Source organism: Acipenser ruthenus, chromosome 13, assembly GCF_902713425.1.
Source record: "Acipenser ruthenus chromosome 13, fAciRut3.2 maternal haplotype, whole genome shotgun sequence".
Lineage (NCBI taxonomy): Eukaryota > Metazoa > Chordata > Actinopteri > Acipenseriformes > Acipenseridae > Acipenser > Acipenser ruthenus.
The window spans coordinates 22,506,783-22,574,749 of NC_081201.1; the positions used below are offsets into that span (position 1 = coordinate 22,506,783).

Genomic DNA, 67,967 nt, shown 5'->3' on the forward strand with positions numbered 1-67,967 from the left:
TGAGAACAATCTATTTCAGCACCAACATGAAATAAACAGTTGACAGATTCCAAAATGCAGCTGGTTTGTAGATAACCTCAACTACAAGATCAAAGGGTGGATTTGTTTTGGTTCTACATACTTTCATCTTTAAATATCCACTAAACCCACACAACTCAATTTAAATATCTGTCACCTATATTCAGGAATTTAAGTTAGCTGTATAATCCCTGCCTGATTTAGAAAAGTTATCCTTTGCTGCAACCTGCTGTCCAAAACAAATATTACAGCTATGGATTTCAACTTGAGGGGGGACTCTTACCAGAAGCCACACAATAGTAGAATTTATCATCCACTTTGAAACAAAGCACTGCAGTCTGAAACTCGTTATAAGAATAACAGAACTAAAACAGCCTACTGCTGACAGATACCTCATACCTAATTTAGGAGCTTGTCAATTAATTGGGGGCAATAGCACTGGCAACAGTGTGGCTCCATGAGAGCTTCCCCTTCCAACTCTACAGGTGCCCCTCAATCCTGACCTGAGTATCATCTTTCAACTGAACTGCTGAAAGGCGCCTTGTTTAGAGGATACTCCATGAACTGATAGAGTACTGTAGTTTACGGCTATCCTCATACTATTCTGTCTATATAACAAGTACAATGCTTGAGAAGATACAGTACTGTGCAAAAGTTTTAGGCAGGTGTGAAAAAATGCTGTAAAGTAAGAATGCTTTCAAAAATAGACATGTTAATAGTTTATATTTATCAATTAACAAAATGCAAAGTGAGTGAACAGCAGAAAAATCTACATCAAATCAATATTTGTGTGACCACCCTTCGCCTTCAAAACAGCATCAATTCTTCTAGGTACACTTGCACACAGTTTTTGAAGGAACTCGGCAGGTAGGTTGACCCAAACATCTTGGAGAACTAACCACAGTTCTTCTGTGGATTTACGCAGCCTCAGTTGCTTCTCTCTCTTCATGTAATCCCAGACAGACTCGATGATGTTGAGATCAGGGCTCTGTGGGGGGCATACCATCACTTCCAGGACTCCTTGTTCTTCTTTACGCTGAAGATAGTTCTTAATGACTTTCGCTGTATGTTTGGGGTCGTTGTCATGCTGCAGAATAAATTTGGGGCCAATCAGATGCCTCCCTGATGGTATTGCATGATGGATAAGTATCTGCCTGTACTTCTCAGCATTGAGGAGACCATTAATTCTGACCAAATCCCCAACTCCATTTGCAGAAATGCAGCACCAAACTTGCAAGGAACCTCCACCATGCTTCACTGTTGCCTGCAGACACTCATTCGTGTACCGCTCTCCAGCCCTTTGGCGAACAAACTGCCTTCTGCTACAGCCAAATATTTCAAATTTAGACTCATCAGTCCAGAGCACCTGCTGCCATTTTTCTGCACCCCAGTTCCTGTGTTTTCATGCATAGTTGAGTCGCTTGGCCTTGTTTCCACGTCGGAGGTATGGCTTTTTGGCCGCAAGTCTTCCACGAAGGCCACTTCTGACCAGACTTCCCCGGACAGTAGATGGGTGTACCAGGGTCCCACTGTTTTCTGCCAATTCTGAGCTGATGGCACTGCTGGACATCTTCCGATTGTGAAGGTGACTAAGCATGATGTGTCTTTCATCTGCTGCAGTAAGTTTCCTAGGCCGACCATTGCATCTACGGTCCTCAACGTTGCCCGTTTCTTTGTGCTTCTTCAAAAGAGCTTGGACAGCACATCTGGAAACCCCTGTCTGCCTTGAAATTTCTGCCTGGGAGAGACCTTGCTGATGCAGTATAACTACCTTGTGTCTTGTTGCTGTGCCCAGTCTTGCCATGGTGTATGACTTTTGACAGTAAACTGTCTTCAGCAACCTCACCTTGTTAGCTGAGTTTGGCTGTTCCTCACCCAGTTTTATTCCTCCTACACAGCTGTTTCTGTTTCAGTTAATGATTGTGTTTCAACCTACATATTGAATTGATGATCATTAGCACCTGTTTGGTATAATTGTTTAATCATACACCTGACTATATGCCTACAAAATCCCTGACTGTGCAAGTGTACCTAGAATTGATGCTGTTTTGAAGGCAAAGGGTGGTCACACCAAACATGGATTTGATTTAGATTTTTCTTTTGTTAACTCACTTTGCATTTAGTTAATTGATAAATATAATCTATTAACATGTCTATTTTTGAAAGCATTCTTACTTTACAGCATTTTTTCACACCTGCCTAAAACTTTTGCACAGTACTGTATATTTATACTATGGACAAGTGTTAAAAGTCAGTCTTAAACCCCAAGTCAGACGTTGTTATGGCTGTCACACATTGAAATTAGAAGTATTCCTTAACTGGACTGCAGTTCAATGTCTGTTGCACTGACCATTAAAAGGTATAACCGGGTATGTTCCTTGTTTTGAATTATTTACAGGTTATTGAATGTTATAATATTTAGGTTGCTATATGAGAATTGTTATTTTATTCTGAGTACAGAAAAAATGATTATTTGGTACTCTGTTTTGTACTGCGCAGCATTATGCTACTGTAGCTTTAAATTAGACAAGATATGCTTTGTGACATTGCTGCTCAACCTTGTCTTGGTACAAGTTTCATTGATCATTGACGTTGTATTTTAATTCAGTAAACAAAAGGAAGACATTGTTTGTACACTCTGTGAACCTGGCCATCTCCTCCAAAGAATAAACTTAAACTTTACCGACTTACAATATTATGCTGTCTGCTTGTAGTAGCGCAACACAATCTAGAACAGTGCAACTTGCCTGGCTATTCTGTCATTGTATTTCAAAGAATGCAGGATTCCAAAATTAGATCAGATAAGAAATTCAGGACCCCCGAAAATGAAGAAGTTATTCGATGCTAGCTATCTCACCCCTGGTTGTATAAGATACTCCGTTTCACTTATTTCTGTACCTTTTCTTTTTCAATGTCAGATTCAGCGTTGGACTCTTCACTGGCCTGGGGCGATTTCATTAGGGGTGTTCCGTTGCTTAAGGAGCCATTGGTTTCCTGGGGTCTCCCTTTCTTTCCGGACTCTCCATTGGATGTTTCACGATCTTTCTTTTTCTTTTTGGGAGTAGGTGGATCACACTCATCATCGGGTTGCTCTTCCTCAGCAGCCTGTTTCTTTTTCTTGGGTTTCTCTTCGTTCTTGGATTTCTTTTCCTTCTTATGCTTCTGAAAGGAACAAAAACCCAGCAGTTAACAGACTTTTCAAAACAGCCATGCAGGATCTCATGGAGCTGCTTTGAATTTCTACTTCTCAGCTTATTCTGTAAGCGTTTAACTGAACTCAACCACTAAATTCATTCAGTATGTTATTCATTTAAGTATATCCCTAAACTGTATAATTTTACATATTAATCATGTAAAGAAAGATTAATTGATGCACAAGTTTCTTTAAAACACTAACAGCCTGACTTTCAGAAGGTGCATTTTAGAGGGAAAAGCCCTTTGCGACTCCTGCTTATGACTGATTTCATTGAAATGACAATTGATTTTCAGGTTCATTAACAAGCCAATTAGTCACATTTCAATAGTCTGGACTACCATTTAACTGGAAAACAACAAGGCAGCGCACGTGTAATCGCAACAAAAGGAAAAAGGGACAAAGTTGTGATGTACCCCCTAGTCTCTAAGTCGCTTTGGATAAAAGCATCTGCTAAATGACTCAATAAATAAATACAGCGTGCCTATAGAAAAAAAATCCTTCATTTATTTCAATATCACAATGTATTCTCTGATGCAATATTAATATTCATATTCTTTACATGCAATAACTGAATGTTTATGTATGTTTGAAAAATCATAATAAAAATGTTAAACATTAATATGCGTTTGCTACATATGTTTTCGAATGGTCATATGTTAATTATGTATTTAATATATTCTAAAATTAGCCAGCCTCCACTTAAGAACCTGTTCGAATTTTCTGAACAAGGCGAGTCATGGCATGAGCCAGGGTACTTGGCAACTATCACCCTTGATAATACATTGAGCATCACATAAAACGTGCACAGTTAAAGAATGATGGCATTTTCATTCCTTTAATCTGGGGATCTTGCAACAAGTGTGCAATCTAGTACACCTATCTAGTACCGTTACCTTCCTTCACAATGACAGCTGTGACACGCTGCATCTTGTTTTCCAGAAAGGCAGACAATTCAGTGTACAAAAGGCGTACTGTAAATTATACTTTAACACCACAAAACACAAAAGACTGTCGTAAGCATTTTTGACAGCTGTATTATCTGTTTACATAGCCACGAGGTGCCCTGTCCAGTTTATACATTGATGTTTGTATTCATAAAAATAATATTGGAAAATAACTTGAATTCAGATTAAATAATAATGCGGGAAAATCCAACACAAGAAAATACGTACAACTTGATATTTTCTAGAAAGATCTCCCCGGTAAACAGTATAACAGGCTACGGCAACTTGAATTATCATTACGTTATATTACCGGTATTTAAAACATTAAAGCGTTCTACCAACAATGCTAGCATTATAAACAACCATTTTTCAATAATATGTTACAACAAAGCAAAATTATGTAAGTAACTCTTTAAGCCCCAACGTGCGTGGACTCACCTCGTGCAAGCAACCATGTTTTTTCTATTTTGTTTACGTGGAGTTCAGTATCGAAGCTTCTGTATTAAAAGTGATTTAAACCAACTGTCTTTACCTTGTGTTTCTTTTTCTCTACTGTAACGGAGTCCAGACTGTCTTCCATTTCCATCTCGTCACTATCAAAGCGGATCTTTCCCGGCATTTTAACCCGATGAGAGCTCCCAAAGACGGACACAAGTGCTACCGTCTCGGTAAAAAAATTAAAAGGAAGGAGCTGCTCCAGTCACAGGCACTACATCCGGGATAGGGCTACGGAGAGCGGTGAGAAACAAAACAACACCCGGTTCCTTGCTCGGACATGTGATAACTCTTATACATGATAATATGACGTTAGACAACAAATAATTATGTAATGCACAATACCATAAAGAAAACTATAGAGAACCTAACCTTTTGTGAAATGTTGTCATTTAATTGCTCTACTCACCCATATGTAAAAAAACTGTGTAAAATAACTACGTTTAAAAATAAAATATGACTTAATCAAAATAATATATTTTTGACACGACCGTATAAATACAGTCTAAATGTAACAGTTCGTGTAGTTAAATGTAGATGTAAAATGTGTTAAGCCTTGATTTCTTGTGCTAAGTAATAACATGATACTGTACTGTACACTTTTTAACTTTTTTTACCAAGTTCAAGTTCAAGTCCAAATAATGTATTGGCATGACAAGTAGTACCAAATATCCTATGAACGGAGAACACGAAAGAGCATTTGGTACAGTTCTCCTAATATCCATTAGGTGTCACCACAATCATACATATTGTAGCGTTCCGGGGTAAACAAAAGGACAGACGACAGCAAGAGCTGCATCTTTGAATACATTTCTCCCCTAGCGGTCATTGTTATACAGCCTCATTATAGAAATTCCACATTGCTCAGGTTTCCTCCTAGGTAAAATATGGCAATATCTGCATGTAGGAATGCATAAACAACACTAAATGTAATTAAGATATATATATATATATATATATATATATATATATATATATATATATATATATATATATATATATATATAGTGCATCCTGTTGTAACAAATGAAAGGCTAATGGAAAGTAACACAGCAGTGTTCATCCTCTGGGTATTTACTGCAGTTCTCAATAATAGTTTGTCAGTCGAATAACTTTATTTAATCATTAGACTGACTGAATCATTTATATTTATTTTTATTTATTTATTTTAATGAAATGCTGAGGCAAATGTCTAATTGTCTTAGACATGAAATGATATTGTTTGAATGTGTAAAAAATATTTTCTACAGAATGGAAACTAAACTTTTTATAAGAAAACGAGTCAAATTGTTATTCATATTTCTAACTAAGAAAAATACAAACTTTATGATGTTGATTAATGATTAATTAATATTGCTATGATAAATTAGTTTTGGCACTGCGTTCTTCCTAAGCTCCAGGTAACTATATTTAACTGGGTGGCTTTTACGTGTTTAAACTTAACTTGCTGATATTGAATTATCTCTCATTAAAACAACGCAACTCTGCTCAGAAATTTGTATTGTATTGCTGCAATAAGAATAAAATAAAACATTGTTGCATTTTATTCTGGACTTGGGTCCCCCCCCCCCACTCTAACCTCTATATCTAACCCATGATGTAAATAAACAGTGCATTGATATTTTGTTTAGTTCCAATGGGTGGCTTGGTGGCAGTGCGCTTTAGCGCTTAAAAGCAACAAAGTTAATTCACTCTCTATTTGTATTATACTGTATCTGTTAAAAATCTTTCTTTGCCCGGGTGGCTGCGGGCAGTTGACCAGCCAGGGCAGATGCCGAAATGACATAAAATTCAAACCTAATTCAGCATCTGCCTGCCGCAGCTGGGCACTTCGCCAATTGCCTGGGCATTACGGCAAGTTAAAAGTCTTTCTTTGCCATCAGCCCGAGTGGCTGTGGACAGTTGACGAACTGCCCAGGCAGATGCCGAAATGACATAAAATTCAAAGCTAATTCAGCATCTGCCCGCTGCAGCTGGGCACTTCGCCAACTTCCCGGGCATTATGGCAACTGCCCGTTTTCGGCAACGGTCCAGAACATATTGTAGAGTGCATGGGGGTAGGCAGCAGCAGGGATGGTAGGTGGCTCTTTTGTACAGCGGTATCGGCGATATGCTTTAATGCGTGAGGTCCCGGGTTCATGCCCACCCTCCGCCTGTGTGTGGCTTGTCTTGCCCTGTGTGACGCGCCTGCCTGCGTTAACCGAGATCGCTACATTTGGTGTCAGCAGTGGGTTGCAGGTACCCCGGCACGAACTCATCGGACTGGTGAGCAAGTCCGGGGCGGACTTGAGGCTGGCAGGGGAGAGTGTAGCATGGACGGGGGAAGGCAGTAGCAGGGCTGGTAGGTGACATAATCACACACAAAAACACACACTTATCTTCGAATTAAACTACCAAGGTCTTTGTTTTCACTTAGAGAATAACACATTCACACTGGAGAAAGTTTAATGCCAGTCACTACAGAGATCATTTTATCCAGGTAGATTTTGTAAAAGTGATCGTTCTAATAGGGCTAATTTCCATTGAAAAAAATATTTCTTGCTACTTGGATCGTTAAAAAAGCAAGTTCGTTATAAGAAGGGTTCGTTATAGTGAAGTTAGACTATATCTATATATATATATATATATGTAGCTACTAGAATTTAAAAAATGGCAAACATTTATGGAATTGTTTTGTTAGCAGCAATTACTTCAGCAAAAGCCCTACTTCAAGCCATTTAATTTGGAGCATGTGAACTGAGTTCTCAAGAATGATGAAATTTTATTATAGCTAAAGGAAGCTCTAATTTTAGTGTCTTTGAGGTCAAAGCATGTAATTAAAGCCTTCTGTCATTAAAGAAAACAGATGGTTCGTTAATGACAAGAAATAATGGTTTGAGACCAAGACTACCTTTCAGATTGTTCTGTGTGTAAAAAACTAAGAACGTCCTCCCATGTAAAACTAATAACGTCCTCCCAAAATCAGTCCAGGATAGAACCTTGAGATGGAACATCTTGTTAACAAGGGTGTCCCAGAAGATCACAGGTAGGGTACAATTGTCATTTATTCATTCATTCATACAATAAACACATGCTACAATCACACACCATGAGCTGAACAGTTATAAAACCATTACAGGTGTTTTTTTGGTTTTGTTTTTTTTTAACGTTACAATAACGTATTAATTATTAATTATTTCAGCAGGAAGCTTATTCCTGCCTGATGGAGCGAAATAAACAAAGGAACACTTTCCAATGGACCTCCTAACAGATGCAATGTTGTAGTTAGGCTAGTTGTTGAACATTATAATTATTAGAACAACATTGTAACAGACTAGTCAGAGAGGCTGCCATTTGATTTTGTGCACACTGAAAAATTATTTTAAGGTTTCTAATTGAAATTAGACCAAGCAAATCCACTTTATCACACAGGACAGTGGTGTGTCTTGGAATTACACTGCAGTATAAATCTGCAAAGTTAAAAAGTGCAGCTGCAGTAGCAAACTGATAAACAACATCTCCATAATCCAATACTGGCAGCAAGAATTGTTGTACTATATTGTGTCTTGTGGCTAAAATGTTTCATTTCTTTCTTGATATTGTATTAATCCTATTAATATCTATTATGAGTTCTGTATGATTCTGTACTTTTTTTCTGCTTAAATATATTTATATATAGTGTTATATAATTACTGAAAATACTCTTCCAGGCTGATTGTGGGGAAGTGAGGTGGGGAAGCATATTACTGTAGCACTGTGCACTGAAGCCTATACCATGCCAATATGTTTCCCCAGGACACCAGGTATAGTGTTCCCATAGTTTTATTTTAACCACAGTCTTTATAATTTATAAGAAACATACATTTGGAAATGGTTTGTTTAGAAAACATTGGTATTTTAGTCAAACAAAGATGAGCAATACAATACAAAGTTTTTCATAAATGTTATAAATAGAAACATTTCAATATACATATATATATATATATATATATATATATATATATATATATATATATATATATATATATATATTCATAAAATAAGCATTACACACAGAGGTATAAATTGTACTGTACATATGGTAACTACTACACACTGTTCACTTTTATATCCCCTCAATATTTTGGTAATGCTAAAGAGTTTCAACTTCTCTCATGTGAAAAATATCACTAAAATAATATATGAAAGTGGACAAGAAATACATTGCTTTATAAAATATTTTGCATATAAAAATATCTGCAATGATTACTGCAATATTGTCTACATATATTTCAGACAGAGATACAATTTTGATATATACAGCAATTGGTATATCCTCAGTATAATTATTTATGGTATGAGGGGAATTATTTTTTGCCATGATAGAAGGGATCTCAGACTGTCAGCTTAAAAGCGTTGTGTAGTGCTACTTAAAGTAATTAACAGCTTGGACATGTTTTAATATTATAATTCGGGGTGAATTTCATGGTGACCCCTCAATTTCCCAATTTCCGCGAAATCCATTTCCCCATTTGAAGCCTATAACTACTTACATAATATTGCAGAGAGTATGGTCTTGTACTCACTATGTCAATACAAAACAAATCGCTGTACACTTCATTACCATCTGAGTTTTAAAAACACAGTATTAGGCACATTACAACGAAACAAGAAATGCACAGAACTTTTGGTTCAGTCCATTCCAACTTGCATGGGAGTGGTGTTTTTTTTATTGGAATAGTTTCATGAAATAAAATAGTTTTTAGTTCACTAAACAGTGCTTACCAATGCAAAACATTTGTAACAGTTGTAACCCCCTTTTGCTTTTTTGAAATTGACACACCAGGTTCAGTTTGTTTACATTCTGTATAAATGGTTACAGGAAAAATAACCGTCCCGCAATAAGGAACATTTATGTCTTGAATAAGGAATATTTGCTTCACACTTAGACAGGACTGCTAGCAAGGCTCTGAATTCCTCTTGACATCCACTTTAATATACTGAATAACATGGAAATCAGTCAATTTTACACTCTTTGAACAACATATTTTAATAGCTGTGCGTGGAGACTGCTAATTTTGCTGTAGTAAACAAATGTGTTTTATTAGATTATTATTTGAGGCTATAAAGTATTTGAAGCTAATACCTGCGTGCTAAGTACCTAATCCTAGCAACATCCAATTGTGAAAGATAAACAACAGCTTTATAATACTACTGCTCCATTGGTTTTACAGTTGCTAGGCAGCCTGGCAGAAACCAATTTAAAGTTTATTGCACAGACTCAAGCAATGCATCAGGTATAAGCAATTCAGCCCCTGTATTATTTCTGTGTTCCTGTTACACTATTAAAATGTATCCAACATCAACCTTGTTTCATCTGCCTGTCTCTAAATCCAGCACTCATTTTTGAGTTACTGTACTGCTTGAGGGGTTAATATGGAAATTAGGGACATTTTACATTATTATTATTTGTTTATTAATGTGACTAAAAGCTCTTTAAGGTGAGTTTGTTTACCTATTTATTTCAAAGGGATATTAACAGTCAGCTTGTTGCCGCTTCTGTAACTGGGTTTTAATATAAAATATATTGCTCTTAAAGCTCCAGCATTCTATATATTCTTTCCTGTTTCCTTCACAAAGAACACCTACTATACTCTAACCAGATCCAAGGTGACTGTCTGTGGAATTAATTTCCGTATAGCCCTCTGATTGGTTCCTACTTATGACTCACACCCAATCACAACATAAGGAATTTTCAGGGAATACAACAGGCAGCATCCTTTACATGCATCAACCTACAACCAATCAGTGCTTCTTTTTACAGCCAAGACATAGTGGATTTAACGCCTGTAAAGCTTTTGTCAGGTACATTTTTAAATACAGTTAAGCTAGAAGACAGCAGGTACTGCTTTTTTTTCAAAACTATATATCTTTTCATACTGTATTATACTTATATACTATTTGAGCATTCCATCAAAATATAAGCATATACATTATCTTACAAAAGGAGTGCTTTCACATTTAGTTTACACATTATCCATAAACTTTTTATTACAAAAAACCTATTCACACTGTTTAACAGAAGAAAAAAAATTGTAAAAAAAAGAACCTGTAATAAAACCTGAATTTTAACTAAAGAAACACTGTGTGTGTGTGTGTATATATATATATATATATATATATATATATATATATATATATATATATATATATATATATTAAAACAGGATTATATACCATTACATTGAAAGAGTTAGATATTACCAATAGTGTAACCTATTGATTACTTTTTTTTAAGTAAAATATTATCAAAATACTGATAAAGCTTTTTTTGTTGTTGTTATTGTTTTAATATTATTATAAGTAGTATAGCCCTTCTGGTTTTGAGTATGTTGCATATCTTGTTTCTGAACAACAGAATGATAAACAAAACCTTTGAATCACATATTAAATATTGCCATTGTTTCCCTTTTTATTTTCATCAGTAAAGTCCACTTATAAAACGGTACGGATCAGTGATTCATTATCTCACATTGTAACACCATTTGGAAAGCCTGCTATTTTGTAACTGTAGTGCATATTTATCGTCCTTCAAAAGACCTCTTCTCTCTTCCATTTCCCATCTTCTTCAGCAAGCCCCTATCCCAGACACACTCCGTCCAGCCTTGTCACATCTTACGTTCACTGCCCAGAACTCCTGCATGTTTGGCTCTGAAAGAATGTAGAACATGCGGGGGATTAGAACATAGGTCTCCTGGAATGTTTTGGCTATTGTAAGGTATTTTGTGAATTTAGTGAGTAACATTACAAGGAATCCAGTTTGTGTATCATAATTGGCTTCTGAAAGGCAGCATCCCTTATAAAAGTTTGCCACTGTAAATTTGCACAGTAATTGAGTGCTTTCCCCATGGTTATACTATGCATTTACATAGTTTACCATGGTAAACATGCTGACTATCTTTATGTTTTTACTTTTGAGATATGTGATACCACAAAATAGATTTCAAAGTTGAAACTGCTTTGTGTTGACAAATGAGGTTTTGAAGTAGCATGGAGAGGAGAGTAGATCCTTGAAAGTATTAAAACTCACTAGTGAGGCCAGAGGTATTCATGTTTATTCCCCAGTGCGATCATGGAGTTTCTGTCTCTCCTTGGCAGGTCAGCTGATCCCAGATCGGGCCTGCGTGAGACCAAACAACAATGCCTATTAATCAGCAGCTTTTTAAACATCCTGATGTTTTTCACAGTTTTTTTATTATTATTTTATTATCCCACTGTGCCTTTCACCAGCTTACACTGGAAACACTGCATGCTCTGCCAAAATATGTGTTGTGTTTCGAGGCTGGGTCATGACCGACACCATGTGTGCCAGCTGTGGATGGAAAAACACAATTTCACGTTTTTCATTAAATAAAATAAAGTAAATACAAGTACACAGGAGAAAAATGTCTACTCTGAAAAGCTAATCTTTGTTTTTTATAAGTTATTAAAATGATATTCTTTTTACACTTCCTGCCATTTTCAGAGTGGGGTTTTCACTGCTTGGCAGATGTAACCAGAGTGTACCTGCCCCTGTCTCTTCAAGATGGGCCAATGCCTGAGGCTTAGGAGCCTAAAACTGAGGTCATGTTGTAGGGGTGTGCAGAGAACCCATTACCCGTACTCTTATTCATACACATACTAGGATACCATATACTAATACTCGGTTCAGACATCACAGGAAGAGGGCATGACTAAAACTGAAAAGCTAGTAAATTAACAAAATGAACTGCTAGTACTTAAATAAAGAATTTTGACTGAACATAGAGAATAATGCATGGGGTAGTGTGTGATATGAGAATCGAATGCCCACCCAAGGGGTGGGATGCAGCATAAACCCTGAGGCATGAGAAGCGAGCGAGAGAAGACACTAACTATGTGCGGTACGTCTGGAATTCCTTTACGCCTGGCAGCTCGCGTTGGGGTCGCACTCTGTTGCTGGTGTTAATGAGCACCTGTTTTCCCTGTATAAACCAGCTGTGTATTACGGGAAATATTAACTGGATGCGCCCATTGAAAAAATTGCTCACCAGTTATTATATGTATTTCTTTCACTTCTTTATATTGCAATATCTGTGATGCGCTGGTCCTTCCATCTCACATGGAATACATCTTAAGAGTGACAGTCATCACTGCCAAATTGAGACTGATATAATGTATTTTACATACAAAAACATTGTGCAACCAGTTACTAGTAATAGGCTTTTCATAATCTTAACAATTGCATCAATAGTAATGGTTACTTGTATGATCTGAATACTTGGCACACACCTACGGTTACAGAATTCACCTGTACGTGGTTAAACACACAACAAAAATAGCCTCAGTGGATATGTGAGTTGGAATAGAGAGCCTGGTGGAATAAAGCCCAATTTAAACAAGACAGAATTAGAACTAACTTACCCCTCCCATCTTTAATATGTGAGCACCAATTTTCAAAAGGTGGACAACTTTTGTCAGACTCTTTTTTTGTAACTTTCCCTTTTCATAGAAATCATATCTTTACACAGCCTCTCCCTTTTTCTAACTTGCATGTTTTTAGTCCGATAACAGACACACTGGGGAACAGGTTTATTTGACAGGTGAGTGCATCATGTGGAAATGTGGAATGCTGTTTTTAACTATATCCATTGCATTCTCAGCTGGAAGACACCCAGCTCTCACTGAATCAGAAAAGCCTTTGTCTCTTATTAGAACTTCTTTTGTTTGGAAAATGCCCTCAATCTGTGCTAGCCCTGGCTGTTGGCTTGGACTGGGCATCTGTCACGAATCCTGTTATGTAAAAACTTCCTCACACTTCCCTCTCGGTATGGTTTCAGACCATTAAAGCACAAACCTTTCCAACTACAGCACGCAGTGCACAATATTTTGAAAGCTGATATTGAATATACAGGACAGTAGCTGGATCTAACTGGAGAATTTAGTTTTATTAATTCCCAAAACTGAACAGCTGCAAATCTTAGTATATTCAGCCATCACCCCCATTTGTTACAAAAGACCTAGAACTAGCCATTGCCTCTAGCCTTAAGTTTCAAGGCCTTTTAAGTGTGTAACTATTGATGCCTGGTGCACATGTGTGGTGCACACTGTTAAGTCCAGTCCAGGTCTTTATTCCAACCAGGTCCTAAATTAGTTACCTCAACCTGCTAATCTTCAATTATGAATTGACCAAGACCAGGACTAGAATAAAGTGCCAGTTGTGCACCACTGCCCTACTGGCATGCCTAATTAATACTGTAAAATGTTGCTAGCACATTTCCAATTAAGAAACAACGCCTTTACCTTTAAAAACGTAACACACACTGTAAATACCTGACGCAGACGGCTGGTTAGCATGGTTTCAATGACAACAGGGCAGAAGAGTGACACGTCTCCAGGGGGCTGTTCGCATAACAGATAAAACCAAAGTCTGAATAATCAAGGTAAGATTGTAATGGGGTATTGGGCTTCTCCGGTTCCTATAGGCAGATGGTTCTTCTATACAGGTTTGACTGTAATGACTTACCTGTAGAGCTGTGGGCAGGATCTCTTCAGTGCGTTGGATGACAGCCCCAGTCTGCTCTGGTTTCTAAGCTTTGTCTTCTTCACCAAGTCCTTGACTTTTCCCCAGTGGTGATTTTCACTCTAGAAAGACAATGAGAGCAACATATTAGTGACATTTCTCTATCGGCAGGATGATATGGTTGTGCTCTGTTCTGTTCTTTTCAAGTCAGTCGAATGAAATCCAGCGACAGGAAGTAAACCACAGTTCGCAGGATATCAGCACCCCTGTCATAGATGTGAGGAGGACTTGCATGGACACAGTTAGTGATGAACCTAATGATCCTTGTGAACCCAGTCAGACAAACCAGCATAAGAGAGAAAAGAACCTCAACGGGCACAAGCCTGGAGTTAAATGGCCAAGAGCTTGTGAGAAAACTGCATGGGACACAGTAAACACAGATCTCTGTGTTGCATTGGAAAGATTAAGTGAAACAGTTGAAAAGAAGTTGGATAAATTTGGGGACATCATCTACGCATATGGAAGTGAGAGGTTTGGAGTTGAAAAAAGGAAGGAAAAAGTACAAACTATTCCTGGAAAGTCTAGACGGCAGCAGGAGATTGAACGCTTAGTTAGAGAAAGGAGACAGCTGAGGAAGCAATGGAGAAGAGCAGAACAAAGTCAGAAGGAGGGACTCAATCTCTTACAAAGGGTCATAAAAGATAAGCTTGCAACATTGCGCAGAGCTGAGCGCCTATGGAAACGCTAAAAGAAGGAGCGTGCGAGAGCTAACTTTTATAAAGACCCATTCAAATTTGTAAAGAAGTTATTCACCAGTGAGAAGAATGGCACACTAAAAGCATCTAAGGTTGAGCTGGAGAGATATTTGGAGGAAACACATACAGATTCAAAAAGGCAGGAGCCTATGTCAATTCCGTCAGACATCCCACCTATCAATCCACCAGAATACCAAATGGAGGACTGTGCACCTAAGTGGAAAGAAGTAGAGCAAGCTGTGAAAAAAGCAAGGGCTTCATCATCTCCAGGGCCTAATGGAGTTCCATACAGAGTGTATAAAAGTGCTTCAGGAGTTCTACGAATTCTATGGAAATTGATGAAAGTGGCATGGGAAAAACAGGTTGTACCAAGAGCATGGCGCCGAGCAGGTGGAGTCTTTATACCTAAAGAAAAAGATTCTACAAGCATCAGTCAGTTTCGTCCTATTTCCCTATTAAACGTAGAAGGCAAGATTTTCTTCAGCATTATTGCTCAGAGATTGTCAGCTTACCTATTAAATAACTGCTTCATTGACACTTCAATACAAAAAGCGGGCATTCCAGGTTTCCCAGGTTGCTTAGAACACATCAATGTGATCTGGCAACAAATTCAATCAGCTAAAAAGGAGAGGAAGGAGCTCCATGTGACATTCCTGGATTTGGCTAATGCATATGGTTCAGTGCCACATGAACTACTTTGGGCAGCATTTGATTTTTTCAGTGTACCGATGACAATAACAAATTTAGTGAAAGCCTATTTTGGAGATTTGCAATTCAGTTTTTCAACTTCAGAATTCAGCACTACATGGCAATGCCTAGAGGTTGGAATAATGGCAGGATGCACCATTTCTCCACTGGCTTTTACCATGGCAATGGAAGTAATCATTAGGGCATCAAAATGGGTAGTAGGAGGAGAGCGCTTGGCTTCTGGAATGCGACTACCACCAATTCGAGCATACATGGATGACATGACAACCATGACTACAACAGTAGCCTGCACTAATCGATTATTGGGCAAATTAACCAATAACATTGAATGGGCACGAATGCAATTCAAGCCCACTAAATCAAGGAGCATCTCTATAATTAAAGGCAAAGTAGTAGATAAAACATTCTTCATTAATGGTGAGGCAATACCAACAGTGTCTGAGAAGCCAGTGAAGAGTCTTGGGAGATGGTACAACGGGGATCTAAAGGACACAGTTCGTGTGGGAGAAGTTAGACAACAAGCAGTGGAAGGGTTGAAGAGCATAGACAGCTGCGCTCTACCAGATAAACTAAAACTCTGGTGCTTTCAGTTTGGTCTACTGCCGAGGTTGCTGTGGCCACTGACTGTGTACGAGGTTTCTTTGACAACAGTAGAGAAGCTGGAAGCTTTAATCAGTTCATACATCAGGAAATGGTTGGGAGTTCCATGCTGCCTCAGCAGAGTGGGACTTTATGGTAAAGGAATACTGCAGCTACCAGTCTCTGCTCTAACCGAGGAGTTTAAGTGCACCAAGGTCAGACTGGAAATGACATTAGTAGAGTCACGCGATAAATGCGTAAGGGAGGCAGCACCTGTGTTGAAAACTGGAAGAAAGTGGGCGGCAAAGAAAGCTGTGGAAGATGCAAAGGCTGCCCTTCGAATTGGTGATATCATGGGGCAAGTTCAGCAAGGAAGAGGGGGTCTTGGTTTCAGTTCAGCTCCTCCTACATGGTACAAGGCAGCCCCAGCTCAAAGGAGGAAGCTGGTAGTCAACGAGGTGCAAAAGCAGGAGGAGAGGATGAGGTGTATAAAGGCCATTTCCCAGGCCAAGCAGGGAGAATGGATGAGATGGGAGAGTGTGGAACAACGCAAGATTGGCTGGCAAGACCTATGGTCAATGGAACAGAGCAGGATCAGTTTCCTCATCAGGTCAACATATGATGTTCTCCCATCACCACAGAACCTAAACCTCTGGGTAGGAGAGGATCCCTCATGTCCTTTGTGTTCATCACCTGCAACATTAAGGCACATTTTGACAGGATGTAAAGTGGCTCTAGCCAAGGACGGTTTACTTGGCGCCATGACCAGGTGCTGCGATGTTTGGCCTTAGCATTGGAAGACTAGCGTAACATGACCAATAAGTTGTCACCTGTTCCATCAAAACATTACACACAAATGACAACATTCCTCCGCCCAGGAGAGCAACCACCAAGAAAAGGTGTTAAAACCAATCCTCGCCCAGGACAACTGGAAGCTGCTAGAGACTGGAAAATGCTGGCAGATGTTGGTCAACGGCTTATTTTTCCACCTGAGATTGCCACCACTAACCTTCGACCAGATATTGTCTTGTGGTCTGGATCAGCACGCCTTGTTCACCTGGTAGAGTTAACAGTGCCATGGGAGGATGCTGTAGATGAGGCGTATGAGGAAGAAACTGCGGTATGCTCAACTAGCCACTGAAGTGGAACAGCGAGGATGGAGAGTTCGGGTTTACCCAGTGGAAGTGGGTTGTCGAGGATTTGTGGCACACTCTACAACCCGGTTTCTCAGAGACGTCGGATTCAGTGGCCAAGAGTTGCGTCGCACAGTGAAGAACTTATCTGAAGCAGCAGAGAGGAGCAGCAACTGGCTGTGGTTGAGACGGAAAGATTCTGGCTGGGGATCTCAAGCACAATAGAAAGAAAGAAACGCTGATGTACAGGTAAGTAAGCTGGGCTGAGTTGAGTGGGGGACGGAGGGGGGTGATGCTGGGACGCCTCTTGAGGTGTCGTGGGCTAGTCGACGAAACACTGAGGATGGAAGGTGCCCACTTGAAAACCCCAGAGATGTACCCTACTTAGCTCAATCCAGACGGTTGTCATGCTGATGCGCTGGGGAGGCCGCACTGTGGTTGATCCCCGGAGCCAGCATCGCAGCTGTTGTGTGTGCTGATGCGCCAGGGAGGCAAAATAAGCTGATCCCTGGAGCCAGCATTACACTTCAGCCATTAACACCAGACAGAAGGATATCTACATCATCATATGGAAGGAAACGTAAATGGGTGGAGACACATATGGATCACATTAGTTTACTGTAAAGCTACGTCTTAGTTGGTGCTTATCTTGGCGAGAGCCGAGTTCAAATCAGCATGAAGTTTTAACATCTACTCTCGTGTTATGGAAATCTTGATGTTTGACCTAATATTTTTTTCTTGCTTTACCCATGTTTTGTTACAGCTTTATCCTGACATTTAATCACATTTTTCAGATGTGATTACTCTCCATTCAAGTACTACAGAAGTTGAATAAGTGTATAAAGGACAGGACAGGTGAATCAACCCCAGAGAGAGAGAGAGAGAGAGAGAGAGAGAGAGAGAGAGAGAGAGAGAGAGTGAGAGAGAGAGAGAGTCACGATTGCAGTCACTCTTGTCCCTTGGTTTCTGCATTGGGCTTGGTCACGTCTGGTGTTTTGTTTGGGTTATTCTGATATTTTATGCTTTGTATGTATACTGTTTGATTTGTATTTCACTGATTATTTTCTCTTATTCTGCTTGCCTTGCTTTAAAGGTTTATTTTGTTAGAGTGCACAATTTATTTGTGTTTCTCTTTCTCACAGCTGGGGCTTGACTATCATTCAGTGGAGCGGCTGAGGGGACTAGAGAGTGATCGGGCTTGATGTCTCTCTCTCTCTCTCTCTCTCTCTCTCTCTCTCTCTCTCTCTCTCTCTCTCTCTCTCGTAGGAGGCACATCCATATTTCTATATTTAAACAACATAGAATTCAACCTGTGTTTTGATCTGTTTGTGGTACAATCTTTTAAAGCATTGTGTATAATAAATAAAACTTTGGATGTCGTAGTCGAGATTATACATACTTTAGGCATTTCTAGATTGACAGCTGCTACAGTAAATTCAAGATTACCGGGCATAAAGGTGGAATGACCTTTACTTAATCATGATTTGATATACACAAGTCTTTCCTTTATGGGGAAATTCCTGCCCTCCAAGTAATGATTTGCAAATTGGACCTCCTTTAATCAGATACAATTTGCAGAAAAGTTAAAAAAATAATTGTGTACAACTAATTGATACAATAAAAAGTACCTTCTTTATTATATACACCTGTATAATACAGTATATAGTAGACATTGATATTGATGTGTTACACCCATCTGGAATTTCTTTGTATCGGTTTAAATCCGAAGGCTTGTATTAGATTGCTGGTATCAGATAGTGATGATGTCACATTAATAGTTGCTACACTGTTTAATTGTTTTGATGTAACTATATATTCTAAAACGATAGTACCGGTATAGGGTGCCATGTAGGATAATGATTTTCCTTCACTCAATCTGAGTAAGCCCACTTGTGGATGGTCACTGTGATTCTCTTGTGGAATGGACATCCTGAGCTACAATTGAGCATGAATGTGTCATGCATAACCTCTTACTGCTACAAGCAGTAGCAGCTGTAGTAGTAGTAGTAGCAGTAGCAGTAGTCGTAGTTGTAGTAGTACCTTGCTTTATTTGTCTCACTTCACAGCATAGAGGAAATCTTGTTTTTACAACTGAATGCCACCTAGGCAAAGTGCACTAAAGACAGCTAGAATGCCATACTCCATGGAATATGGGGATCAGGATGCTAGGGTTCTCCTCTGTACAGTGAAACAACAAGGCACTTTTTGTTATTTCAGTTGTGTCGCCACTTGCTAATCACCCCAGACTTGATAAAGACTTGAGAAAGTCTCTCCAGTCAGGCGGATCACTCACCCGTCTCATGGTCTGGGTCTGAGGGAGGGTGCTGGTCAGGGCCTCCTCACTGTCACACCGGTCAGTCTCCACCCAGCTCCTTCGACTCCTCCTCAGTACAGATGCCAGGGGATTATGTCCCGGCTCTGCTTGTGCGTCAGTCCCTAGGAAGGAAGATACAGTCTCTTGAGAGGAACACATGCAGCTTTAGAGAAGAGCAGATTCTTTTTTTGTTGTTGGACAATCTGATAAAACATGTGCAAGAATCACAGGCCCTGGGTAGCTCTGCTAACCCCTGACCCAGTTTTCATGCCAATATTTTTATTGTATTATTAACGAAAATAGCCCTCAAGTAGAACTGAAAGATGGAATGTTTCAATCTTGTTGCATTAAAAAAAATAAACATATATATGTACTATGATAAAAATGACCAATAGCAAGGGACTATTTTGTGAAAAGGTGAGCATTTAATGAAGGGGAGTGTGTATTTATACCAGCGTTATATAAATATGTTTTCAGAGCTGCTGGTAGCATGTCAGCCTCATTAGAGTCTATAGTAGATATGTAGGGATTGTCAGCAAAGTATTGTACAGTATCAAGTTACTTTTTTAAGAAAATGTTGTGACACATTGATGACCCTAATGAATCATTAAATCCTTAGTAAAACAACAAAGATTTTTTCTAAAGGAAGATGCCAGTCACTTACTGCATATTAGGGGCAGAATGACTACTCCAACAGTCAAAGTAAAAATAGTCAACTAGTCACCACTTTAAATCACATATTTGATAATAGCAGGTGTTCTATTTGCGTGCATACATTTTTGTAGCACATTGCTGTTCATGAACTATATTTGCACACTGCTTGGATTTATTATGTTCTAAAACGTAATTTAATATGTAATGGATTGCCAGCCTAACTATACTTCCGTCCTTCAGAAACCACACAATTCACAATAATTTCCCTTTAATTCAAATAGCTGAATATAAATAAAATATTTACATTGCTAGTTCACTACTAGTATAAACTTTAAAAATGCAAAAACACTAGTAAGTTGCTGCTGCTGCTGCTTTGGAATTCAAGCGTGTGATTAGTAGACTTCCAGTATCTGAGGTCACTTTTGTTGTCAGCTAGTTGACTACTTGGTGCTAGCCCAACTGTACACCTTCAATACCCCTCAACATGCACTTGTTTTGATAAAGACTCATTCACTCACCAGCCCTTCTTCAATGAAGGTTATTAATTGTGTTGAAATAACCTGTCTGTCAATTTTGTTTGATCAATGTCTTGTAGGAGCCGAGCTAAGTCCACCTAGTTTATTTTTAGTTGTAACCTACAGAGGGGGGTGTGAGATGTCGCTCCCTGTCATTAGCCCTGAGATAATCTGAGCTGCAGGATCTCAGTGCCCTGGGGCCACCATGCAAGCCAACAACAGTGAAGACACCTCCCATTCCCTAGACATACAGATAAATGCTTTGCTGAGAAGAGGAAGGGTCAGGGTTACAGTGTTAAATTAATAGTAGAGGACAGGCACCCAACATGCCACTATGTAAACAAAAATGCATTTTATAAGTCCCTAATTGAAAATACTAATATAAGTGTAAGTCTAAGTCAGGAATGGTATTTTTTCTTGAATCCATCTCTAAGCTTACAAAGGCACCACACAATTTGGTACAATTATCTGGCAGTTTTGCAGACAGTCAAAAAAGGATTGGATAGCCATGGAAACAGAAACTGCCTAAGCTTGAAGCATCCCCAGGGGCCATAGGCGAACAATAGCATTGCCGCTGCTTGTATCTCTGTGGTTAAATAGATAGCTTTTCTAATTCACCAACTTCCACACCAAAAATGAAACATGCATATCTTGTTAACTAACCTTTCTTCCTCAACCTGTCAGGCCTTCTGGCTATTTCTGGTATTGTTGACAGGTCAGACAGGGTGCTGTTGGACGGCGTCAGGTTGTGGAACTCACTCCTGTGAATCGAATGTCTTTTCAGCTCCTGAAATGCCAAGGTGGCCGCTCCACAGGAACAGTGCTGCAAGAAGTACTCCTACATCAGGAGAGACAACAGAAGAGAAAGGGTTACAGACTGAAAGGGGACCAGTCAGCCAGTTACCAAGTTGTTTCACCTTTAATGAAACTAACATAGGCTATATTTGTAGAAATTAACTTTTGGCGCACCAGGTTAAAGATATCTGTCTTGCACTTCCTGGGTCACTTCACCTGGAAAGCTAAATTGTCTCCACCTCTTCAGGGCCTTCTTTCCTGTCTGTAACCAATCATCAGCTTCCCCTAGTGACTGAATTGGTTTACAAGTAAGATGCTTTGACCCAGAAAACTTGTGTGGGGTTAAATGACCAAGGAAGTAAAGCAGAAACAGACTTCCTGGAAAGTAAGGCAAGGAAACTGTGAACTTTCTTTAACCTAGTGTAGTGCTAGATGTTTTAAAATTAAAATACATGTTTGCTTTAACAGGTGCAATTGAGTAAATTGTTTTGTGAGCTTTAAAAGAAGTTATTGTTGTATTTCAAAGTGCTGTTCTGACTGAGAGGAGAAAATATATCACTGCAGCGAAGTTCACATTCTTCAGTTAAACCAGCATTCATGTGGAGGAGTGAAAGGTTTCTGTTGCTGTCAACATTTCACAGAACACTCTTTCTCAACTCTTTTGTCACTAAAACGGAACTCCCTGTGACCTAACCACAAACATTTTAACTGGATTAAAAGTGCCTGTAGCTAACAAAATAATTCCACAGAAATGAGAAGTCTTTTTATTTTATTTTGTATACGTGTATTTCATTTTAAAAGATGACATCTGGTATTACACTGGGTAAAAGAAAGGCTCCTTGTGCTTGCGTTGCCCTCCAGTAAATCTGTTACACTTGCACTTCCTGAAAGTGCAAGGCTATCTGAAATCAAGAATCAAGACCTGCAAACAGAGATTTATTTAACCTAGTGTAGTACCAGATCTCTTGTTTTAAAATGAAATGTTTGCCATTTGAGACCTATAGTATATCGTGAATGGAGGTACATGGCGTGGGAAATGTATGCAATTATTTGATAGCTACAATCACTATAAAAACAGAGCTATCACATAATCATAGCTGTATCAGACATGTCATTTGTTTCATGTGAACTTCAGACAGTTTTGAGGAGTAACATCACACAGAGAGTGGTGAGAGCATGGAGTAGTCATGTTGTTGAGGCAGAATCTCTTGGATCCTTTAAGACCCACCTTGACAAAGTTCTGAGATCAATCAGCTACTAGGAACCAGACAAGTTTAACAAGGCAAAATGGCCCCCTCTTGTTTATACATTTTTCGTGTTCTTATGTTTTAATTACTGTAATCTGATTACATTTTTCAGTAGCTTGTAACGGCAATGGGTCCCCTTTCTCAAATAGGTAACTAAATGTGGTAACTCATTACATTTTACGTGAAAAAAATAATGTAGTTACTATTAAAAGTTAGTTACATTAAAAAAAGGGCTACGACTAATGCATAACATGGAAATCAGAAAGCGCTTCAACAGTGTACTCTTACAAACACACAATTTATATCATTATGCTAAAAATGGTTTATAAGGAGAGAACAAGTCGTTTCGATAGCTGGATCTTCGAAGAATATTTCTGTAGCCCGACCAAACTGAAAAAAAACATATATGTAAAATATAAACTGTGCTTGAGAAGTAAGTGTAACTGTAACTTGTTACAATTTTGTTCAAGTGACTTGTAACTGTAACTGATTATTTTTTACTTCCCCAGCACTGCCTACAGTATGACTAACCAGCCCCACTGCCTTTGCCAAATGAAATTCCCTCGTTTCATCTCCGCTTCCTTTAAAATGTAATTCCCTCTTTGTCAGAGTTTGGCAGTGGAATCTGGAATTCTGTTCAAGCTAACATTAAACACTTTGGGTTGATAAGAAAGTGGAACTTTAGCAGGTTGAAAAACACAATGTACTGAAATGAAGTTATGTGTAATCTGTTCTTTTTAGTTGAGTAATGCCTTTTTTGTGCTAATGATTATACCTGGTACATAAAGGAAATAACGAAAACATAAGAAAATCTCAGTTTGTAAGAAAAACAGGTTTTATCTTCTCACGGACTACCTTAATAAGATTTAAGTGTAGACTAAATGAGTTTGTCTTTCGCTGCTGTGCTTTTTTTTTAATACCAAATCATATAACCTACTTTAGCGAACCACATAGATGGTTACAAAATGTTGTCTGGAAATGTTCATTAGCATATTCATTTTTAACAAACATAACATTTATATTTCTAAACGTTTACATTTATAATTAATTATATATCCGGACTACCATACATAGAAATATATTAGAAAGTCAATACAAAAGAAAAAAAACATTCCCAGCAGATTTAAGAGTAAGTAGCTTCGTTGTTCTGTTCAAATCATGTGACAGCGTGACTTCGACTCTCCCAGCCACACCTACTCTCATATGTAGAGTATGTGGAGCTGACAGAGTTTAAAGGTCACAGTCACATGATTTGAATGGAATGGGGAAGGCTGTTGAGTGTCAGCATTTCTCCAGGCAAGATCAAAGCAGCTCAAGGCAAGGTGAAGGCAGATTTAGAGAAGCATGATAATAAATCAACACTGAAGCAACAGAACCCAGAACCGCTCAGAATTAAAATGACATTCGAATCTACTTACTGTAATCAACTTTGCAGTACCAAAACAAGATACCAGCAGCACTACCCTGTCGGAACAATATCTGCTGCAGGTGTTGTTGTATTAAAAGACTGCAAACTGTTTGGAAATATATATTGTTTAGCAGCATGAAGACAAGTCCCCTTTGATATCTTTCCTTACTTTTTATTCTTAAAATGTGGGTTATTTACAGATTTTTTTCAAGTAAAAAAAAAAAAGTGTCCTTGTGGTATCTTATCACTTCCTGTGTTGAAGGTCAAATAACCCGATTGCAGAGTGAAACTAACCAGTAGCACAGGAAGTGATTTCGTACAAGACAATGGCTGCAACATTACCTCTCAAGCGTTGCCTTTCAGATAGCTGCATATTCTAAATTTAATTATAATACAATCGAAGAAAAAGGGGACCAGTGGTGATATTTGCTTGTGCTAATTAGACAATGGATTTCAAAACCTTAATTATACCTGCCACATAAAGGAATAATGAAAACATACAAAAAAATAAAATTAGAGTTTGCAAGAAAACCAGATTACAGTATATCTTTTTTTTACGGAACATCTTAACAAAACACTGTGCTGTTTGTTTTAGTAGCATTTCCAAGTATTTTATAACTTAAATGTAGTACTATAGAGGTAGGAGGCACATGCATTAACCCACTGCACCACCTGGTCCAGAATAATTATATATGGGCTAACCCTAATTAACATCACTAGCCTCTCTTTAAAAAAAATGTAAGAAATGTTTTTTTATTGTGTTCACTAGAGTATATGTCTAGTATGTTAGTAGCTTTTGGAATTGATGTGTTCCAGATGACATGTGAAGGCTGTTTTTGTTTTAAGAAGAGGGGTGTAATCGTTATTAGCAAACATATCGGGGCTCCTCCAATCTTCTCTATACATCTGTCCAGGAATGTTTACCATGCCTCTCCCCCCCACACATCAAGCCTCTTACAGCAAAGCTGATCAGATGGATTTGCAGTCTGTTCAGGAGACATTTGCTTTGCCTGGACACACCCATTAACTTTACGAGGCAATCCCATGCTCTGGACATCATCTGTTTCTCATTGTGAACTCAGAGATAGGGCTTTGACATGTGTGTGGAAAAAGAGCACTCTGAAACGAATATTAATTTCAACATTCTTTCCCTACAGGTCTTGAGCATATTCCAGGACACCAGAGAGAGCCTAGAGGGATACAACGTTCTCAGCATTTCAAAATGCTCCACAAATCTTAATGTTGGAGAAACTAGTTATTTCAAAACTAAAATGAAAATATAAACATGGAAGCAGGCCCTATTCACAAAGTTTTAACCATTCAAAACATTTTTTTTTAATTAAATTCATTTTCATATGTATTCAATTTACTTAGAGATTTGTCAGAAATTGTTTCATGCTTACACAACTTCCTTTAATTCCATCAAAACCACAAGAAATTATCCATCAAAACCTCAAGAAAAAAAGCTGGGTGAACCAGGCCCACTCTATATTGGACAATTTCTTATTATTCTTTTACTTTGTTATATTTTCAAGATAACATGTTTGATGTGTAAAAGCCCTGGTAACAAGAAATATATATATATATATATATATATATATATATATATATATATATATATATATATATATTGTATCAAAATGTTAACTCTTACATGTGTATAGTTAAAGTAATTGTAGCTAAAAAAAAAATACCTAAAAATCTTATCTGTTGTGCACTTCTCTAGGGCTTCTACAGGTGTTTTTTTTATATAACACAATCAATTTAATGGACTAAGATGCCGAACCATTACAATTGATAACATCGAAATTCTTAAAGTTGCTATTTTTTACCATCACAGGTAGGTTGGCGTATTTTTCATGGCAGTGAGACTGTTAAAGCAACTCCTACCTCCTTCGTTTGCTTCATCCTGCTCTCTTTGTGTAGGCCGCAGATTTGTTTCTGGAGTTTGAGGTTGTGCTCCTGGAGCTGGCCGATCTTCTCAATGAGCTGGCAGATATGCTCTAGGTATCCCAGGCCAGAGCCGAGCGCCTTCACCTTCCCCTGGTTTACCTGCAACCACACAAGAGATCAGCCTTACAGTAACTGTAGCTAACAAAATAACTTCAGAAATCTTACCTGTCTTGCGCTTCTAATAGCTAAATAGTGTTTAATTCAGTATAATGAATGTATGTGCATAGCAGAGAACATCTGTGGAACTAATTTGTTAGCTACAATTAGTGTAACAAAATCGTCAACCACAACGGCAGTACAACAGTTCAGTACTTGGGGTAATGGTGGAGAACTGGCACACATGCTTTTTAAAGCGATTGTCGCTTACAACATAATTCCATCAATCATGCCTGTTGTGCACGTCTGTTCATTTTAAAGGTATCACACATGTTACAGAAAACACGTATTTTTTTTTATTTTAAAACACGCTATCTGGTAAAACACTCGGTTAAAGGAATCTATGTTTGCAAAACATGCTTTCAGATTGCGTTGTACTTCCTTGGTCATTTCCCTACCCAACCGCTTATTTCCTATCATTAACCAACCAGCTGCTTACCCATATTGACTGACATGCTTTCAGCCAGTAACAACACACAGAAAACACTGCTGAGTGAAATTACCAAATAGAAGTGTAACAGATTTCCTGAGAGTAAGGCTTGGAAAATGAGAACTTCCTTTAATCTAATGTAGTACCGGAAATATATGTTTTAAAATGAAAATACGTGTTTGCTGTAATATGTGTTTCTTTCAAAACTGCACATTTGAGACCAATGTAGCTTATGGACATGGAAAAGACAAGACACCACAAGTATCACATTGATTTGAATCCATACACACTAGTAATCCATTGCAGTTCCTTGTCAGTATCAGTGTGCAATATTTGTTCCAAACCCATTGTGTTGCCTTTGCTGTTGTGGTCTGCAACTGCTAATAGCGCTCGGGATTCTGAAGGATAATCACTAGTATAATAGTATCCAAATTGTGTTTTTCAACCTTTTCTGGAAGAGTAACTTCAATACAGCTGGACACAGTAAAGCATGATATCTTTAGAAGGCAGGTTGAAGTCCTACACTGACAAATTCCAGCTGCCTGCCAATGTTTTACAGCTTCTGGACCAAAAAATGTGTTTAATCAAAACCAGCATTGTGTTCTATGAGACAGGCATGCAGCACATTATGCAACATAATTCACAAACTCACTCCCCACCACTTTCTTTGCATTGAATTTAAGAACTGTGGTGCAATACTGGGTGAGATTAATCAAAACAATGACAACTGACCCCACTCCCTAAAAACGGGACCCTCTTTATCAAGGGAAATGTCAAACAGGGTTTTAACCCTTTCATGTATGAAATATTGAAAACACCTGAAAAAAAATGTTTTTAAATTTTTTTTTCAATTGCTTTATATTGGGAAGAAATAACATCCTCATACGAGGTCATCAAGCATTTGAGTCTTCCACATGTGCCCATATAAAGATAGAAGAATGTTTTTTTTTTTTTGGATCTGTCCCCATATTGGTCGCCATGCATGAAAGAGTTAAAATCTAAACATTTCTCTACCTGAACAAAACAGACATGAATCACTGTCAGCCCTGGAGAGTCCAGCGAAGAGCAACCATACTAATCCCAAGCGTAAAAGGTATGAGTTTGCGACAGAGATAAATTTATTGGTGATAAATCTCTCTCCCGACCTGTGAGGGCACTGTGTGAAGGGAACAGAGTACCCTGGACTGGATGGCCAGACAATTCATTCCCAGGGTTAGAAGGAAGTCAATCATCTAGAAAGGTGGTGGAGCTACGATACACTAAATCATCGACCTGGAAGGGAAACGACGTGGCAGCCGCGGATTGGAGGAGCAGTTGCACTAGTTAACCAAGGGGTCATGATTGACGGTACAAAAGGGGGTGTAGCGAAGTGATCTGTTCCTTGTTATGGTTACGCTGAACCAGAAGGAAAGACGTGTGTTATTATCATGAGTGTTTTGTTTGTTTTGTCATTATTAAATATATTGTTTGTTGTTATTTAGACGGCTGACACGATCTGGAGCTGTCGCCAGAGGCCGGCACAAACCCAGACTACTCTTCACTTTGTTTCACGAATAACTGTATTTACACCACAAGCACTTTAGCACTCACTGCGGACTTGTGTTTTGTGTTACGTGTGGGTGTATAAGATTGGGACTATTATTTCGGGACCAACCCGTGGATTAAAACAGTGCAATACACACCGCTGTATTGCCTGTTTCTCATTGTTATTGTTTACTTCCGTTTTGTCATCAGACTTTGGATTATAAAAATAAATAACATTGCACCTGGATTACCGTTGTCTGTCTTTTCATCGATCACTGCTGCATTCCTGCACCTGCACACTGTTAACCACATTGCCACAGAGTTATGAAAACAAAGCAGTGTAAGGAGACCTTATTGAAGTTTTTTTTTTTTTTTAAATGTAGTGTAGACAGTTTTGGGACAGAGGGTAGGAGGAAAATTTTTACAAGGAGCGTGGTGAGCGTATGGAAAGGATGACCAAGCCACATTGTTTAGTTTCAGGCATCAATCATCTACTGGAACCAGATGAGACTTGATGGGCCAGATGGCTCGTTTGTATCTCATGTTTCTTATCTAAACTTAGTAATTGAGTGTATATTACTGAATTTACTGTATGAAAATATAGCAGGGCCTTAACTTTAAACTATATAATTGATCACAGTGAAGTGATTTCTTGACCCCTTAAAATACAAGTGAAAAGGGGGTTATCTGAAGTCATTGTTGGTTTATTTTGGTGGCATCTTTGATGGTCTTATCAATTACAGTTGACAGTGAATGGAACAATTATGGGGGACATATCCCTACAGTGAATCCTGTACACTGTGCTTTGATGTAAAGTTTTATAACTAATGTCTAGTGTATAGTGGTATACTATCCTGGTTTCTGGGGCAGCACTAATTTGCACATGCTTTCAGTGAATGCGTTGAGAGTATTTGAGGTTAATGGCAAACATTAGTCTGCCTTTGCAGAAGAGAAGCTTGGAATCAATCAGACTCCCTGTCTTTACAAGGAAGACACCCCATTAGACAGGATGGCTCAGATATTGCTTGGACATATTATTAAACGTGGTGAAATTTCCAAAATCTCCTCAATATGTCTGTGTCTGTTTTCTGCAGTTTTCCTACTTGCTTGACCACAAACACTGATAAACCTGTGCTAAACAGCGGTGCAGTGTAAAATCTGAAGACACCAGAGTGCCACTAAAATATAGATTTTCTTAAATAATAATTATACAAATTCACATTGTATTTGTATACTGAACTTCTAGTTACACATATAATAGGTACAGTAATGCATTTATCTCATTTCAACACACAGTTGTAGTCGATGCACTGCTGCTGTCGTCTTTGTCAGCATTTCATTTTAGCATCAATCATTTACTATTTTCGGGCATCAATCATTTACTGGAACCAGTAAGCACTGGTAGTAAGCAACGTACTTCCCAAGTTTCATCACAAATGTATAAGCAGTTGTCTAGAAAAATGTAAGCATGACAGAAAGACAGACAGGCACCTGCATATGTAGTCAGGTTCTGATTCTGACTATAAAGTGTGACAAACTGTATATATGAATCACAACAATAAGAAAGCCTGTACACTACAGAAAACACATTCTTGACAATCACCATGGCAAAAAACTATATTTTGTGGGTAAAACGAAGAACAATTGTCCTACCTAGTCATACTGATTTGTGAAATAATATTTAAAGTACCACCTCAATTGAACCTAAGATAACACCACAGATAAGCCAGTATACAATGTTTGTATTATTAAAATAGACCACAAATACGTTGTAACAACGCATGCTTAAGAAAGGTACAGGTATTAAACTGTTAATGATTACACCACAGATGTTCTTAGAATAGAACAAAAGGGGGTATTTTAACAAATATTTATATAATGATTGCATTCCAAAGATTTCCAAACAAAAGCAGGAAGTGCTACCAGGTTGGTTTCCCAAAGCACAAATTCCATATGGCCCAAGTCATGTGGCTTCCTGTCCGTTCAGCCCCGTGACAAGCAGTTCGTGGAAACCAACTCCGAACAATGGAGAGAAACATGACGAGATGTCTAATGAGAATTGTGTGTGGAATTCTGTTCTCACTTGGTTTCTGGTTTCAATCTTTTGGTCAGTTGTGAAACAGGCAGGGAAGCTGTTTCTAAAGCTTCCAGTTCCCTTTGGTTTCCTTTCCTGATCACTGATAATCTGGAAGAACCATTCTTAGCTTTCAAGTTGTTATATGTGAACAGTGTTGGAGATTAACGCAATACTGTAATCGATTACATTTTTCTGTAACGGTTCCTTTTTCAGAGAGGTAAAAAATGTGGAAATGCTATATATGGTATGTGAAAAAATAACAATTACTTTTAGTTACATTAAAAAGGACTACAGCTAATGCATAACACAGAAGTGCATCAACAGTGCAAGTCAAACCTTGCATGTCACATGAATGGGCTTTTTATACCATCTTGCTAGAAAATGGTGTCAGAGAAAGAGTAAGGTTTCAACCTGACCAAACAGAAAAAAAACATCTCTGTAAAATGTAAACTGTGCCTGAGAAGTAATTATTTGTAACTGTAACTAGTCGGAGTTTTTTTTGTCAAAGTAGTAAATTATTGTAACAAGTAGCATTTGTGTTCAAGTAGCTTGTAACTGTAACGTATTGAGTTTTAAAAATGACTTCCCCAACACTGAATGTGAATTGAATTTTGTTTAACTTTGATCCTGTTTTTGCTCCTGATTTTATTTATATTCAGGAGACACCTGCCACAACAATGGGTGTAGGGCCACCCTGAGCAACCAAATTCTTGAAATTGTTCTGGAGGGATACGTGACATCTCCTCATTGAAGTAGGGAGTGGAAATCTGACGCAGGATCTTTTCCCCAGAATGGTCTGTAGAGTCTATTGAGAAGTGGACGGTATGATTGATTCTCCTTTGTGTTTGTGCTGTTTTGGAAAGTCTATAGCTTGCCACACTGGCCATTTACAGCAGTTGCAAATTCTGACTCTAATGGCCACACAATCACAGGAATCCGACCTCCTCTCCTCCAAAAGAATCAATGACAGCCACCCCCTGGCAAGATCAAGGCTTGGGAACTGACCCTGGGAATTCTATGGCAAGCAGGCTTATTTTAAATAAAGGTTTACAATGTAAATTTGCGCATTGTGAATGAAGTGAATGGCAATCATGTGGTCACGTAGTATTTGAGGAGTGTGGATCAGTGAATTAGAGGTGGTAATTATTAAGACTGTTTATGAGTTCTTCTATACAGTCAGATTAAGTAAACAAAACCTAATTAAGGTTCCAGTCAAAAATCTATTTGTGTTTGAGATTTTGTGGCTCTTTAAGGGCCTACTGCAGGTCGTGTGGCTCTTTAAGCCAAAAAGGCTTGACAGCTCTAAACACCATATTGCATGGCACATGCTGTAGAACTGTGACAGATGTGTATTAATCAGTTAATACTTGAAATGGGAACTTACTAGAGAAAAATACACCACAAGTACCGAAAAATGTCCAAGTTAATGTTAAAAACAGGCCTCACTGAATTTTAATTTGTAACTGTGTAGCACATACGTGATATCATTGGGGAAATACATTTCTGGGACTGAGCATCAGCATGTCGATGATAAGGCTTTGCAGAAATTCCAGTGTTTTCTGCAAGTGACGTGTGAGCAGAGAGTTCTCATCAGTCTTCCTTAGGGCCCCCCGCCCCAAGAATCAAGTTGAAGGGAAAGGGTCATCCTGACAACGCCCTTCACATCCTCCCCCTCCCTCCTCACTCTTAGTTAAAAATTCCAATTCCTATTTCTGTTTCTGTCTATTACCTTCAGTTGACTATTGGTAAGGAATGAAGCAAAATGTGACACAGTTACAGGAAAATGCTTTAAGATTTAAGTAAAAAAAAACACACCATGTGACAGCGATAGTGTTTATTGCAACATAGGTACTGGAGGGAAAATAAATACAATTTATAGTGCTATTTACAAAGAAAATAATCATTACTGTATAGTACTTTAGTAAGCTTTGCTTATTTTAGTTTACAAGGGTTTTCTGAGAGAATGTAGTTTCTTACACAAATGTATTGTATAACCTCTCTAGTCGCTATATGTTTTTTCAAGGTATCGGTTAAGGCAACTTCTCGAACTCCACACAAACTGTTTTAAAATTTCTAAAATTAAACAGTGAACGAAGGGTATATATTATATTATTGTTATATTATTGCCTTTGTTCAAATACTGTTTTTTTTTTGTGTTCAGTATAAATAAGCTGTCTGGGGTTTATCTCGTGTTTCAATGTGTGGTGGTGTTAAAAGCTTTTTTGTGCTCCAAATAATTCAAAACATTACAACATATTTCAATTTAAAAAACAAAAAATGATATTGATTTTCAAGAATCATCAACAGAAAATGTTTTTAAAGGTGTAACTCAAGATATATCTATCAGTGAGGAAAGTGTACAAAAACCTAGAACTTTCACTCTCAGTGATTATGCCTTCTGCCCGTCTTTGATTATCCACTCTCCTTCAATGAAACACTGTTAGATAAAGCGTGAGTTAAATCTGAATGACTCGCAGGGTACATTTTACCTTGTCTTCAATTTCTACTGACACCAAATTTTTCACAAATCTTGCTACTAGGTTTTCCAATCTATATTCATGAGGAACAAAACTTTCAATTATAAACTAAAGGTGTATTTCCTGTGTACTTTTAACTAAATAATGACTTAAATATACAATTGACCATAATATTATGGTACATAGAGTCTCTCACAAGGGGTCTATTCAATTAATCGAAGTAGCTGTGTTTCTACACTAAATACTGTAAAGACAAACGCATGCTGTTGAACATTCGACTGGGCCTTCGTCTCTTTATTAATTATTGAAACAATGCCACGCAAGTCATAGATCCCATTCGCCTACACATTAAACTAAAGATTTGAAACAGCTGCTGGATTTCCTTCCTTGTCATCCAATTAACTATGATATAGTATATTATTGCATTCCAATAGAATGGTGCGTCATTGCCACATCTTACTGGATGAACCAACTACATTGGTGTTGATGCATCCACCAGTTGTATTGTAATTGTCTTCCAAAGTGTGTTTGCCAAAATGTGTATAGAAGGAAATGGGTTGTGTGCTGATGTAAAGCTGACAGGACACACCTGCTAAGAGTCATACGATAGAGGGGAAAATTAAAGAACAATAATTGAGGTCATTTACTACCATTAGCATGGGCTGGGGCTATTCATAGACAAAACTACTATCAGGATGGCCAAACTTTGTTATTCTAGCATTACTGACTGCTATTAATTGTTTTATACTGTATACCGCATTGGGACTTTTGAAATTGTTGTATATTTTCCATATTGCCCTACCCACTTTGCATATTAGGGTTACAGAAAATGTGCAGAATGTATTCCTGTGTAAAAGGAGAGGCAGCAGGTATTGTTGTAACTTGACTTACTCTAGCATCTCACTCTGTCAATGAACACTGATTAGTTATGTTGGGGATTGAAATTCCTATTGTTGCTGTAGCTGTTTGCTTTTTGCCCTGTGGGAGTTTTTATTTGTTTGAGTGTACAATTGCTGTACAATTATACCTACATGCATTTTTGTGCTGGCCTTGGCTGAAAACAAAGTGTCAATTTTTTTTTTTTACTCAAATTGTAGGGTACATGACCCATATCTTCAAACCTCTCCACTGATCCCACTGGCCGCTGTGATGAAATCCAATACCACATCAGTGATTAATCACATATTTTCTGTTTACACAACTCGGCTTGAGCTTTTGTATGGAATTCCACCTGGTATTTCGAAAGTTGAATGATTAAATTACTTTTCTTCTAAGGTAATTCATACCAGACAATCATTCATGTTTATAAACAGTGGAAAGCTATTACACTGGTTAAACTTTCTCTGCCATTTTTAGAAGGCCCTACATGATTCACCATGAAATAAAACTAAATTTTTAGCAATGCTTTAAGAAAATTCACATTTACATAAGAACAGAAGGATATCTACGAACTAGAATAGGTCATTAAGCCCATCAAAGTTTGCCCAGTTCGCATTAGCTGGTTGATCTCGAAACTGTCAAGTCTGGTCTTAAAGGATCCCAATAATTGAGAATCAACAACATGGCTGGGTAACCTATTCCATATCTTATATGTGCAAAGAAACGTCTCCTACTCTCTCTCCTAAATCTTAAACTTAATTTCCAGCTTCCTCTGGTCCTGGTTTCTATGCTGCATCTGAAGTGTTGGCTAGGGTTGGTCAAGTCCTTTTCATATTTTAAGACTTCAATCAAGCACCTCCTAATTCTTATTTGTTCAAGGGTAAATAAATTCAGTGCCCTCAACCTCCATTCCTCTAAGCTTGGATTAGCCAGGCTGCTCTTTGCTGGACTCTCTCCATGGCCCAATGTCTTTTTTGTATTGAGGAGACAAGAACTGAACACAGAATATTAAGTGGACTTTGATTTGTACTCAACACCTGTGATGCTTTAATATCTTGAATAACTTTCTTTAATCGTTCATAACTGTTGCGTTTAGAATAACGAGTACAGTGCTAAATGAGGAAACCCTGACTGAATTTAGCACCCTACTGTATAAGCTATTGTATTGTGGGCTAAAAAACATTTTGTGGTTAAAAATATAGACGTGCCACTTGTTTCTATAATTTTCTTGTGGAAACTAATGCGAATCTCAGAACAGCAGGAGCTCTTAAAAAAAGCATGTAATGAAAAACTAGTATTAGTGTGACGGCTGCAGTGGACAACAGGTTACATGGGGTAGAGCCGGGTTTTACTTATAACCAATCTGTAATCAAGCAACTAGCACCTGCCCTGTTCTTGATAGTCTGCTATTGATAGTCTGCTATTGATAATCTGCTGTTGATAATCTGATGTTGGTAGTCAGCCATTTCAACCTCCCCCTGCCTCTGTCTTTTTGGACTCAACTCTTCAGTTCAGTGTTTGCTTTGGTGGGCAACTTTCAAGCATTACATCATCACGGGGGTAAGGGTTGTTACTATTACATAGTGTAAGCCTAACCGATACAGTGACTGCCTAACTATTTTCCTAGTTTTTTGTAGGGGCCATTTCTGCTGCCAACATGTATATAAATAAAGCTTCTTCAAGCTATTTATAACAATGCTAACAAAAGTTAAATTCATATTGGCTACATATTGGCACTATTTAATGCTTATAATAAATTGCACTTAATGTAACTGTAGCTTTTGTGCTGTGTGTGTAAGTATGGGGGGGGGGGGGGGGGGCATATGAAATCGTTTAAACTTTATAATGTAACATTTGAGCATTTACACTAGCCTATTATTGCATGAATGTCTTACTGCCTATGTAGTACACACTTCAGTACCAGAAGGTTTTGACACTTCAAAACCGAATTTGTTCCACAGTTCAATATCCTTGTAGGCAGCAAAATGACCACTTCGTTTATTTTCGTTTATTCGTTTATACATTCCTCTATAATTCCACAAATAGTGCTGAAAAGTAGGAAACTTCTCTGAAACAACAGATAGCACACTTTTAGATATTTTAATAAAAATACTTACAAATCTAACTGTGTTTTATGAAGCTCTACTATTTATTGGGCACTAAAGATGAAGGGAGGTGGAAAGGTACAGTAACTGTTTTTTGTTTTCCTTTTTTTGGGGGGGGGGGGGGGGTTGTTTACTTTGTAGTAGCCGCACTGATAGCCTGCCAGAGTAAATGACAGGTTTAATAACAAAAATGCATCTGTGTGTCCCTCCAAGTCAATTGTCTAAGCTGAAAAAAAATCAGATTGTAGAAAGTCTTTGAACCAACCATGTTTGAAGAAACCCAAACGTATGGGTAACAGAGCTTCATTTTACTCCACGAGGAATTACCTTATTAGCTTCAGTGACAAGTGATGATAAAGCTTGAATTTACAAGCCTGTATGCCGACTTTCCTGTCAGCACTACACGTTAATGTTAGCCATGAAGAGTTAGGAAGAGGGAGGAGGGGGCTTGAAATCTAGCCAATACTCTGCAAACAATAGCAGCTATATGAAAGAGTCTTTATCAGGCTAAATATGCGAGTAATTCAAACAATTTTACACCTGTGTGATAAAGCTTGCTAATGATCTGTTCTTGGTTGGTGATGCAGGTCTCTGTGAGGCAGACCACAAGGTGGTTGGGGTTCATTAGAAATGACTGACAGCATCTGTAGATTCATTCAGTTCAGATGAATAGGTGCTGCTTGATGAGCAGCTGAATAAAAAGACTTGTCACTGTCTTTCATTCACATCGGAGAGCAGTAAACCATGAACAACACATGCGGGCTGAATGCATTTCACAGCTAGTTTACTACTGTATACTGAGCCATCCTAACTATTAAACACTCAATATATTTTTATCTATTGAGCCACACTGCCATATTTCTGTAGACTTCCATGTGGGGCATTTGTATATTTACCCTCCAATAAGAATCGCAGCTGCACTGATATTCGTCAATAACATAAAACACACTGACAAACACTTCATGTCAAAACATGTGTCTAATTGTGTTAGTAGGTTCAATTTGATTTAAGGAGTCATGACATGTGTTTGTATAAGCCAATAATCAATTTGGATAATCACATTTTGTATTTTTATATCTATATTGTAAACACACAGAATCCATTTTCTTGCCCTTATGGAACAAAAATATACTGAAATATATGAGAAATATAATGTAGTATATTACAAAATGTACTATACAATATATGCCAATAGATATTTAAATATATTTTTGTTCCATAAGGGTGACTACAGCCATCTGTAGCTGATTTAAATGCTGTACACTGCACTACTCACTATACAAGAAAGACATAGACTGAAGACAATAATTATTCAATTCTGAATGCTAATACAATTCAATTAAATGTTTTGGAGCACTGAGAATAAGAAATTTTGACTCAAAATGATTGACTGAAAAACACAGTGTTGCATAGTAAAAGTTGCTGTTGTCCATATCGCAACACTTGTTTTTACTCTAGAACATTTTCCTAGAACAATAGATTTCCTTCTAATCCAGTTCATGCTACCTCCTGTAACAATGCTGGTGCTCTTTTTCTTTCTCCTGTGTAAATGTCAAGAAAAGTATTCCACAGTTGATTTATGAACCATTTGTGATTAAAAATGTCAAAGGATTTGGCAATATGTTTATAAATATAACACTGCAATACGGGCAACACGGGACACAGCAAAGGTAATGTAACACTTGAAAACTTTGCAAGATGTTCAGTAACACCTTAAGAATTTTTTTTTTTTTAATTTGACACTGCAACTTACATTCAAAATATATCACATGCTTAAATAAGAGTACACCCGGTTATAAAACAAAAAGTATTTTGTTGTGTGTGGGTTAGTGTCTTTAATGGATTCACTGAATCATTTAAGGAAACTAGACTAAGTTAGGATGAAAAAAAAGGTTATAAAAAACAGAAACAGCTGAACGTTAATCACAATAACAACTCTGTTTTCTGGGCAGGCTTTGTAGTGTTTATCTCACTTTCTACAATCAACACAGAGCTGATAGGAACTACAACACTCTCTCTAACACTCTCTAATATATATATAGTACATTGCATACATGCAGTAAATGCTCTTATTGCTTACCTCACTTAACCTACAGCACTCGTCCATGTATTCATCCAGACTGTCACTAGTGGAATACTTCTGTAACCGCTGTTCCTCAAGATCACCTTCCGTCATATCATCAAAAGCCTCCCTGAATCCACTGCTAACTGGCCTGGTATCATCAATGGGAATTTCTGTAGGAACCTCCAGTCTAGAAGCCTCTTCCACATCCTTGTCTGTCTCCTCAACAATGTTCTCATGGCTGTGGTTAAAAAAAGAACCACCTGTTTTCTGGCGTTCAGTGAAGTCAGTTGGGGTATTTTCAGAGCTTGGAGGCTCACTGGACTCCATATTCTTCTCCCTGACTGCTTGCTGAACAGAATTGTCTGTCTCCTCCATCTCTGGGCACTTGCTGAGCAGGAATATGTGGTCCATGACTGGACCGGAGGCAGGAGAAGTGCTCAGATCCCCAGAATCACAAGAGGAGCCCCTGCTGTGGACTACGAAGCTCTGCTCCGAGCCTGTAGGAGTAGACGGGGAATTGGCTCCACTAGGCAGCTCCACACCAGAGTCCTCCGATTCAAATTTGAACAGCTTGGACAGCCTGCTGCATTTGGATTCCTCAGTGCTGAGGTCAGAATATGGTGTCAAATAGCCGGGCTTGTTCTGACTTTGCCCTGGTAGAGAGTGCGGCTCCTCGTGGCTCTCTGAGGGCATGTCTGACTCTGCAATGGAGTCGTTGGCGAGAGACTCTTCAGCACTCACAAACTCTGCTTGGATGTTATTCGTTAGGATCTTCATCTTGGTCAGCACCACTTCGCTCTCCAACGGCATATCCTTTTTCCCTGCCAACGAAACAGAGATAAGAGATTACTATAGCCACAAAGAACAGAACCTCCTACTGGCTTGGTTGGATTTAGAGAAGTACAGAATCACTCTTTCTTCTTTCAAATGTATTTGAAATGCAACCAAATAAATAAACCTGACCTGGGCAACGTTTTGCTATTAATCTTAAAAACTGTTGATTTCTAAACAAACAAACAAACAAACAAACAAACAAACTGAGGTCCTATAGATACCGTTTATTTAAAAATGTAAGAGTGGCTGTGGCGAGGTATGTAGACCCAGCACAGAATGCATATTGTACATTGGTTGTATTTTGCATTTTGGGTTTGGAAATAGAGGTAATTCAGTCTGCAGCCTCTCCCCTGTACTGTAGTTGTGTCTGTGGCAGGAGCCTGTAGCTGTTTGAAACTGATGGTAATTGAAGTCACTGACATTCAGTTGGCCATTAATACAGTTGCCACGGGCACAAAATAGAGCACTGGGATGAGTTTATTGAAAGAGAGTGAGAGGAACACCTCAGAGTTTTGATTAGAAAAGGCTGGAGAGACTAAGAAAAAGCAAGAGATGCATAGAGAACTCACAACCCTGATAACAATGTTGGACAAAGACAATACTTTATGAGCTAAAGTAAGCAGAACTGGAGCTTCTGCACTAGCTGCCCAAAGCAGTCATTGCGATAACTGAGTTATGAACTTTACTGTTAATTCTCTTTTTTGGAAATACAGTACGGTACCACCTTTTCCTTCTAATCCAGCTATTAAGATTATCAGGAGATTAGAAATGAACATGAGTTTAGCCTCCTCAGATAACCTCTGCCTTTACTTAAGCCTGGCGATGACCGTATTGTGCATCACATAAAAAGCATGTAACATACAGTATGAAGGAGTAGGACAGTTATATGTAACACATACTTATATGCAAATACAGCAGGACCTGTGTCATGTATAGTATTCTGTAAATGTAAGTTTCAGTCACAATGGGAAATAAAATGGACCATACAGATGTCTGTTTTATTGTTTTTACTCACTGGAAAAGGTAACTGTAATTCAAGGTGTTAATCATTAAGGTAAAGGCCAGGTATCTCTCCATTGCATACTGAATCAGTGCCTTTGTTCCTCAAGGTGGCCCTACACCCTATTCACAGTTTTGGTTGTAATAGTTTTGTTCTATCACTGCTTTAAAGGGCTTAACCCTTAACAAGCAGAAATGAGTGGCCCACATCATTCAACAGTGCCCGTATCACCTTGATGAAGTGAAAACCATAACTAAAAGCAGGACAGCGATTCTGTTAATAATTATTATTACCACCAGATTGAACAAAGCTGTCGTCACATCGGAATGGCTGTGAAGGGGCTTGTTCATGGTGCTACACATAGATAAAAGTATGCAGCTAAAAATAGGTCAAAGGAGAGAAGTAAGGACAGTTTCAGATGGATGCTCCACAGGCGTGCCGAACTCAATTGAAATTAAGTACCCGTTTGAACCAAATTTCATTCAATTCGATGAACCAATTGGTTTCATACTGGCAAACTGAAATCCTATCGTACTTATTCCAAAGGTGTCTTAAATAAAATTGCATCGTAGACAAATGATGACATATGGTTATTATAAAGGAAAACTCTGTTATTTGAGAACAGTAGGCGGTAGGGGGTGGGGGTGGGGAGGCACCTTCGGGCAATATTTAAATATATACAAAATAGTCATTTTGTGTGCATTTCACCATCAAAATATACACAGACCAAGTGAGTTTCATAAGGAATAAGACACAGCGGCACAAAGTGTAAAAATATTTATGTAAGATTCAAAGCAACAAGACAAGGTATTAACTACGTTGCAAATTAGATGTAGTGTCCTTAGATGTCTTTTTAAAATAAATACAAATAAAATACATTAATCTTCGGCACTAAAATGCTTTCATTCTATTCGACACGTTTAATAGGTCTATTCACACATTGTAAATTGCGCTGGTCTCTCGTAACAGATAAGACTTGAAAACATGTTACAGACACCAATGCTAATCAGGAAAGTTCCGCCTTTCGTACATTCGTTGTGTGGACGCATTGGGAAACAAAGTTACAATTTTAAAGGCAGTGCATGACTGCTTGTCATTTGGTAGCAACTGTTACTCATTAATATAGGGTTGGTAGATTGTTACATTTATTTCTGTTCTCTCTACCTGTCTTTAAAGATGTAATTAGCATCGTTTAACCATGGGCTGGATTAAATCGAGCTCAAATATTTTGTAGCTCAACATTCCTTTAATGAAAACTGGTGGCTTTCCTCTCACTGTAAGGAGGATGTAGTCACTACTACACACCGCTCGTAAAATAGATACACACAGCTTGTTAAACTTAACAAATAACAAAAACGTAGAATTAACAAAGAAACGACTTGAAGTATTAATTATCTTATGTGTTTGTATTAAAAGGGGTGCAGATTAACAAATTTACCTTGTTAATCTGCCTTCCTTAACGATTGAACGTCTCTTCTGAGTTTTTACCAGAAACATAAAATGTCACTTTCTACTTGAATCCATACTAAAAAAAAAGTCTCAAATTCCAAATATAGTATTAGTATGAGCCTACTAATGGAAATTATCGTGCCTCACTGGCCTGTGTTGAAGTACCAGTCACAAAAGGGCATAGTGAATAAAAAATATATAAAAACATGACAGAGAAGACAGCTCCACTAAAAATAAGTATGATTTTTTTTTAATTAAATTAAAATAAGTGGCATAAAGAACGTGGACTGGTCCTTACTACTAGTAAAAAGAAATGCAGGAAGGTTATATTGACACATGTTAACAGTTCAATATCCTTTGTTCTCGACTGTTTAAATGTGGTTCTGGAAATTACAGAGATTAATTTCTAATGTTTTGGCATCTCACATTGTTTAACATATCATATCACAGCAAAACCAGCTGCTAGGTCAGGACATATTTGTGAGTAAACGCTGACTCTCTCGCATGACAGTGCTTGGTGCTGATACTATCAGTGATAAGTTGGAACAATGAATGTTGCCCTGGCATAGCAATGCTTAGTGCTAATTGGTTCAAACACTAAATGCCAGCACCCACACGGCAATACTAATTGGTTAAAACAGTTGAAACATGACTTTCTTTTAGGCAGTGCAAATGCTCATTCATAAACTAAAGTTAACGAGAAAAGTTGCCAGTCCCTCCCTCGGCATGTGGGGGTGCTACTGCACCTCCAGCACCTCCACTTCCCACGTCCCTGTCTACTCATGTACTTAATTGGGACTTAGTCCGAATTTTGTGCTTGAATTGTGTTTGGCACGCCTCTAGAGCATCCGCCTAACACATTTTATTAAATGTCACACCCATTTTTGGCATTATCTGTGTTATACATTGCCACGTTCCTGACCACATACCACAGAGTTGTGTTGTTGATGACCTACATACTTGCCTTCACCTTTCCTGTAGAAAGATGTCTTCTGCTCTGAAACAGCATTCTAGCAGTTAGAATGTACCCTGGGCCCTAAAACCAAAGAGCTACACAATAGAAAACTACCAAGATAGGGAAGTAATGTAAACACTAACCCGTTGGAGTTGTATTTCCATGTTTTTGCCAAGGCAAGATAACATCATTATTTACAGTATACTAAGAGGATAGTAAATAGACTGCTTCACTGGGAGGGAATGAATGTCAGGATGTCATTATTTCCCCATGCTTTAGTGGCGTGTTGCGAATGCCAGAGTGTCATTGAGGTTGTTAATTACAGTGGGATGGTTTAAGCCTCAAGCCATATTTATACTTCACATATAATTGCTCCACTTTCAAACACTATCCATTTTACTTTCTGTTTGCAAACCATTCAATTAGATTACCCTTATAAAAACACTAATTTCTAGTTCCAGTCATATATAAATATGGGTTACGAAAATTGAAACTAGCTGTAAGCATAAACATTTCTTTATTAAAAGTAATTCTCAAGATGTATGTAAATTCTGCATTAAGGGTGATTATCAAATATAAATTAGAGAAACCCTAATGGGTGTGTGTGACGGGGTACTACCGGCCCCTGTGCATGTCTTGTATTATTTTGTATGTGTTTATTATTATGATTTATGTATTTTATATATGACGGCAGAAAAGCTGGTATTAGTATGTATTATATTTGGCAGGACGAGCGAGGTGCCATCTGCCATTATTTGTTATTGTTTTGTTATTTTAAAAAATACCTAGTAAGAATTCGTGACTGTCAGATACTGTACTGGTTGAACTGGCTGGCACGCAGATTATGAAACTTGTGCAGACCATGACTGAGGTGTAATAAGATAATTAATAGTTAACCCCTCAGCCATAATATAAACGACCTGCAGTTTGGCTGCACAGGTAGTGTGTTAAACTGAGTTAGAAAGAGACATGTTGCATGTAACCTACAAAGGAACCAAACAAATGCTACTTAATTTGAACCAAACTGAAGGTACTCGTATCCTTTGTTTGTTTGTGTTTGTTTATTTTGGCCATCGTGCCGTTTTCTTTTGTTATTTGAAATACTGTTAAAATAAATACTGAGCGCAGCCAGTGGCTCATTCAACCTGCCAGTACGTTGTTTGTTTAGATTAATTTCCTGGTCTGATGTCATCTACGAGCCATCTTTGCCACAATCTATGTAGTTTTTTTTTTTTAATGAATCCATTGTATAGGAATGGTTCTTTATAAAATCCAAACCCAGTAACTTTCAGAGAACCCGTTCTAAGACAAACACTTTGACTTGATTTATTTTTTCAGCGTTTATCACTGAACGTCGTACGTTTCTTTTAGTATTTCTAAATCCAACACTATTTTGTTTAATAATAGGTACAGATGATATACAGTGCCTATAGAAAGTCTACACCCCCTTGAACGTTTTTCACATTTTGTTGTGTCAGTGCCTCAGAGTTTCATGCATTTAAATGAGGATTTTTTCCACTTATCTACACACCATACTCCACACTGTTAAGGGGAAAAAAGTTTTTATTGAGAAAAAATTATATATTAAAAATACAAAACTGAAAGATCATAATTGGATAAGTCTCCACCCCCCTGAGTTAATACTTGGTGGAAGCACCTTTGGCAGCAATTACAGCTGTGAGTCTGTTGGGATAGGTCTCTACCAACTTTGCACACCTAGATTTGGCAATATTTGACCATTCTTCTTTACAAAACTGTTCAAGCTCTGTCAAGTTCCTTGGGGAGCGTTGATGGACAGCAATCTTGAAGTCATGCCACAAATTTTCGATTGGATTTAGGTCAGGGCTCTGACTGGGCCACTCAAGGACATTTACCTTTTTGTTCCTTAGCCACTCCAGTGTAGCTTTGGCTGTGTGCTTTGGGTCGTTGTCATTTTGAAAGGTGAATTTCTGTCCCAGTTTCAGCTTTCTTGCAGAGGGCAGCAGGTTTTTCTCAAGGACTTCTCTGTACTTTGCTCCATTCATTTTCCCTTCTATCCTGACAAGTGCCCCAGTCCCTGCCGATGAGAAACATCCCCATAACATGATGTTGCCACCACCATGCTTCACAGTAGATATGGTGTTCTTTGGGTGATGTGCTGTGTTGGGTTTGCGCCAAACATAACTCTTTGCATTTAGGCCAAAAAGTTCCATTTTTGTTTTGTCAGACCACCAACCTTTTTGCCACATGGCTACACAATCTCCTAGGAGTTTTTTTGCATACTTCAAATGGAATTCAAGGTGGGCTTTCTTGAGTAATGGCTTCCTTGCCACCCTACCATACAGGTCAAATTTGTGGAGTGCTTGGGATATTGTTTTCACATGCACACTTTGACCAGCCTTGGCCATAAAAGCCTGTAGCTCTTGCAAAGTTGCCATTGGCCTCTTGGTAGCCTCTCTGATCAGTCTCATTCTTGCTCGGTCATCCAGTTTGGAGGGACGGCCTGATCTAGGCAGGGTCTTGGTGGTGCCATACACCTTCCACTTCTTAATAATCGTCTTGACCGTGCTCCAAGGGATATTCAAGGCCTTTGATATTTTTTTATACCCATCCCCTGATCTGTGCCTTTCAACAACTTTGTCCCGGAGTTCTTTTGAAAGCACCTTGGTGCTCATGGTTGAGTCTTTGCTTTGGAATGCACTACCCAGCAGAGGGAACCTACAGGAACTGCTGAATTTATCCTGAAATCATGTGAATCACTACAATTTAACACAGGTGGAGGCCACTTAACTTGGTGTGTGATTTTGAAGGCGATTGGTTACACCTGAGCTAATTTAGGATTGCTATTACAAGGGGGGTGGACACTTATCCAACCAAGCTATTTCAGTTTTTATTTTTAATTAATTTTCTATAAATTTCTAGAATATTCTTTTCACTTGTAAGTTGTGGGGTAGGATGTGTAGATAAATTTAAAAAAAAAACTATTTTAATGCATTTTAATTCCAGGCTATAAGGCAACAAAAGGTGAACATTTTGAAAGGGGGTGTAGACTTTCTATAGGCACTGTACCTACAGCATCACCCGATCCACTCAATATAAAGACACGGACATCTGCAATACCCCTCACTCAACCCTTTCTTTTCTATCTGCAAAGAACGTCAGAGACACTGATAAAGACTTGTAGTCGAAACGTTTGACGATTAACTTTTACTATTTCTATAGACCCCACACATCAGACGGAGACCAAAACCAAAGTGTTTCAACCCCTGGTATTGAATCTTGCTTGAAAATGGGAATAATTTGGTTTTGCATTCCAAGGATATCTCCTGTACAATCACCGCTTCCTTCCAACCAGGTGGTGTAATAGAGCTACCAGGAATGGGAACATGCAGCACTGGGTAAGCACAGGCTGTCACTATCGAAGGCCCAAAACTGACAGTCCCGCTTTGATCAGCTTTCCAGTTTAATATCAATATGGAGTGCAGTCATATGGAACATCTCCTCTTTCTTGCAGCCTGGCACCCGATACCCTGAGTGTCAATCACAGCATGTATTCTGATTATTGGAAATCACGCGCAGCTTTTTAATCTGTCTCCCATTACTCATCAGACCAGTTTATACTCCATTCTATCAAACCCTCTTTTGTCTTTTATCAGGAAGTGCAATAACAAAATGTTAGCTAACAATCCAGGGGCACGATTATCAAGATTTATTGCATCATTTTTTTTTGGGGGGGGGGGGGGGGGTGGTGGGGGTACTTTTTTATTACTTATTACAAAACTAATACAGTGTTAGTGAAACGCCAAAATAGTGAAATATTAAGAACAGTAAATTAATGTAGAGCTCTTATACTGGGGAGTATAGTACATGTACAATTTTCAGTCAACATGGTCTAATCATGAATTAGCCAAATTTGAGAATTATCGACTCGTGAAATAACGAGGGAGTAGTGTACTGTCCAAACATTTATAAGGTCAATGTCTAATGTGTGGGTCTTAATCTGACCATTGAAAGATTTTTGCACTTTATCATGTGGGGTGGAGACCTCCAAACCCTCGAACATGAGAATGTAAACCAAAACTAATTTAAACAATGAAGACAAGGAGAAAAACGTGTTGTTGAAACTTGGGATTTTATGTCTCTTTTAGTATTATTACAAGCTGAGAAAACTAGTAACAAACAACTGAGATGCACCTTAAATTGATCTTTAAATTGTGGTTACTGCTTTTATAACTTTAAAATCAAAACCCTAAAGCCTTGTGAACTTAAAGCACGCAGAAGTTTATTTGAGGGATAAGATATTATTACACAACTGCCGACAGACTACAGGAAGAAAATTGAATATGTGGATTTTAGGCAACCTTCATGTACATTGTTTTTCCACATGGGTAACAGTGAATGGTGTTGCAAAATGTGAGCTCAGAGTTAAAACAACTACTTTTTCTTACACACAGCAAACCTGTTCTTGACTGTCAATGCAATAGTCAAATGGAAGATCAAAGCCTATTACAGATATTGTATACCTAGTTTATTCACTTTGTGCCCACAGGGCCAGTACAGGTACACCTCAATAGTGCAGCACACATACAAAGAGAGACCTAAGTATACCATAGAGTCTAAATGTAATGTATAAAAAGTACATAAATACAGAATGTGCTCTGATTTTTTTCAAAGAAAAGTGTATTTAGTACTGAATGAGCTAACAGCAGCAAACAACTCAACTTGTGCATCACCAGTCAACAGGGAAGCTTGCACAGGTGTAGAAAGCGAGACTAATAATGAAACTAGTCTCTCTCCCGTACCTCAGTCTCACATTAATGGTGCACAAAGCCTTTGTGGGGAACCAACAAGAGGTGTGGCCTACCCTGATCCTGAAGAGCCACAATCCAGAAGATTTTCTGGGTATCTTTCAATCATCAACAGGTAAGACCTGTAATTTTTTTTTATTATTATTGTTGACCAATTAAGAATATAATTGGTTCAGTAAAGTATTTGAGAACTCAGGTGGAACGGAAACCAGAACACCCTGCGGCTGGCCCCCCCTGAACTAGAAGCTTCTTCTAATGGTCTTTAGTAGAGAACATGTTGCTTTGAACTGTACTGAGCTAGTTTCAATGATGTGATGAAAAACAGAAACAATACAAGTACTGGAAACCAAATAACACCAAGGGTTAGAGAATAATTCAATTTTGTACACCTTACAGTATTTATTCTACCTTTAAAACTGTGCTTTGTAAAGTGCTTTGTAACTACACAGCTTCCAGATTAAATATAGGACTGGATAAATGGGTGCCATATAATGAGTTTATCATCTTTCCTCAAACTGAATGTACACTCAATGATCTAATGGGAAATTACAGTTTGAAAACCGGCATTGAAATTGGTAGGTATTGTGTAAAACAATGCTTGTATTTTTTCTCATTAAGTTAAATTTTTTTTATTTTGTCTGGGTGTTGGTAATTGTCTACTGAAAACAATGGGTGTCTGTTTTTTCCATATCCTTGATTGTTTAGGCTTAGCAGGCAGTGCTAGGAGTAAGCCAAAATCAACAATTCACGTTTACTGCTCGCAAACTTGTTTTCAGGCTTATTTACAGACATTATTTCACTGGACAGCATATAAAAGATGTACAATTTCTACTTTACTTTCTTGACCAAGAATCCTATAATACAAACATAATAATTTACGGTTCTGAATATATATTCACACAATCGTATGTCTAGAGTTTATTTTTGGGCTGTAATTACCATTACCAATCCAAAACCAATGAGTGACATATATTATTGTGATGATAATATTTTTGACACATTGTGGCAATGTGCCCCGCCCCTGTGTGCATATTATGTGTTGTATGTTGCGTGCGTGTGTTAATGTTGGTGTATAGTCATTGGTACACAGGATATAAATGGGTCTGTGTTTCACGTGTGATTTGAAAATGTAGATTTGTATTTAGGCACGAGGAGGGCACAAATCACTTCACGTGCTGGTTAAATGTAATATGTGAGCACGGGGTTGCACAGAATTAATTCACGTGCTGGGATTCAAGTGAATAATTAATTAGTAATTGAATCCCAGCACAACAGTATATATAGACACATCATCATTCACTCAGGGTTCGGTGTTCGTGAGTGGAGAACGGGTGAGAGAGAAGGAGAAATAAAAGTTAGGTTAAATATCAATTGCTATTACGTGCTGGTAGGACCAGCACGATACTTGTTTATTTAAAACTCACCGTGTTTGTTTGTGTGTCTGTCCGTCTGTTTACTGTATAGTCCGTTTTGTTTGTCTCTTTATTTTTGTCGTGAAGTGCCGTGTCCCGTGTTTTGTGTTAAAACCTTTTATTTTCTGTTCTGTTTAATTAAATGCTGATCGAAAGCATTCGCTCAGCTTCACCAAACCACCCCTCCCTGTCTGTTTATTTCCTGCTTCTGGTCTGACGCCACCCACTCCGGCCGTCTTTGTGACACACATACAATTTATTTTTTACATATTCTTTGTTTCTTAAAACAGAAAAATGTCTGTTTTTCCCCAAACCTTGTTCACTAAAATAAATACGGCTTTTTACACAGTTTCTTTGAATTTTTCTGTCATTTATATACAATATTCATTCCCCAGGTGAATTTCCATGTTTTATTTTAAGTTATTTTTTTCTAGTAATGTGCTTGTACTGAGAGTGAAAAATGGCTTCTGTTTTATAATAATAATGTAATATTTGTCATTTTCTTTTTATCATACTTGAAAATCAGTACATATGGCTTCTGTTTTATAATAATGTAATATTTGTCATTTTCTTTTTATCATACTTGAAAATCAGTACATTTTTTTAACAGCCTTTTCATTTTAAACTTTGGTGGTTACATCGGAAATTCCAGCTGGCATGTAAAAAAGTTTAGATTTTACATTTATCAAGAGAACAAAGCCCATGTACACTAAGCTTTGATTGTGGCGTTCCTCACACAATTCCACATTTCATAAACATGCTATTTTAAACTCGTTTTGAGAGTTACAGTAAACTCCCTCCTTCAGACCAGCTTGATATAAGAATCAGCTCAGCATTAGGACTACATCTCTCCCTGTTGAACTTAAAGCTCTCTCACAGTTTCACTAAGTTTACAGCCTCGGTACGCCAGTGAAGCAGTAAAAATGTCAGCGCCCCGGAAAAGAGGAAAATAATCTTCCCATCGGCTTTTAAAACCGCCAATGCGGAAGTTAATTGCCATTGATGGATACTCAATTGTAAACTGAGGGAAGGACAGCTTTTCTTGTTTTGAAATTAACACATTAATTAATTGATTAATTGAATACCTGCCAAAAAATGTGTGAGTGTGTATGAGTAGCGAGTAGCAGCACACCCCTATTTATTATAATAAACAGTGTCCTCTATAGAGACTGTGGAGGTACTATAGGACTTATCTTCTGTAGGTGGGTCTGGTATTGCTTTTACTGTTGTACATGGTTTTCACAAGCTCCACTATTTCAGTAGGGCTCGGTACTGATACATGGTCCTTGAGATGTAATATTCGGTGTGGTTCAGGTATCAGGTTGCTAATTTGTGCACATTCCCATGTATATTTTCCAATATTATATGCTTAAAATCCAGTACATACAGTGTTAAAGTTGGCAGCCAGCTGCTGTTAAATATTACTTTTTTGACAGTGTACACATTGACTATACAGTAATATTTACAAATGATTAAACTGTGCAAACTTCTATCTGAAAGGAATTGAAAGAATTGTCAAACATTTACTTGACTCAGATCTCCAGAATTCCTTACAAAGGAGTTTTTTTATCTTATAAATTGTTGCTGTCAAACTTCTCATGTAAAGATTTGTTTTTAAAACTGCATATCTTTGAAGGTTCATTGACTTTACATCACTAGATGATATAATACAATGCTGAATGAGCTGTTGAGGCCTCAAAGACACGGCTTTATAGCTGCTCGTAGTTAATTATTATTATTATTATTATTTATTTCTTAGCAGACGCCCTTATCCAGGGCGACTTACAATTGTTACAAGATATTACATTATACATTATTTCACATTATACAGATATCATATTATTTTACATACAATTACCCATTTATACAGTTAGGTTTTTACTGGAGCAATCTAGGTAAAGTACCTTGCTCAAGGGTACAACAGCAGTGTCCCCCACTGGGGATTGAACCCACAACCCTTCGGTCAAGAGTCCAGAGCCCTAACCACTACTCCACACTGCTGCCAGACTATATGTTATGTTAAAGTCTGTATAGAAGAGAGTGGCAATCAACTCAAAATGAATGGGCATCTCAACCCACTGAACTGAATAGAAGGGCTGGATGCTTACCGCAAACCATACAATTCAAAGACAAGCATCAACTGAAGAGCAAGCTGTGTAGTCAAAAGTACGGGTCTTTTGCTGATGTCAGTATCATCAACCCATTACAAACTCCTCGGGCAAAATAAACTTTAAATATAGTATTCACATTCACAATGTTTTTTAGTACCAGAATTTACAGTGATAGTTTATTTTATATTTAAATTACATGTTAAAATATATAGAGGGAGAAACATTTAAGAGACAGACGTCCATACATACCAGTGTAAAACTTGATACCTGTGACTGATTTGTTTGTTTTAATTGAGACGGTTGTAATTTTAGATTCTGTTAATTGAAAGTGGTTCTATACTGTTTGTTTGCTGAGCCTCTGGGACTTTTCTTGATATTCAAAACAAATGAAATCTCCTCTACATAAATAAGCTTAGATAAATAAGTTACAAATAAGTAAAAAATATTTCTACCAAAGCAGTTTAAGTTGAAGTATTCTGCCAACTACATAATGCGTTAAGCTGAGGGACCACGGTGCCACTTTGTGTCTTGGAACGGTTTCAGGAGACTGGGTTTCGGGCCAATACATGGCTAACCAGGGGAGACTTGGGGTTTGATACAGCAAAGTTGCCTCAAACTAGGTCTCCTGGTCTCCTGGAACCAGGTTTCAAGACACACTTCCTGAAAGTGGCTTTGTGTTCCCTCAGCTTTAGTATCTTGTAGAGCGATAGAGTAGTGTGCTCATGATCCTGAACATCTTGGTATTGTGTTTGTTTAGCTGCTTAGATCTCGGTATTTCAGGTCAAGAGGTTGTATAAACGTAATGGAGATCCTACAGTAGGACACAAATGACAAGCTACAGTGACAATGCAATGGTATATTCCAACAGGGTTATAAACCACTACTAATCTGACAAATAATTGAGGTAACAATAGTCAAAGAGGTTGACTAGTCTCCAACATGTTATTAAATATGTATTTTTTAATGTCTTGTGCTCTGTTTGTGAAAGTACTATAACCTAACATTTTGCTGTTGGTACATTATAGTTTAAAACTGCTTGGAATTTTTTTAAACTACTGTATTTATTAATGTTCTAAAACCGCACGCTGAAACCGCACGGCTGTCACTTTATTATTTGACTATTTGGTGCTGAATATACACAAATGCTTCATCTAGAAGTCGTTTTCAATGTCTCCAAATCTTGTAAAAGACTATTCAGTGATATAGGAGGCTGTGTGGTCCAGTGGTTAATGAAAAGGGCTTGTAACCAGGAAGTCCCTGGTTCAAATCCTGGCTCGCTCGCTGGCTCACTATGTGACCCAGAGCAAATCACCTCCTTGTGCTCCGTCTTTCGGGTGAGATGTTGTTGTAAGTGACTCTGCAGCTGATGCATAGTTCACACACCCTAGTCTCTGTAAGTTGCTCTGGATAAAGGTGTCTGCTAAATAAACAAATAATAATTCCAAATAGCAGCATAATGTAGTTAAACTGCAGTATACCTATAACTGAATTTGAGTTTACCCTGGAAAATGTACACAATAGCTGTGCTGTTATCAAGCTTTCTGCCTGGTTTTACTGTGCATTTCACCTTTTTTGTGTGTGTGACTTCCCTTTGCTTTCACAGTGCTGTTACAGTACTCTAACCGCTGTGCCGCTGCTGTGTAACTGAACTATACCACAATGTATTAGATTGCAAATACAGGAATATCATAGCAAATAGCATGGTTATGCATGATATAAAACCGTGATATTTCCATACCAAGTTGCTCTTTAAGAGTATCAGAATCTAAGTCACAGTGACGTACTTATACATTGATGGTCTCATGAAAGTAGGTCACATTTTCATGGTGTTGACAGCTGCCTGCCTGAGCTATAGATAGCTATATCTTGAGAATCACATATAATAAAGCTATGCATGATATATACTTATATAGATGATAGGCATGCAGGTTCTAATGCATATTTCATGTTTACTGACTGATTTTGTATTTGTAAACGTGGAGGGTGATACGTATACTTTGTTTCTTAAATGAGTTCAATGTGAAATGTCGAAATCTGCTTCCTGATGCTAAATGTTTTATCTCTGGAATGCATGACTCAACTTCTGTTTAAACACTATTAACTCCAATTCTATCCCTGCAAGGTTTGTTTCAGGATTACTACTTTGGATAGCATTGCTTTTTTCGCTTCTTTTGTAATTGTATAATTATCTACAAGAGGTAAGATAACTTAATTGTGTAGGGATATTAACCAACCAAGGCCTGAAAAACATGTTGTTGCCTTTTCTTACCCCTTGTCATTATGTCATATGTGCAGCAAAGGGAGTTTTGCATTTCAGACAGGGTTCCAATACAAATCTATAGGGTGCTGGCAAGCAAACTCATAAAACGCAATTTTGCTGTTTTCCATTGAATTTAAATATGCTTTACTATACCTGAGCTTTGCAATGCTTATCTATGCTTTACCAAGCTTTTAATATGCTTTATTATGATTTTACTACTGGTAAACTTTTATAAGGCAAAATGAAAATAAATAAGTTCGGAAAACTAAAAAGCAAAACAAAAAAAAAAAAAAAAGTTTATGCTGATGAGAGAGTCTCGTATAATTGTCTTAATGCAGTACCTCCAGTAAGTTTAAATGCTTAGGGCGTTTATTTTAATGATCTAAATACCACACTTGAACTGTATGAATCTGTCTTGTGTTTTACTCAAAAGATCTTTTGACCTACTTCTTAACATTACAATAAAAAAGGCAGTGGAATGAGGTCTATGTTAGATTGTAAAAATATACACAGAGCTATAAGAAACTGGGTCAAGTAGACAAATGTTTTGACAGAAATGCTTTTTTCCATCTGTAGTGTCAGCAATATGTCTGGTAACACTTAAAAACAAGTGGTGATTCATATCAGTTGAGAGTCAGAATAATGATGTTATTAACCAATACCGAAAATAAATAAGGAATGTACTGCATGTGATGGGGGTCCTATTTTTTTTAAAGAACATCTTCAAAATGAATCTAAGGTAGCGTTCTGAAACATGATACTAGGTCCTGTTCACAAAACCTTGAGGACTTTCTTAAGGAATGTTTTGGGAAGGACTGTTTTATTGGTTTATTCTCATTTTTAAAGCCCTGTTTAACCAGAGAGAACATTAATAAACACATTAAAAAACATTCCTTCAAACAGTCTTTAGTTTTGTGAAATTGAGTCCAACATACTCTAAAACCTCTTAAGAAAAGTCAGAGTTTTGATGAAAACAAAGCCCAATTTTGTAATGAATATTGTACTAAGCTTATTCTATCATGCGATAATTCTCAGTGGGATAAGTTGTTCTATACATGGGAGAATACTCAGTGTGCACTGAAGATTCAGTGCATAACTTCCAGAGTATGTCACAAACTGAGGATTACTTAATTACATTTCAATAGGAAATACTAATTTTAGTTAAATGTAACTGCATTCGAAATCATGGCACTAATTGTGTATTGTTACTGTATATGTTTTGGGAAAGAATCATAGCAAGCTACAGGAAGGACAATGCAAGAAAACTCAGGACACGTTCAGCTTATCATTGACATTCGTGTGGAATTGTGATATCTCATAATATAATACATGGATCCAACTTGCATCTCATTTCTTTGACCATGAAAATAGTGCCTCTAATAAATTGGATTAACTTGAATCCAACTTGAATCTCATTTCGTTGACTGTAAAAACACACGTTAAGGTGAAGACAAGGCAGAATCTTGGTTTCTGGACAGCATCAGTCAACTGGGAAATGAACAAGGACATGCTGAGGAAAGGAAGATAGACTTGGAATGTGGGCTACAGAAAACTAACAACAGGGAAAGATGGAGGCAGAATTAACAAATCCTTGCAAACACAGAAACATTTAAGAAGTGAAATACAATGCATCTGAACCCAAGCAGAAGAAAAAACACTTATAGAAATAAGACGGTTACCCTACGTTTCCATATCCCTGTAGTTTGTATATTACATATTATATACGTTTATGTACAGTTGACCCTGTCTCTTATGGTATAAGAGTGTCTTATAAGCCCTATGGGTGAGGTTTCTGTCGCCCAAAGTGCTCCTATACCATAAGAGATAGGGGCCACTGTACACAAGCGTATTATACAGAACGTTTTAATTAAAAAGAACAATATACATAGTTAATGCTGTTAGCCATGTCTTTAGACTTTCTCAGCTAGCAGTCTACAATGCACGAGACAACATGTTCTGGAATGTTCTGAAATGTGCTGCCTAGATAAGAGTAGCTACACACTGTTCAGTTGTGCAAAGCTGTCTAACATTAAACCCTAAAACCAACAGGATTAACCATGCATAGCTACTGCATCATGCTTTACTCTCCTTTACAATGCTTTTGCCATATTGCAGTGAGCGCTGAACTTGCAAATATTTGGGGATCAGTGTCTTTAAAAGGGTCTGTGGAGGCATTGGCACTTCTATGAGAAAATGTTCAAAGCAGGTCAGGATCAGTAAGGGAGTTTTTCAGTAGACAAGTCATGCAGACTATGCTTAAAACTGTTGTATAGTTCAGTGGTGTGCTGGTTAATGACAGCTACCGCATCATCAGCTTCTATTGAGGGGCTCAGGAAGAAGACAATACTCATAAAAAACTAAAGGTGAAAAGTTTAAATGTCTAACTGGTAAACAGAAATCCTAAATGGCACTAGACATTTAACTGAAAATGTACTGATGTATGAGGGTCTTGCATTGGTTTTTCATTGAAATATATCACTTGATACTCATGTGCACCATTGTACATTAATACTGAGTGTGGAAATGAGTGGGGAATTTGAAATAATAAAACTATAAGAAACCATACACCAAAAGTTTTAAGGGTTAATCTGTAAATGTACAGCCTTAACAAAAACCCAACCTCATGTCTTTTTTGAGCTTAGAGAATTGTGATTAAAACAGAATATACCATACATATAATATATATGTCCGCCCCTTCAGAGCAATATTCATGATCTTTAATTATACTGAGATTTTATTTGTATTTATTTATTTTTAATTTAGAGTGACCAATTATTATTTTTATTCATTTTCCCCCAATTAGGAATGTCCAGTTATGTTTTTTCTCCTCACCACAGTGAGTCCCCACACAGCACAGACGTTCTGAGGGCGTGTGAGAGTCCTCCGATCTAAAGCCAGAATCGCTTTTACGCTAAGCAATCCAGAGGAGAGGTGGAGGTGGCTTCGTATCCCGGAGAACAGAGACCAGCCCTGCCTCTTATCCGCTCTGAATGTGCTCGGTGTCTGACCAGTAGGGTTCACTGTTGCACGATGAGGAGAAGCAATCCCTGCCGGTTTCCCATCCCCCACTCCGGGAGGGTCAGGGCTAATGTGACGCCCCCCTCGAGGTCCCAGCAAAGTTTATAAGAACATAAGAACGTAAGAAAGTTTACAAATGAGAGGAGGCCTTTTGGCCCATCTTGCCCGTTTGGTTGTTAGTAGCTTATTGATCCCAGAATCTCATCAAGCAGCTTCTTGAAGGATCCCAGGGTGTCAGCTTCAACAACATTACTGGGGAGTTGGTTCCAGACCCTCACAATTCTCTGTGTAAAAAAGTGCCTCCTATTTTCTGTTCTGAATGCCCCTTTATCTAATCTCCATTTGTGACCCCTGGTCCTTATTTCTTTTTTCAGGTTAAAAAAGTCCCCTGGGTCGACATTGTCAATACCCATTGCAGCAATATACTTTTTGTAACAAGGAGACCAGAACTGAACACAATCGTCTAGATGAGGTCTTACTAATGCATTGTAAAGTTTTAACATTACTTCTCTTGATTTAAATTCAACACTTTTCACAATATATCCGAGCATCTTGTTGGACTTTTTTGTAGCTTCCCCACATTGTCTAGATGAAGACATTTCTGAGTCAACATAAACTCCTAGGTCTTTTTCATAGATTTCTTCTTCAATTTCAGTATCTCCCATATGATATTTATAATGCACATTTTTATTGCCAGCGTGCAGTCCTTACACTTTTCTCTATTAAATGTCATTTGCCATGTGTCTGCCCAGGTCTGAATGCTGTCTAGATCATTTGAATGACCTTTGATGCTGCAACAGTGTTTGCCACTCCTCCTATTTTTGTGTCCTCTGCAAATTTAACAAGTTTGCTTACTATACCAGAATCTAAATCATTAATGTAGATTAGGAATAGCAGAGGACCTAATACTGATCCATGTGGCACACCACTGGTTACCTTGCTCCATTTTGAGGTTTCTCCTCTAATCAGTACTTTCTACTGTTTTCTACATGTTAACCACTCCCTAATCCATGTATACCATACAAAAGAATTAGATTGCAAAAGAAAACTGCTGCTAATAATCTAAGCACACCTATTATTTGATAAACTGTAGTTACAAAATGTACATAAAGACATCATACCATAATAATACACGCAACATCTATAAGGACCAAAATACAACATGCATGACTGACTGGAGATATCACACACTGGAGTTGTACATTGTCGTGTAGAACCATATACATTTCTATAAACATTTCCCATTCACAGGCTATTTGCAAATCTCACACATTGTTGGTTGTTAGTTTTAGAAGCGACATAGTATAGCAGGACCACCTTGCTAGACCACCAGGTACACATTTCCCATGTTAAATCACTTCAGACTCGAAGATAGTCCCTTGAGTGGATAAGCAGGATTGATTGTTTGTTATGTTTAGGCAAACATTCATTTCTCACCTGGGGCTGCCTTAAAGAAACAACAAAGGTGTGAAGGTCTGTATTTCCTTTCCTCTTTCCAAATCATTTCAACAAAATGCAGTAGATTTGCAGTAGAAATGTTATTATGTGTAAAACGCTGGGATGAGACATAAATTAGGAACACCTGCCATAACACTGTCAATAGGGTGCACGTGAGGCTTTAGGGTGCTGGAGGGATATGAGACTGATCCTAGTAATTTGTACTGCCTTTTGAAATAAATAAGCGTTTGGAATAATAAGTGGCCTCCCCCCCCCCCCCCCCCCCAAGTGTATGGAATTTAACAAGACGGTCTGATTGTTTTAGATCCAACTACTTAGCCTGGTAGGCTATTCCATGCATTTATAACTAAAAATAAGTGCTTTCTACTTTCTGTTCAGAACTTTCTTTTACTCAGCTTCCATGTATGCTCTCTCGTCCTACTTTCTGTGCTATGCTTGAAGTAGTCACTTGGGTTTATCTATGCCATTGAGGATTTTATAAACTAATTAATTCCTCTCTCATCCTCTTTAAGCTGGAGAGACAGGGTTGGGGTCAATTCCTTATTGTTGCCACTGTGAGAAGCTAATTTTAACAGAATACTGCTAATTGCAATTTTGATTAATGATCTGATGGAACTGATTAAAAGGGAATGAAAATTGGCATTGGAATTGAGAATTGATTTTTAAAAGAAATTGGAAATGGAATTGGAATTGAAAAACAAATGTTGACCACAACCCTGCGGAGAGATTTCATTCTTTTAACCTGTCCTCATAGCTCATGCCATTCAAGCAGCCTTGCTGTCCTTCTATTTGAACTCTCAAGTACTGTATACCTGCCACCCGAGTGCCTACTGTCAGCCCCCTATCAAGCTTGTCAGAACTGCTGTCTTGCCTATCTTGACTAAAACCGACTTACAACAGGGAGATACATATTTTATGCATGTCAGGCATTTGCATAACAAATTAATCAGTCAAGCAAGGGACAGACCAAAAAGTGTGTACTACATATATCAAGCGTTTCAAAATATTTTGTCCGGCTCTAATTGGTCAGTTTGGAAACTAGCCTCAGTCTCTGTTATTTAGGATGTTGCTACCACAAGAGGGCAGTAGTTAGAATGTAGGTAGTATTTAGCTAATTAACATTTAGAATGGGATTGTTTATCAATTAGGTTTAATCTACAATATAAAAGACCCCAAAAAAAGTTTACCACAGTACATTTACACAGTAATGTTATAGTTTTACCACAATTATACTATGCATTTATCATAGTTTGGCATGTTTATTAACATGCTTTACCAGACATCTCTGGGCTTTGCAGAAAAGTGTGAGTTAAAATTTTGTGAAATGTTTATGACAGTATGTATTTTAATTTTAATTTAAAAAAAAATGAGAAAAGCACTTTATTAAAATACACTTTAGTTCAAAAGCCTTAACATGTTCCTCCTTGACCAAAATGTACCTTTACATGTCTCTTATAAAGTAAATGCAACATTCACATTTTGCACACACCCTCAGCTTTGAACAAAATGACAAAATATACAACATCTAGTCTTTCTGTAAGCTCTGAAGAAACATACTGTAATTGAAGCTCAGACAACTGATGAAGCGTCTGAAGGCATGTATCAACAGTGAAGTCAAGGCTATGTACTGTAAACAGTATTTAATGACATACCTTTTCTCCATGGAGCCAGACTAGTGAATGTTTTATGCCAGCCGAACATCACGCTGGCTCTTTTGTGTCTCCGGTTCATTTGTATAATCCTTTCAAACTTGGTCCTCTGCAATGTTAGTACAATTCAGTGACAGCAAACTCTTCAGCAGCACAGAGCCTTTCTCTAATGTAAATGGGGATAATCTCAATCACTTCAGTATCTTCTGCTAAAAGATTAAACTTGGTTTAGCCAGCTTAGAATTCTAAAGCCCTCCCAGTCACGTCAAAACAGTATGTTTTTACTGTTGTCCAAATACAAATATTCATTTGCATTCTGTATCCTTCAGCAGTCCACAGGCTTGTGAGCTACCAGTCCCTGCAGTGTGCTGTCCTGTGCTGTGCGAGCGTCTGAGGGAACTGAGCCCTCTGCTGCTCAGCTCTGCTTTTCTGAGGTTGCTTGCTGAACTGTGAATGGCAAACAGCCAGTAGGGATTTATAAAGGGAGCAGCCCTGTGGAATGCCAGTTAATAAGCCAAGGTAAGAAATCAGGGTGGGTAGTGGATGGGGCTTGATGGGTTGCAGTTACCTAAGTTATCAACCTCCCAAATTCGGATTTCAAACGTATTTATTTAACCAGGATAGAACCCTTGAGATATACATCTCATTTTCAGACAAACGCTTGTCTGTAAAAATCATCATGTGCTGAATTGAAATATTTACAGGGGAGGTCGAATGGCCAAATTGTAAGAACACACAGGACACTAGAAGCTTGGATTAAGCAGTGTACTCTATGTGAATGCTGGGTTCAGAATGTTTTAAGATAGAATAGGAATCAAATTATTAATATAGGGCTATTTAAAAATGGGAATATATTCTTTTGCTGTCTGTTTACTTTGTAACATTTTGACATCGAAAAACAATGTTGTATTTGACCTGACTCTCAGATACTGTGATACACCGAAAGCAGAGAGCCACTGGAGGTGTCAGGCTAAAATGCTGGTTAGGCATGATTTTTATTAATTATAACCTAGATATTCCAGATCACGCAGGCTATTTTTCACAGCAACAATGGTTATATATAAAAATATAAAAAACGATAAAACAGGACTGTGAAAAAGCACTATCATAACAAAAGATTAATGTGGCTTAGTCTAAAATTAAATAACCAGCCCACACAGCAAATAAAGCCCTTTTCATCATTATACTCATTTACAACAAATAAGCTTTTCCCTAGGCACAGATACAGCAATCTTCATAATGCTATTAATACAGTTGTGTAGGTTTACATTTCCAGACCATTCACTCAAGTACCTCACTCTTCATGGATTTTCAGCAAATGTCCAAGTAATATGTCTGAACATGATAATTGATTCATTTAATTCTCCTACCCCTTCCCACTGAAAGCAAGAGAATTTCAGGAATCAACCAATTAACCTCTGCACATTTTCTACCAACACAAACCAGCTCCCTGCAGCCCTTCTTCAGATTCCTAACAGCAGGCAGGTTTTGTTCTAGGTCCCTTTTGTTTGACCTGTAAGTACCACTGCCTGCTTTGCTGTTACAACATGATAAAATGCTTTTAAAAAGTGTATTAGCACTTTTTAAAAGCATGGTAAACTAAGGTATTGCAAATGGCAAACTAACTAAAGGCTTCATGTAAAAACTCACATTTAAGGTGTTTTAAGAGAAACACTTTAAGAGGAATGATGCCTAAGGCTAAGACGTTTAAAATCAGTTTGTTATTTTATATAAATATTGTGAACAAATATTTATGGTATTTGTTTGTTTGTTTTTTAACTTAGACTATAAATATTATTTAAGTACTGGTACACCACAATAGATAAAAACAACAGAAATGCTGTTTTACAGGTATGTCAGCCTGTTTATAATTGAGACAACATGACAGTAGGGTCTTAAAGGAGTACCAAAGTTTAAAAAAATGTCCTAGCTCTTGTTGGCATTAGCTCGCTGAGATCTTTTGTTTTTCACTTGAATTTTATAGTTAAATCTGGAATGTGAAGATATTTCAAACAAAAAGTCGCTGCTACTTCCTGGTCCAAAATTACATCCTGTGCCATAACTGCAGTCAGGTCATGTGACAGGAAGTGATGATACCAGGAAAATTATTAATTACCAATCCAGTCCAAGTGTTTACTCCAAGCAGGTTCTAATGTAGTTAATTGAAGCTGTTAAGAGACAATTAACTAATTTAGGACCTGCTTGGAATAAAGACCAGGACTGGAATAGATCTCAAGGGCCGGAGTTGAGTACCAGTTCTCTACAGCGTACTTGAAAAGTATAAAATAAATGTAATTAATAAAGGAACTTCAACACAAGAGAGGGCGCCAGCAACAATGCTGAAACAATTATTAAATTGTAAGAATTGCTTTTGAAAAACTTAATACTGATTTAAGGTGGAGGCCTGTGTGCCTGCAGTTAAAGTACTAAATTATCCCAGTAAAGCTTATATGAATCACCATCTTTTTTTAGTCTCACATTTTCTTTTTATAAAAAGATGCACACATTATGGAAAAGGTGACAATTATTTGAAGTATTTTTTGATGCTATTGGTGAAGAAAATTCAGTGCTACACCTCCAGATCACCGCATTCTACTTCAAGTGTTCACATGAAGAACATACTCTACATTGAAAATGCATCGGTCATGGGAAAAAATGCCAAAGCTTGAACCTTGTGTTATTTTAAATGGCAGAAATGTGTGTCAAGATTTTTCGATGATATATTAAAAAGAAAACAACAGTCAATAATTTTTCCTTTTACAAAACTATAGAGGGTGAAATTGGCAACTGAAGCTAAAAAGGGATTGGGAGGTTGAAAAACCACAGAGAACATGTTAGTAGGGGAAGACTGAAATATTGACATCAACACTAGTAGTGACCCAAACCCTGGGATAACTAATGATTGTTAGACTTGTCTGCTGTTGTATTAGTAAGTGGTAGGTAAATGAGTGTCTTTTATTGGAATTCCTAAGATAATGTGGAAAAGGTGCTTTGGCTATGAGTTCAGGAGCTGCTCTTCAGTTCTAGTTTCTTGCCACAGACATAAGATAGATCAGCAATGTGCCACTAAGTTTAGTAAGTGCCAGCACCATCTAGAGCACTACTGTGTATTGCCAGCAAAATAAAAGGAAACTTGAACCAAAGTCACTGGATTGTGCTGGCTCTTACTTCTATTAAAAAGCTTTATAACTATAACCTTACCTCTGGGGAAAGCACCATAACACACCAAGCAAGTGCAACACACTATCTGTAATACCAGACATCATGTGTTAAAATAAAAATACATGTTTACAATAACATGTGTTTCTTTAAAACCTGACATTTGGGACATAAACAGGGCAATTCATAATTCTAGCAACATTTTGCATTGTTCTTACTTATTTACTTAAATGTCCACATAATTGAACAACTCTCTGGTTGTCAAACGGTACATCACAGGGTGTCTCTGTCATAGACATTTTTCCTTTGCAAATCATCCTCCATGTACACCCTCCAGTTTTCGTGATGCTCCGCCAATGTTGTGTGAATTCTGAATTGTCCTGTATAACGAATGGAAGTGTACAACAGGTAGGATTTAAGGAATATTTCGCCAGCTCCAATTACTTCAAGTAAAATGGCTTATCTCTCAATCTGGAAACTGGTGTTCGATTCTCATTCTCTATCACTATAGTGTGTTGTGAATTTATCTAAGTGCTAATCCAGATAAATCTTGCAGTGCAGTTAAAAAAAACATACAAAGCAATAGCCCATTAAGCACTACTATAGCCACTGTTTGTATCTTCATCTGTTTTCCTGACATAAACCCATTAGATGAATTGAGCAGCTCTCCAGACATTAGCCACTCGCCCCAGACGAAGTCTGTTAATGGGCAGACAGAGTTACATACATTCTGCATTCCGTCCCTTCCCATGTCTCTGTGGTTTAAATCACTTTGATGAAGCTGCTGTTTAGTTTCAGAGCTGTCTCGACTGAAAACGACTCCCCTGACATGCATGTTCGTTTTCCTACCTTGCTAGGTGTTACAGTGCTTAAGTAAAAAAATGCGATTTATGGTTAGAGATTTGGGAAAACAGAAGTGGTCGCTTCAGACAAGCAAACCCTCCCATTTCTGATTCACTCGGAATCATAAACCAAACTGAAGCTAGCTATTCATAACACAAGTTGAAGCACAACTTGGCTGTGGTTTAAAGTTGGATACACATGGTACCCAGAATGCTTCATCTTGTCCGCAATAGAAGGCAATAATTAAGCAAGAGAACTCTGATTAGAGGGCATTTCTGTCTGGGACTGTAGAGGGCTGCTTCAGGAAGGTAGGCCGTACAGGCAACTACCAAAGTAATCCCCAGAAATCAGGGTATTATTGCCATTAGAAACAGGATTTATTATTAGTGTTTTGCAGCTTGATGTAGGTCGTCTGGCCAAAATGTTGCTTTGTTTTACTTGTTGGAGGAGACATGCTGACTTGTTCAATATTGTTTCTCATCCATAACATGTTAAAACATGTTTGTCATTTATGTCATAAAGTTTGTCATTAAAATGTACTAAGTTTATTTAATGACTACAATGCTAATTTGCACGTATATAGAAGGTTTTTCCCATTTTGGGGTGTCCACTGGAAAGGAAATAGTTGGGTTTCATGACCCCACATGGGTTTCATGACCCCACAAATAAATAAGCCAAATTAACAGCCCTTTATAGGAGGTAGCTTACACACCACATAGATGGGGGAGAAAGGGAATGGTAGGAGATCACCGCTGTGTGGAAAAAACTTTTTTTAACATTTGGAAAACCTGTGTATGACCTGCTCCTTGTGTACGACCTTCCTGTTTGGCTTCTGTAACTTGGATTTCTGTGAGTACCCGATTACAGGAATGGACATAGGATTACAAGTATTGAACTGTAGACTGAATTAAAGACACAGGCGCTATCCTGTTTAAACAACAATAATTGTGTGGTGTCCAATGTGTTGTCCAAGCGGAATATTGTGACAAGACCAAACTGAGTAGAGGGTCAGTTTGTCACACCTGGTAGAGAATGTGGGCATATTTATTTATTTCATTTAATTTATATAGCACCTTATGTCATAGACCCCAAGGTGCTTTACAGAAAACATAATACACACAGCATAATAAAACATTCTAGACATAAGCTAGACAACATCAGCAAAAATTATTTTTTGGTACAAGAAGATAAATGGACGTGTGACAGCCCAGCAAGAAGCAACCAGGGTGCAACAGATTGCACAAGATGCGACACGAGTGCATCAGGAAGCACTGAGGGTTCAGCATGCAACGAACTGACTGTTTCGAGAGAAACAAGAAACCAGAGAGATACGAGAAAGTATCCAGGAGTTGTCTAAAAGAACTGGGACAACATCCCAGATGTCAGCACAGCCAAAACGTACAAACTATTATTTACAAAAGTTGACAAAACAAGATGATGTGGAAGCTTCCTTGACGACTTTTGAACGAACGCCTGAAAGAGAAAAATGGCCAAAAGACCAGTGGGCAGGGTTAATCACTCCTTATTTGTCACGAGATGCCCAAAAGGCTTATTTCAATTTGTAACCTGAAGACACCAAGGATTATGACCAACTAAAGGCTGAGATACTTTCCAGGCTCGGAGTTACCAGTGCTGTGCATGCACACCGCTTTCACCAGTGGACATACCAGACAGAACAACCACCCCGCTCCCAGATGTTCGAACTCATTCAACTTGCCAGGAAGTGGTTACGCCCAGAGACCAGTTCATCGACCGACACTGTTGAAACCATTGTCCTCGACCGCTACCAGAGAAACTTTCCCAAGGAGGTACGTCGTTGGGTCAGACAAATTGAGGCCTGCACCGGAGATCTTCTTGTTGGGCTGGTTGAATGGTATTTCACTGCAGAATCCAGTGAGCAACCCAGAGCGGAGCGATCCCAGTTCCCCAGGTCCTGGCGAACCAGCGGACAGAGTAAGACTGTTCTAAAGAACTTGGGGGATGAAGAACAACTAAGAAGAAACTAAGGGACAGTGGGCGTAGAGGGTCACCTAGCTGACTCATAATTTGTTACAACTGTGATAAAATCGGACACTGATGTTCATTGTCCATTTAAAGAAGAGCCCATGCAATGTACCTTGGGAAATGATAATGGTGGTAATCATGATATACTATATTCCTGTCCAGTAGTCATTGCAGTTTCTGTGGGAGAAGCTCCCAAACACAGACATGTTTGTAAGGTTAATGTTGATGGAAAAGAGGTGACGGCTTTGCTTGATTCAGGGACCATGGTTACCTTGGTCACAGAAACATTAGTACCGACCACCAAATTGGACAAGTGTCATGGTATGAATATTACTTGTATACATGGAGACACACGCCATTACCCCACCGCCATGGTTGATATAGAAACGGAACGTGGGGTCCCTTGAATACCAGGTCGGTGTCGTGCCCAACATGCCATACCAAGTAACATTAGGCCGATACTTCCCAAATTTTACGAAGTTGGGTAAAAGAGGGCAATTTGGAACCGCCCGCCAAAACTGTAGAGGGTGAAATTGGCCTTCAAAGCAGACAGCACACAGCCTTAGTTCCGCAACTGAAGCTAAAAAGGGAATGGGAGGTTGAAAAACCACAGAGAAAATGTTAGTAGGGGAAGACGGAAATACTGACATCAGTAGCAGTAGTGACCCAAACCCTGGGATAACTAATGATGAACACAGGCCCAGAACCAGTAGTGAGGGAAACAACCCCATTGAAATCGACTTACCAGACCTAGCAATATCTTCCATTAACTTCAGGACTGCGCAGGCACAAGACCCCACCCTGTATCATGCTAGGAGAAATGTGAAAATAATTAATGGCATTGCCCTTGATGATGGGGTTAGGCCAAATAATTATCCTTGTGACTTATAATACACCAGGGGCATGTGGATATTAGAGTATATACCACAACCTGTCGTGCCTTATTGCTTGCATATAGAACAGTAATCATGTTTTTATAATTTAAATAAAAATAAAAATACACATTGTTTATTTACACGTAATTGATGCTGCTTGCGAGTAAGCTTGCATTGCAGCAGCACTAACTGCAGCGGACACTAACTGCAGCAAAACAAACTTATTTAACAGTCACTGGTCCATGCAGGTTATCAGTCACAGTCACATTTTACGACTACTAAAAATATTATTATTATTAATAATGATAATAATAATAATAATAATAATAATAATAATAATAATAATAATTATTATTATTATTATTATTATTATTATTATTATTATTATTATTATTATTTGGGCAAGCTGTAGCATTGCAGCACAAGTGTCAGCAGTTTTAGGGAGCAGTTTCGAAATTAAAATTGTTAGTGTTAGCATATATTTTGTATGTTTCAAACATATTCTACCATAGCACATCTCTTACATTGTCTTTTACACTAGGTATTCAGTACATAGTTTACTGAAGCACTACAACCGCTATAGGTACTCCTTATTTCAGACTACAAGTGCTTGTTTGCATCACTGCTTTTTCCTTCCAAGTCTGAAGAGTCCTGATATAACAGAAGTTTTAATAAATTATTCACATTTGTGTGTACCTACATTACATAAATATATATATTCCATGGTAGTTATTGTTATTACGCAAACATTGCAAATGTGATTGTGGGTGGCACATTGTTTTTGTGAAAGCATGTCAGTCAATAGAGGAAGAAGCTGATTGGTTATTGACCGGAAGAAGCCATTGAAGGGATGAAGACCATTTCACCCTCCAGGTGAAATAACCAAACAAGTGCAACACTATCTGAAAGCATTGAAATCAAACAGAGGTTTCTTTAACCAAGCGTAGTACCAGATATCATGCTTACGATAGCATGTTGCTTTCAAAACTGGACATTTGAGACATCTATAGTGAATGGAACTGTACAACAACAACAATAAGGGTGTATTACTATGGGTTTCATATTTAAACTCTCAGAACCAGGAGATATTTTGTACACAGTTTAAAATAAATAAATAAATAAAATAAAAAAAGACTTTGTCCATAATGCTGTTGAATCCTCACTCAATGTGAAGGCAGTGCATGTTCTAGAAATGTCCCTTCCTGCATTCATTTCTTTGTTTGTAATTAATACATACCACTTTTTTCACTCAGAAATTCAGTTAATTCCCAGATAGGCCATATTTGACACTCCCCAAATTCACAGCTTTCTCTTCTTATTGTTAAAGTCTTGCCATTCCATTTGCTGCTGTTGGTTTTAACATGGCAGCCTTCCCATTAATCAGTCATCAAATGGGATTACCAGCCCTTGACCCTCAGAAGCTGATGTACCAGTCTATCCCGTGAACAGAGCTTCAAAAAAGGTTAAAAGCTCTAATCACGAATGCAGAGGAGCCTGTCTTTTTTTGCATAGTGGTTAAGCTGCTCATTCTGTCTATCCTGGTTCTTGATCATGGGTATTGTGACTTTCCATTCAGAATGAGGGCAAACATCTTAAAAACAAAAAAAATGAATGAAACCCTTTAAATGACAAGCACTTACACACTTCATAATTCAGCATGCATGCCTCAAGCCTGTGTCTCGCTATGATTGTTTTATTTTTATGCTGTGGCCTCTCCCCTTACAGAACAAAGTGCTACAAGACCGGTTTACCTGCCTACTATTTTACTATATTTTAGGAGCCTTTATGAAAGGCTGAAGTGTTAAAAGAGAATTTAAAATCAACAGTCTTACCACTTGCTAGTGGTAACAGCATTATCACCAGTCCCCTTTGCTCAAGTTCTTGCATTGGTTTTGTGTGCAGGTTTACCAAGTAACTAGACTATGTTAAGGGGCTTCAATCAGGACCTGCTCTTCAGTTCTGGTTGCCAGCCTTATACTTGCACAGCACAACTAGAGCTTGTATTAATGTTCACAATGACGTTAATGAAAACCTTACTCCTGAAAGGTATGTTTGGGTCCCTAATTTCTTTACTGCTTCTAGTTCAGACCGTTTCAGAAGCTATTTTGCCCATCTCTGGAATGTAGCAATTGTGTTGGTTCAGAGATGGTACCAGTCTATAAATACTTACAAACAGCTAGATTGGCTCCACTGTGATGAAGGGAGCTGCATGTTTGCTTGAGAGGGC

General features: G+C 38.0%; 2 protein-coding genes across 3 annotated transcripts in view; both read right to left on the reverse strand.

Moving 5' to 3' along the window:
• The window catches only part of LOC117418455 (nucleolar RNA helicase 2-like), a 21,153-nt gene extending 16,291 nt beyond the window's left edge, over positions 1-4,862 (reverse strand). The window contains exons 1-2 of one of the 2 annotated variants that reach the window (XM_034031532.3): positions 4,691-4,862; positions 2,917-3,177 (exon numbers count right to left, since the gene is read on the reverse strand). In XM_034031532.3, the coding sequence (XP_033887423.2) occupies positions 2,917-3,177; positions 4,691-4,777 (348 nt within the window). In that variant the 5' untranslated portion in view covers positions 4,778-4,862. Of the gene's footprint in view, positions 1-2,916; positions 3,181-4,690 lie in introns of both variants that reach the window. The other variant, XM_034031531.3, reaches the window with a different exon arrangement.
• Positions 4,863-11,063: 6,201 nt separating this feature from the next.
• Positions 11,064-59,294, reverse strand: LOC117418112 (uncharacterized). Its single transcript, XM_034030718.3, has 8 exons — positions 58,863-59,294; positions 37,942-38,747; positions 26,151-26,312; positions 21,474-21,648; positions 19,621-19,763; positions 14,156-14,274; positions 11,702-11,791; positions 11,064-11,322 (listed from the first exon to the last, which is right to left on the reverse strand). Coding segments are annotated over exons 1-8 (1,575 nt in total). The 5' UTR covers positions 58,942-59,294; the 3' UTR covers positions 11,064-11,321.
• Positions 59,295-67,967: the final 8,673 nt, after the last annotated feature.

Coding starts and splice junctions, on each gene's coding strand:
- LOC117418112 (XM_034030718.3), bottom strand. CDS start 58,941: ATGAACCGGAGACACAAAAGAGCCAGCGTGATGTTCGGCTGGCATAAA. Junction 38,748..58,862: donor TCTGGCTCCATGGAGAAAAG/GTATGTCATTAA, acceptor TTTCGTTGGCAG/GGAAAAAGGATATGCCGTTG. Junction 26,313..37,941: donor AGTGCTGTAGGTTAAGTGAG/GTAAGCAATAAG, acceptor GTGTGGTTGCAG/GTAAACCAGGGGAAGGTGAA.